Source organism: Pleurodeles waltl, chromosome 10, assembly GCF_031143425.1.
Source record: "Pleurodeles waltl isolate 20211129_DDA chromosome 10, aPleWal1.hap1.20221129, whole genome shotgun sequence".
NCBI lineage: Eukaryota > Metazoa > Chordata > Amphibia > Caudata > Salamandridae > Pleurodeles > Pleurodeles waltl.
The window spans coordinates 906,761,461-906,833,549 of NC_090449.1; positions in this window are offsets into that span (position 1 = coordinate 906,761,461).

Here is a 72,089-nt window from a genome sequence, read left to right on the forward strand (position 1 = left end):
AGCCCTTGGAGATTTCTTCTCAAGATGGAAGACACACAAAGTCCAGTCTTTGCCCTCTTACTCCGGCAGAAGCAGCAACTACAGGATAGCTCCACAAGGCACAGTCACAGGCAGGGCAGCTCTTCTTCCTCAGCTCTTCAGCTCTTCTCCAGGCAGGAGTTCCTTTTGTTTACAGAAGGGTTTCTCAGGTCTGTGGTTTTGGGTGCCCTTCTTATACCCAATTTCTCCTTTGAAGCAGGCCTACTTAAAAGTAAAGTCTCTTTTAAATGTGAAATCCTGCCTTGCCCTGTTCAGGCCCCAGACACTCACCAGGGGGTTGGAGTCTGCATTGTGTGAAGGCAGGCACAGCCCCTTCAGGTGTGAGTGATCACTCCTACCCTCCCTCCTAGCACAGATGGCTCATCAGGATATGCAGGCTACACCCCAGCTCCCTTTATGTCACTGTCTAGTGAGTTGTGCAACCAGCCCAACTGTCAAACTGACCCAGACAGGGGATCCACAAACAGGCAGAGTCACAGAAATGGTATAAGCAAGAAAATGCTCACTTTCTAAAAGTGGCATTTTCAAACACACAATCTTAAAATCATCTTCACTAAAAGATGTATTTTTAAATTGTGAGCTCAGAGACCCCAAACCCCACAAGCCCATCTGCTCCCAAAGGGAATCTACACTTTAATCAGTTTTAAAGGTAGCCCCCATATTAACCTACGAGAGGGACAGGCCTTGCAACAGTGAAAAACGAATTTAGCAATATTTCACTGTCAGGACATATAAAACACATTACTATATGTCCTACCTTTAACCATACACTGCACCCTGCCCTTGGGGCTACCTAGGGCCTACCTTAGGGGTGTCTGACATGTAAGAAAAGTGAAGGTTTAGGCCTGGCAAGTGGGTACACTTGCAATGTCGAATTTACAGTTAAAAATGCAAACACCGACACTGCAGTGGCTGGTCTGAGACATGATTACAGATCTACTTATGTGGGTGGCACAACAATGCTGCAGGCCCACTAGTAACGTTTGATTTACAGGCCCTGGCACCTCTAGTGCACTTTACTAGGGACTTACTAGTGAACCAAATATGCCAATCATGGATAAGACAATTAGATGCACATTTTGTACAGGAGCACTTGCACTTTAGCACTGGTTAGCAGTGGTAAAGTGCCCAGAGTAACAAAAACAGTAAAATCAGAGTCCAGCACACATCAACAACTTGGGGAACAGAGGCAAAAAGTTAAAGGAGACCCTGCCAAGGATGAAAAGTCTAACACTGTCTCTGGTCACAAGTCTGGTGTATCTAACAGTTGGACTTTGTGTATTCTTCTGAGACAGCCACTCAAAAAAGGAAGCTTAGGTGTGCCTGGATGGGCATTCATTGACAGGATGGGAAGGATGAGCTGAGCGCTGCTCCACTTACACCTAAATAGGCTGTGTCCTGCATCCACACAAAGGGCTGCATACCCCCCGTGGCCAATCTAGATCCAGGAAAGTGAAGGCAGGATGACTGGGACTTTAAAGGGAATCCTGTAGAAGCTTCTCCCCCATTTCAAAGGCGCAACTAGGTATAAATACTAGAACTCAGACATCAGCTTTTCAGTACACTTCTGGACCTGTGTATACTCTGCCAGGAGGATGGACTGCTGTGCTGCTACAAAGACTGCCACTCTGCTGAACTGTTGCTCTGAAGAAACTGCTGTCCTGCTGTGCTGATCTGCTGCCTGCTGCCCTCCTGCCTGGGTGAGAAGGACTGGACCTGCATTTCTTGAAACCAGTACCCCTTGGTGACTTCAAGGGCTAGTTGCTGCCCACCCTCCTGCCTCAAGCCTCAGGGACAGAAGGCTCCAACAACCTTGCTTCTGCACCTGGACTGTACCATCTGTAAGTCTACCCTGCAAACTAGTGCCACCCTAGTCCGGACCCTTGGAAGTGGGCCTCAGGTGGTCTGCTAGCCTCTGTGAACCTAGTGCAACCAACACATCTCTGCCGCAGGACACACCTCAAAAAAGAACTGATGCACCACAGCTGCTGCATAGATCAGAACTACCACAAAGACCAGCATCACAACCTGTTGCCACTGCTGTGGCACAGCGCATCTTTGCATCTCTTGTCAATGGCAGCCTCAACGGCGACACCAAACTCTGCATTACAGCCTCACAACTCCTAGGAATCAACACATTGCCCTGACTGTAAGATGCATCCTTAACTCTGCAGTTCACAATAAAAGCCCTTTATGGTGGGATCTTCAATGACATCACAGCAGGTCCTCGCACTTCATCTTTTCTGCATTTCTGAACCAATGCACCACTTTGGCTGCACAAAGAATCTTCGATGTGGATCTTCCCAAAGCTCCACAAACCAGGACTCAAGGTACACTGTTCAGTAGGCCTCTATCCAGCCCACGGTCCATTGAGGTTAGTCTGACCGTGTGCTTTTTCCTGGTCTGGCATGAATAGGTATCCACAGTTGGTGGTGTTTGTGTGCTTTGTACTGTATGTTTGGCACGTATCTGCTTGGCTTTGTGTGTGTATTGGGCACTTGGCTTTGATAAATTTTGTGTGTGCTTTTGTGTGTGGCCTTTGCTGTCTGTGCGAGGAATATGTGTTATGTGTGGGAGTGTATCACTGCCATTTTCTCCACTCTGTGCTAGACATACTTACGATTGTTGTTTTCGTTGTTGTCGCTGGCACCTGAAGTTGTATGTTGAGATACAACGCTGGGAAGGCTAGCAGTTTGTTTGCCATGGTGGCCATGGACACGTCTTTGTGTCTGGAGATGGGTGTCTCCTTTTGTACTTTCTGTTTTCCCCAGGATTTTCATCGTGGCCAGCCCCTCCCAGATATCCTGGTGGTGTGGTAACTCAGAATGTACTGATTTCTGCCAGTCTGAAGTTTCCTTCCACCGTCGGATGCTGCTTGTCGGTGGTGGTGGTACTTATGGTCAGTTGTCTGTGTTGCGCTGGGTTAAAGGCCTTACTCGTTATATGGCGGTCTGCACCACCACCCTTGCGGCAGTCGCAACACCACTGCCGGCATGGCAGTTGGGTTACCGCCAAACTCAGAATGACCACTTGAGTGTTTGGCCAAATAGGTCACACTTCAATTAAATTTGAATAAGGTGTTATATTTCCCGTTACCCCTCAGATCTTGGGAAAAAAGACAAATCTGACCTAAGCATTTATGAGAAGCGTAAACTGGCAGATCATTTCCAGTGCTTAAAACAATTTTAGCTCTGATTGAAAAGCCACCAGGAGCTAGATTTGAGACAAAAACATGTTTCAAAAGATACTTTTTTAAGAATTGTGAAACCTTGCAACAGAAATTCTGGAAATGCTCATGTGAGGTGCATTCAGGGCCTTCAGCTTTGAAGGTTAGTTTATGTCCTGCTCCTGATTGATCTCAATGCATGGAACCTGAAGAAAAGAACAAGAAGGAAAAGAGAAGTAAAGCAATTTTGGGTTTTGACTAAAGAAACATCTTAAAAGACAAGACTGTAGTTATCACCAAGGAGCAATATGATATTTAGCAGTCACATCTTATAATGGTGTTAAAGAACATATTCAGGAATTGTATATGGAACAATAATCTTTGAAGTGCAATTGCAATATCTTTGACTGTGACACGAACAGAGTTTGTGAAATGAGCCAAGTAAAGTGCTGTCATGAATAAGAGAAATAGGACTTGAACATTTGTGGACTGTGTTTGAGACTCAGAAAATAATTTGGAAGAGAAGTTAAACATTGCAACAGGACTGTTTAGTCAAGAATTGCACCCCACATAGCCTAGCTAAATAAAGCTCATCTGAAAATTGCAAACAATGACAATGAAATTATTAATACTTTATACTGGTATGACCAGATTTACCAAGTTTTTTTTCACCACCCTTGCACCGTACAAAGGGGTGCAAGGGTGATGAAAAACAAAGCCAAGATTTATCAAGCCATGCAAAGCCACCTTCCATGGCTTGAAAAATCTACAGTAACGCAAGTCAGCACAAAATGCTGCTTTGCATTACTCTGCACTGGATTCAAGCTTGGCAGGCTGATGAGGGGTGATACCCTAAAACCATTCCCAGGACACTTGTTTATGGTATAGGGAGGACCTGGTGTGGCAGTTCGGCCTGGTCTGTTCCCATGGGGACAAGGTCAAAACTGATTTGCATATGGCTGGATCCAAACTGGGGTGGCATGGTGAGCAAACAAACTGATGGATTAAACCCAGATCTGTGACTATGGGTGAATGCATGATTTGTTCTGCATTCCCTCTATCATCTGTTCTTTTTGCTTTTATCACCCCATGTGGGAAGGGTATGCCCAGACATGGGTCCTGTGGTCACTGTGCCATTGGATTCATGCTAGCCAGGCTGATGAGGGATGATACTCTGAAATTAGTCCCAGGAAGCTTGTTTATGGGCCAGGGAGGACCTGGCCTGGCAGTATGGGCTGGACTGTTCCCGGTGAGAGCAGAGTCAAGTCTGATTTGCATATGGCTGGGTCCAAACTGGGGTGATGTGGTGAGCAAAAAAAACAATGGATTAATCTCAGATCTGTGACTGGGGGTGAATGTTTGATTTGTACCACATTCTGTCCATCATCTGTTCTTTTTGCATTACTTTGCGGCAGGGAGGCATTCCATGAGTTGAGCGTGGGTGTTCCCTCACATCCAGCCATGGATTCTGACACATTCCCAAATTTACCAACACTTGTAGACCTGGGAATTCATCAGAATTGTATGCCTCCCCACCAGAGATGCAACAAAGAGAAATAACTATATTTATCCTCGCTGTTTCCTCTTTCTACATGTGTTGCATTGTGAAGCATGCATAGAAAGAGGAAATCCTTCTAAGAATTGTTTTTGTGCAGGAAAATGCCACTTCCTGCTCAACATCTTGCATGCAATACAGGCATCTTTGCAATATGACACAAGGGTGCCTGCACTGGTGCTATGCAGCCAAAAGAGAGCCAGAACTAGTAAATGACAGGAATGCGCCATATAATGTTAAAAATGGTGCATTCCTGTCCTTTCCCTTTCACACAGTGCAGCACAACAAAGTGGCTTTCTGTGTTGTGCTGTGTGAAAGATAAGTAAATATAGCCTATTGTGTGTAGCTGGAAAACTGGAAATACCTAAAAAAGCAATTTTACATTTTTCAGAGGTAAAATACAAGACATAGTGGGTCATTACGACCCTGGCGGTCGGAGACCACCAGGGGTAATGTAGCGTCCGTACCGCCAACAGGCTAGCGGTACGGAGGCCCTTATTAGAACCGCAGCGGTAGCGCCGCGGTCGCACCGCCGGGGCCGGCGGTTTCCCACCGTTTTAGCCCCAGCGGTGATAATCCGCCAGGGCAGCGCTGCAAGCAGTGCTGCTCTGGGGATTATGACACCCCTACCGCCAGCCTGTTTCTGGCGGTTTGCACCGGCAGGAAGAGGCTGGCGGTAAGGGGTGTCCTGGGGCCCCTGGGGGCCCCTGCACTGCCCATGCCACTGGCATGGGCCCCCTAACAGGGCCCCGGCCAGCTTTTCACTGTCTGCATAGCAGACAGTGAAAAGCGCGACGGGTGCAACTGCACCCGTTGCACGGCCGCAACACCGCCGGCTCCATTAGGAGCCAGCTCCTATGTTGCGGCCTCATCCCCGCTGGGCCGGCGGGCGCAAATTTGGTTTGCGCCCGCCGGCCCAGCGGGAATGTCGTAATGGGGGCCGCTGGAATGCGGCCGCATTGGTGGTCGCACGATGTCGTAATGACCCTCATAATCTCACCTCCTCGAAGAAGTGCAGGGAAACAGGATTTTGGCACATGTGGATGAAACACAAAACACATTGTGCTACTTTTTCTTTTTCTCTCGTTTCTTCTTGTTCCCCACTATCATTCAGCAGCCTTCTAAGGTGAATTCATGACATCATCCACTCGAGTGAGCAGTTGGGCACCAGTGGGAAGAGGAAGCGAGACATTGTACATTGCTCCCACTGGGTCAGTTACTATGGGCTAGTCAACACAAGATTGATTTAAAAATAGTTTTCAGAGATTATACAGAGAACATATAAGAAAAAATCTGGTGTGTAGATAGATGTTTGACGTATTGCCTAGCCCATTGCCTGAATGATTGACACCAATACGATATTGAAGACTGCAAGAAATTGGATTACTGGTTGACTGGTGTGAGCCCTGGTAAAGCAGCAACCACAATCCTTGTCAGGATAAGTCACAAACAAAGCCTAAATTAACATATGCCAACCCCCTGGTAGCTTGGCACAGAACAGTCAGACTTAACTTAAAGGCAATGTATAAAGTATTTATGCAACACTTCAAACAAGAAAACATTGAACAACACCATGGAAAAAGATCCCACACCAGGCTAGAAATATGGACCTGAATTTAATAAATGAAACAAACTCAAAACAACAAAAATCCAATCAGTAGAACCAGAGTTATGATTTTTTAATGATTGAAGGGTAAAATAATGCCTAAAAGCACAAAGTACCAACAGCGGCTATCTGGAAACGCTGGACTGGGTCGAAATCAAAGATTCAGGCCGACCGCGATGGAATGCAGGTCAGCTATAGTCCCAAATTAGTCCCGCTGAAGTTTTACCTGCGCAGGTTTTGTGCCAAGAGTCCCATTCGCATGGGAGAGGTCCACGGGGAGCAAAGAGAACATCACAGGAGGCTGTCAGCATGGCGCTAAGAACAGGCAGTTGCTGCAGATGGGTGGGCTACACAAAGCTCTACTGTCAGCTACACCCAGTCATGGACTCAGAAGTAGGCCGCAAACATCAAATGACCAAGGCAAGAAAATGCCAACTTCCTGAAAGTGGAATTTTTAGAATTGCAATTTAAAATCCAACTTCAGCATAAGTTAGGATTTTAAATTGTGATTCCAGAGACGCTACACATGAACTGGTTATCTCTTCCCATTTGGGAATGAGACTTCTAAAATATAATAAGGCAACTCCAATGAGAGAGATAGGCCTTGCCATAGTGAAAAATAAGGAATTTAAGAGGTTTTTTACTACAAGGACATGTAGAACAGAAAAGTACATGTCCTACCTTTTAAATACATTGCTCCCTGCCCTCTGAGCTGTCCAGGGCCTAGACTAGTGGTGACTTATATGTACTTAGAAGGTTTGGGCCTGGCAAAAAGTATATTGTTCCAGGTCGAAATGGCAGTTTAAACTGCACACATAGGGTCTGCAATGGAAGGCCTGAGACATGTTTAAAGTGCTAGTTAAGTGGGTGGCACAACCAGGGCTGCAAGCTCACCAGTAGGATTTAATTTACAGGCCCTGGGAGCAGGTAGTGACACTTTACTAGGGACTTACAAGTAAATTAAATATGCGAATTAGGAATGTAACAATTCTGCCATGTGTTAAAGAGAGAGCACAAGCACTGGTTAACAGGGATAATGTACACTGAGTCCTAAGGCCAACAAAAATTTTATCAGAGAAAAATATAAGGAAGAAGGTGAAAGGTTTGGTGAAAGATCCTGCAGAAAGGGCCAAGTCCAAGAATGACGATCTTGGAAACCACTACCTCTTCGCAACAAGAAGTTCAGGTTTCTAGTACTCAAAGTCATAATGTAAGGAGAGAACTAGGGTCCATAAGAAGGAAGGTAGCAAGGCTGTCCCAAAAAGGAAAGCCAGAAGTAGAAGGGAGGGGCAGAGCTGTGTTAAAATCATGGGTACTACTCACCTATGATAATGACTCAGAGTTCCATAACACAAACCACCTCTTGGCTGGCCTCAGCCCCCCGGTAGAGGAACTCAGTCTCTGTTGTCCCATGCCACTAATCCAGCAACTCCAATTCAAGTTATAGATTTTATTTCAGCTACCACATATAGTCCCCCCAAGTGACTCTACAAAGACAGTAGAAATTAGGCACTATTTATTAACAAATGCAAGTTACATTTTTTATGCAAACCAGCCTCTTTTCCAGACAAACAAAATAAGGCAACCTTTTTGCTGTCATATTTGAGAGGAGCACAGCTAGTTGGTCCATTCCAGTTACTGAAAAGAATGATCCTATAATGGGCCTTTTGTGGGGAAATTAATAAAGCTTTTGATCAAAAGACCCACTCAACTCTTGATAGAGAGCTGCTTTCTTTAAAATAGGGATCACAAGGCTTGAATGCATACATCACTACTTTTAATAGATTCATTCTGGAAACAAAGTAGCCCTTGGGAAAAATGGCATTGCTCTTTTTTAAAGGACTAAGGTAGAGCTAAATGATGTATTAGCACTGGTAGAAAAAAATCCCTACTACTTGTAAAGAGTTAATCAAACTAACAGTTCAAATAGATCATTGGTTAGTTCTTAGAAAAAGTGACACATCAAGAAACAAGACTAAAATAACTGTAGGCCAACCTAGTAAGTCAACAAGTGAACATGGATTAAAAAACAATAATGGAGTAGAACCTATGCAAGTCAATTGTAAAAGGAGCCACTATCGAAGGAGGTTATTGCTAGCACCTTGTGACTCTCCATTTGAATTCCTTTTGCATTAATGATGTTGCCTAAAAAATCTGCTTCAGTCAAATGAAATAGACATGTTTCCAATTTAGTTAATAAGTGATAGTCTCTCAGCCTTCTAAGAACTGCCTTCACATGACTGACATATTCTTGAACAGAACTGAGGAATACAAAGAAGTTGCCTATAAAATAAACCAAACACATCAAGATAACCTAACAGAACATTGTCCATGAAATACTGAAACTCTGCTGGGGCATTAGAGATTCCGAAGGGCATGACCTGATATTAGAATTGTTTCAACTTATTACTAAAAATGGTGTTAAATTTATCACTCTCTCAGAGTCTGACTAGAAGCTGTGCGCCCCAGAGTTCCGGTTCTAGGAAAATTACTGTTCTAGTAATTCAGGGATCAGAGGTAGGGGATAACATTTCTACTTGTTGCCAGAGGGCCCTGTAGTCAATGCATGAATGCAATTATCTTCCCTTCATTGGTACAAGGAAAAGAGGAAATGATACAGTTGACTGTGAGGGTCTTATAAAACTCATAGCCAGGTTGCTTCCATGTGTTCTTTTAGGTGTTTTTTCCATTGAGCATAAAGTCCCTCCAGAGCTGTTTATGAAATCTTGACTTATCTACATGCAGCAAACACCAAACAGATCCTCTCTTGCCACCTAAGATAAATGTTGGACAGCCCGATTTCTTGGTGAATATGCATCATAGTTACAGTTACCAAGTGTAACTTTCTAAAAATATCAAATTACCTTTCCTTTACAGTTGGTACTACCCCATTGATCTTGGATAGATACATTGGGTGACCTAATTTCTTGTAAATAATATCCACACTAATACTCAGAGAGCAACCAAACATCACACATCAAAGATAATCCAGTCTCCATTTCCTGTTATTTCTAATTGCACTCTACCAAACCTTCCTACTGGAATGGATATTTTTTCCTCGATCTACTAATTAGATGTTTTATATCCAATCAAAGGAATTTATTGGTGCATCACAAGATTAGCTTACGTCTTTATGCCCCTCTAGTCTGGACACTGGAATCTCTTCTTTGACTCAGAAAGCTGATTGAATTCAACTGTCAACGGCCTCAGTTCAATTGCCCCTCAGATCTTAACAACCTATCAAGACTTCTCCCTGACTCTCTCCATTTCTCTCTCTCTCTCCCACTCTCTCTCTCAGAGTTTGCTTCACATTCTTTCAATTCAATTTAAATTACTTGAAATCATGTGTCCCACTCTTTTAATTCAATTTAGTTTAATTGAATTCATTAATGCTTTCTGGCATGACTCATTGCACTACATGTATTGAGAAATCTTTGTAGGATAATCAAATCTGCAGAGTTGTTTTTCATGTAGGTCTTTTTGTGTGATACTGCCACCAGTATTCTGCTACCTTTTCTGACACCATCTGGTTCATTTCCAAAGAGGATGCATTTCTTCCATTCATAGTCCTGATTTGTGAAGCTGGTGATTTTGAGGGATAATGCCTTATGAAAGTTGGTTTATGTTTCTCTATATTTTGGGCTCTTCCATGCTTTTATCCTTATGAAAGTTTGCTCCTGCCCCTTGTTACAGTGAGATAATATAGATTTTAGTAGAATTACTCAGGTTTTGAAAGCTTGCAGGTTCATTAGGGTTGAATGTACACGCGCTCAGGCATCTGTTGTAATCTCTCCGTGGTCTTTTTTCCATGCCCATGTCACGCCCATCACTTTCATTGGATTGTGAGCTTGGCTTTTACAATTCACTTGATTTCATTTGTAAAAGGCATGCATACATTATGCTCACCAGACAACTACTGAAAACATATGAGGCTCCATGTTTTCAGTATGCTTTCTAGACTACTTATCTTTTTATTTCCCACATGGATTTTGCGGCACCCGCTGGTGCACATATACATTGCCATGTGTCCTCTAGTCTAACTTAAGTAAACACAACACCAATTGCATCACAAATGCTAGTATACATTTTATTATCATGTACTTTAAAACACTTCACCTACCAAATGCCATGGTTTCATTTCTATAAATGTGCACTGAGACAGCAGGAGAGGCAAAGAGAAGAGATTCACCACACTGTTTAACGTTACGTTTAACAGCGCTGGAAATGTGCGTTCACATTTGATAGGAAGAGAAACCACAGATGCACCGTTCGCTCCCACGGTGCAGTATAATTAACACCTGTGCAAGCAGCCCTAACCGCAAGATGGGAAAACCTGCTTAGGGACCCAGTCTTCATACAAGCCCATAACAATCAGAAAATAGATTCATACATTTGAAAAACAGCAACAGTCAATGTCTAAGAAAATCAATGCAAAATATATTTTCCTACCAACTGTTTTACTTTTCATTTTCTATTTATGTTGCAAGAAAAGTCCAGTTAGGAATTTTTCGCTAATATCTCTGACTTGAGCAAACGTGAGACCCACTGCATTGCAAATGCTTGTTTTTTATTTGCTTGGATGAATTTGATTTTTCATTATATTATTTATTAATTATATGACTTCATTATTATGAATGCCTTAGTTTAAGGATAATGTGCATTGGGCATTTTGTAAGTAGATTTCTCATTCATGTGTAACTGCTATGACTTAAAGGCCTGATTTAGATTTCGGTGGAGGGATTAGTCAGTCACAACGGTGACGGATATCCCGTCCACTGACATTTAAATCCAATAGGAATCAATGAGATTTAGATTTCAACAGATGGGATATACGTTGTTATGTTGACACCATGTGAGAAAATGTGACAGGGGTGTTCGGCGTCACCTAGCACATGAAAAGGTATTACACCCCGTGAGCTGGGGATGAGTTGGTTGGGTCCTGACGTCAGGACCGGGGGAAATAAAAGTGTTGGAGCGTTGGTGCAAAAGCAGTGTTCAACCGATCACAGTGTGTGCCGAGTGTTTATTGAAATGCTGTGCGCACACTGTTTCTCATCGACACAACAAACGAGGGCGCGAAATGAACCACACACTCACCAGTGGTGTCGCCCGATGTGTAGTGCCGGTAGCCGGTGACGGTGCACAGCAAAAAATCAAACGGAGGGCTCCAGCAGTCCGTAATTCCGGCGTCGGCCGAGCCGGAGAGTCGCGCGGTCGTGCGCCAACATTATGCACGCCTCCGATCAGTGCGGTGTCGGAGGCAAAGTCAGCAGTCGTGGATCTCTGCTGCAGGAAGCGCCATAACTGAAAAGGACGACGCACGCAAGGAGCTGCAGGCTACAGTTTTCGACGGTGATTCGGTGTTCCGGAGAGGGAGACAGGCCATGCCTAGAACATCAGATTTACGATGTTTTGTTTGCTCACTTAGTAATCAGTGGATCGGAGTCCGAGGAAAAGACTCCCCGCTCTCACAGCACAGTACAGCAGGGGAAGATTTAGTTTTCATACTACTACTACTACAAAAAAAAAAATCTATCATAAGACTGTTTCCCAAAGCCACACTGACAAGTTAAGGAACTGAACACTAAAGCATTTGGTGCCCACAGAATAGTCAATTACCCAAAAAAAAAGACAAGGAAGAAATAATAATAAACAAAGAAGAGGAAAGTGAAACTCACAGAATTTTGTTTCCTACGCCGCACTGACAAATAAATGAACAATAAAGCTAACTGTATCAACACAAGCTCCCAGGCATTTGGCAGACGCCATAACAAAGAATAATCGCCACTTTTCTGCCACTTGAGCCATTTCTGGTAGAAGGACCCCCATCAGCTCAGGCAGCAAAATGGAAATCATGGGTAGAGCGTTTAGAAAATTACTTTGCAGCAATGGCATTAGATCCTGACCGGCCACGACCCATGCTCTTACATGTGGGTGGGGCGGCAATACACAAGGTTAGCAAGGCGGTGGTTGAAGAGGGACCTCCGTTCACATATCTGACTCTCAAACAAGCAATCACAGCTCATTTTGAACCCCTGGCCAATCCAGACTATGAGTGTTTTCTACTCAGGCAAGCAAGACAACTACCAGAGGAGTCAGTGGATGTCGCCTATGCGCGATTAAGAGAACTGGCAAGTACGTGCACGTTGCCTAACCCTGCGGAAGAAATAAGAGCGCAATTCATTCAAGGGTGCCAGTCCACCAAATTAAGAGAACACATACTTCAAATCCCAGGGATGACAATGGCAGATATGTTGACAATGGGTCGATCAAAGGAGTTGTCCAAAGTAAGGGCGGCACATATGGAATCGGCACTCGCACAGTCCATCAAGACAGAACCAGTAAATGCCATCACGTCTGCGGCGACAGCAAAGAAAAAAGACAAGCCAAAATCTGTCAACACGAGTCGCTCCTGCTACATGTGTGGAGGGCAATACCCACACCAAGGAAAATGTCCGGCGTTGGGGAAACAATGCACGAACTGTAGGAACATGAATCACTTTGCCAAGGTTTACCATTCCAGGCACAAGGAGACAAATCCAAAACAATACACTCCGCAAAAACAGTTCAACAACAAGAAGACACCACAGACATGGATGACGATGATGAACCAGAAGGAACAGTATACATCATTCATGCAACTGAACCGGACAGTGGGATCAAGAAGAAGATACCCAAGTGTAAAATACAAGTGGCAGGTCATCAGGTGACAGCACTCAATGACACAGGGGCCTCAATAAACATACTAGCTCAATCAGCATTCAGCCAACTACCTAATCGCCCCAAACTGCGTCGTACATTGGTACAAGTGTTTGCTGTTGGATCTAGCATGTCCATTCCACTGGCTGGCGTATTAACAACGGACATCACACACGAGGACACAACCACCCGGGCAAAAATATATGTGACAAAAATAGGCACCAGAATGCTACTCAGTTGCCGCACAGCAGAAGAGCTGAAATTGGTAGTGTTGGCATTTAGCATACATCTTGGGGCGTTGGAGTGTCTGGAGGAAGAGTACGCGGATCTGTTCAAAGGGATCGGATGTCTGAAAGATCGTCAGATAAAACGACACATTGACAAAACGATTGAACCAGTGGCCTTCAACCACAGACGCATTCTCTACTCACATGGGGCTAAGAAGGTACCTGAGGTTGAGCTTCGGGATCGCCAGCGCCACAGAAGTATTTCAAGACACCATACGAGGGGTGCTGGCTGGTCTGGAAGGTGTGATCAGTGTGAGCGATGACATCCTCATGCATGCTCCAACGGTTGTAGTGCATTTGAAAAGACTTTGTGCTGTATTACACAGGCTACACAAAAACGGGCTAACGCTACACAGAGAAAAGTGTGAATTTCTAAGACAAGACATGGCATTCTTTGGATATCATTTCTCGGAAAAAGGAGTTCGACCGGATCCTGAGAAAGTGGCAGACATAAAATCAGCACCTGCACCAACATCTGTCACAGGAGTCCGTAGTTTTCTAGGGATGGTAACGTACTGTGGAAGATTCATTCCGAACCTGACCTCACTCACGGCTCCTTTGAGAGAACTCACCAAAACTCACACCCCGTGGGAATGGAGTTCGACACAAGAGACTGCATTTCAAGCAACCAAACAAGCGCTATCCGCAGACACCAAGTTAGTGTACTTTGACCCTGCCAAGGACACCGAGCTCTTGGTAGATGCCAGTCCTGTTGGGCTGGGGGCTGTCCTGTCACAAAAAAGAAATGATGGCGAATGCACACCAGTGGCGTATGCTAGCAGAGCGTTAACAATGACGGAGAGATGCTATTCCCACATCGAAAAAGAGGCGTTGGCTGTACGCTGGGGATGCCGTCATTTTCATTTATACATATATGGCCATCCTTTCGTGGTGTCCACAGACCACAAGCCACTGATACCTCTGTTCGGCAAAACGGGGTCTCATCCTCCACCCCGAATAGAAAAATGGATATTCCAGCTATAGGGCTACCAACTGTCTGTGGTATACAGACCGGGCACACAAAACCCAACTGATTACCTATCAAGACATGCCAGACCAGCCAAAGAGTGGGAAGAAGATGAGGTGGAAACAGTTGAGGAATACGTGAGGCTGGTGGTGGAAAGATCCAGGCCACGGCCAATGTCACCCAAAGAAATACAAGAGGCCACCAGGGCAGATGAGGCCTTACAACTGGCAATGTCATGTGTTCGGGATGATAAATGGCATCTGTTAAAACAGAATTTGTCTCGTAGAACAACTGAAGCCAGTGCAACACTACAATCCCTGTTTGGTGTTCGACGTGAACTGGCCGTTTCCTCCGACGATTGCCTAATGCGGAGCAGTCAGCTGGTGATCCCTGAGATCTTGAGACAAAAGACAATAGACTTAGCGCATGCTGCTCATCAGGGGATGGTAAAAACAAAAGCGAGGTTGCGAAGTAAGGTATGGTTCCCCGATCTGGATGACCGAGTGGAACAAACCATACAGCACTGTCAGGTGTGTCAAACTCTAAACCCAGCAGAACCTCCCCCACCGATCATCACAGAGCCGATTCCTTCCTCTCCATGGCTAAGAGCCAGTGCAGACCTAGGCAGCTTGCCTGATGGACGACATATGCTGCTGTCATCGATGATTTTGCCAAATACCCTGAGGTGGATATACTAGAGACTACCACCACATCTAGAGAGATACCCTGTCTGGAGAAGATAATGGCCACCCATGGGATCCTGCAAGAATTGAGGACCGACAATGGTCCCCCTTTTTCATGTCATGAGTTTTCCTCCTACCTAGCCTCGCATGCCATTCACCACTGCAAAATCACTCCCCGGTGGCCCCAAGCCAATGGGGAAATAGAACGATTCATGCGGACATTAAACAAAATATTGAGGATCGCCGTAGCACAGGGTAAGAAAATGAAGTGTGCTATTTTTGAGTTTCTTCAGGAATACCGTCTTACGCCACACTGCACGACAGGAATGGCTCCTAGTGTGGTTTGTATGCGTACAGAAGTGAGAGACACGATTCCTCATGTAAACGTTTCCACTCCGCTCCAAGATCAAGTGGCCACCCAGCTACAACATCGTAAAACACAGAATGACCGCATGTCTCAAAAGAGACGAGCTTGCATCAGAGATCTACAAGTAGGAGAATTGGTGCTGATGAAGAATCGAAGTCCGGGAGGAAAATTCAGACTGCCGTTTGAGCCCACTCCGAGGACTGTGGTCCGAGTAAAGGGGACATTGGTGACGGTGAACAAAGGTAAGGAAGAGGTAACGAGAAATGTTTCATGGTTTAGGCGATACTATTCCAGTGGGCTAGATTAGGGGTCACCTGGACTGTCAGATGGTGGTGTCAGCCATGAGGAGGAAGGGGAACTGCCATTTTCTGTCAACAATGAATCCTCACTGGGTCCTGAGAAATCCCCTACAGACGCACAGGACGGGTTTGGGACAGTTCCTAATCGGGATCATGATGCCGATGCTCAGGGAGTGAATCCAGATGTTCTCCCTGCAGGTTTGACACAGATACCGTATGTCGACAAGGAATGGCCCGATACAATTTACGTCCCCGGCCTCCTGCCATGATAAGTCTCAAAGACTACGTATGGTGATGATTGTGATTTGTTTTGACAAGGCCCCCACCAGTATTATGATAATAACTGTGTTTATTTCTCATGGGGGGGACAGGTATGACCATGCATGTGTTTTGATAACGAGTCCTAGTTTTGTGTTTATTTTGGTTTAAGTTAAGGAGGAATGTTATGTTGACACCATGTGAGAAAAGGTAACAGGGGTGTTCGGCGTCACCTAGCACATGAAAAGGTATTACACCCCCGTGAGATGGGGATGAGTTGGTTGGGTCCTGACATCAGGACTGGGGAAATAAAAGTGCTGGAGCATTGGCGCGAAAGCAGTGTTCAACCGATCACAGTGTGTGCCAATTGTTTATTGAAATGCTGCACGCACGCTGTTCCTCATCGACACAATACATCACCCTTGTGGCAGAGTAACCCCTCTGCCAAAATCTAAATCAGGCCCTGAATCTCATGACTTCTTAGAGAAGTCATGAGATTAAAGGTCCTGCTGGTGGATGACTACCTTGCTGCTTAAATCCAGGATTGCAGAGAGACTCCAAGAGCTAGTTAGACAGCTTCTTCTTCTGAGCTACAGGGATACGAAAAGCTCCAACAATTGAACTCTGCACCTGGAGCCTGCCTGAAATTAATCTTGTTCTTCAAGTGGTGCCAACCCAGTCCCAGGCTCTTGGAAGTGGAGTTAACAGTGCCCAAACAGCTAAAAACCAGAGCTTGAGACTAACAAATTTCAGCCAAAAAGTTCCCTGTGAATCTGACTTTGGGATAGCTTCCGCTGCGCTCTTCTCCACAGCAGCAAATCCTGTTCAGTGGCTTCCCATTGAGGGGGAATCTACCCTCTTGGAGTCCTTGTTGGCTATGGCCTCCTGCTTTGTCCTGCTGTAGATCTTTTAGTTCTAAAAAAGTGACAAAGTCCAAACGAAGAAACCTTCACTACTAGATCATCTAGCGGCTCCCCAACTATGACACCTCCTCCTCGGACACCACGAACTGCCTTACTCCACTGAACTTTACCTTCTCAGACATTTTTCTGCAAGAATTCTCCTAAGTCCGATGGCATGAGGTGAGTGAGCCCAGTGCATCTTGTGTATCCAAACTGTGCTCCATTGCGGCTGGCCATAGCTTTCAACTTCGACCCTGTCTTGCGCAACCTGATGTCTGCAGTTGGCGCTTTATTCTATTAGAGGCTAGTTTTTCATATAAACTTAAAAAATTCACAACTGGTTCTTCTGAATAGGTTTTTGTTATTTTGGTGTCAAATAATTTATTACATTTTACTCCTTTTTTCTAAATTGGTGTGGGATTTTTCTTGTGTTGTGTTTCCACTTTATTACTGTATAAGTGCTGCATAAATACTTTACACACTGTGTCAAAAGTTCTGCTTGACTGTTTTTGTGCCAAGCTACCAGAGGGTTAAGCACAGGTAAATTGAGAGACCTTTTGTGCTTCACCCTGACAGGTAATTTAGTTGTTTCTACAGAAGGGTTCTGACCCCGATCCAAAAAAAAACAATTTTCTAACAGCTGGATTTTGTAAGAATGTGTTTATAAAATGTTCGATCTTTTTGATAATTTTCTTATCTTTTACCTCTGATAATGCACTAATGATGATTGAACATTTGGTGTTATTTTCATGTACTTGAGCAGTCATGATGATGATTTGTAGGCACACTGTTGTTCTGGTCCTTGTCTTTTGAGCACCAAGTTGGGGACCACTGAAGAATACTCTGTATGGATCTCTGGAAGGTCTGAGCAGTTTCTCTGTTAGTTTGCCGCCATAAAACGGCCCACTCGTGGCTCCACAAGTCAGAAACGCAAGATAGGTCTACCACAGCCAGATTCTTTGGCTCACTTTATGGCAGTGTAAAATCCAAACGTATTTGTGTCATATTATACACAAGTTACGTCCTCATCCTGGTTTGCGGGTCGGTATGTGTCGCCTTTATTTTACAGTTATCATTTGATTTCAGAGAGAGTTGCATATATTTTGTTTTCTTTCTTTCAATGGAATATTCAAGCACTGCTCTTCGGAGCTTTTCCTTTTCATTGTCGTTATCTCCCATTCTTGTTGGTGCATTGTTCACCCTTTTAGATTTGTTTTTCATTTTCCAGCGTTTGTACAGCTGTGTACTGGAAATATTAGATTATGTTTTCTTTCAGCATTGCAAACGTGCTGCACTTTTTCATGTCATGAATGAATGGGTATCTTCTCATTGTGCTCAGCAGGCATTGGCGGTGTTCTTGTGACTTTCAACTTTGCTTTGTAGAAGCACAGCGCCGGCTTTCTGTTTGTCTGGACTTCCCTTTGGCGTTATTGCCACTACATATTGGGTAGCGGAGTTTAGCTCTGCGTAGGAGTACGGTTCTGATACACCCATCAAACAATTTCTACCAAAGATTCAGTGGCAGGTACACAACTTACACCTTGCTTTTAAAGGATGGAACATTCACTTGGGAATCTGATGGCACAGGTAAAGCTTGTGGATCTGTAGGTTATGCAAATATTGGCATTAGGTTTGTTTGTGTTTTTCTTATTAGTAGAAAGCACTGCCCTACCAAGAAGGTGAGTGTGGTGTACATAGAACAAATTGAAAGATGGGCAGCATAATGACAATGTATCCACGAAAATTACAGAGCTGAACAGGTAACAATGGGAACATAACTTGAAAGGCAAAGACACAGACAAATGGAAGATGTCTGAAGCTAAGACAGAAGGAACCGGGTGGATGGAAAGTGGGGTAAAGAGAGGAGTTGGTTTGAAAGTCGTACAAGGGGTATTTTTATTTGAGGATGAGAAGGAGAGGTGAGTCTGCTGAGGTGATTAAGGAAGGGTTTTAGAGGAATGAGGCGATTTGGTATAAAACAATGAATATGGTAAAGGCGTGGAAGGAGAGAGGGGGAGTAAAGATGAAGATGGGTGGTGTAGGAAAAGTAGATGTAGTGCCCGAATTAAACACCGATAGAACAAGGACAGTTTCGAAATGCATCTCACTTATTCAGGAAAAGAGTTCAAGAGAGCTGGCAACCCAAGAGTGTTACTGAAAAGTTGAAACAATATGTTTATGATTAGGAAGTCATCTATATTTTCACGTGGTTGATACATGAAAGCTTCAATTTGATTCTCGCCTCCAGTGGGAGTAATGCATTTCTCTTGGAACTGGAGCAACATGTTCATTTGTTGTCTGAAACTAGCCTGGCTAGGGACCTCAGAGTCGCTTTGAGTACCTCTAGGCTGCTGTTTGGTGTTTCCACAAGACCGCATGCAATTTACACAACGCAGTGGGGGTGATAAACTGCCCCGTAACCCTTAAATGTCATTGGATGCATCACACTTCGCGTTTGTTGCGGAAGATCATTAAGTATTTAATTAATTTATTTTATTTTCAAACCCCATAGCTTATGTTAGGTATGTATTACGGTGGCAGTTTTCTTCAGAGTTCTGCTGTTGTGGCAGGAGAACCTGTGTAGAGCAGTAAGTAAAGTTTAGTACCTTCAAGCTCCACCACAATGGTCTGTTCTCTATTTGATCTCGCAAACCATAAAATGTTCTTATGTTCTAATTTGGCTTACCTCTGGCAACCCCTTGAAGAGCATCGTGTATCTGCAATGGACGCGTAGTAGCATTTTTTGCATAATTTTGATACACTAACAATAAAATCTTAAAATAATTTTATATTTTTTCATTTCAAATGTTGCTGAGAGTGAATAGGCATATTTCATTGTGTTAAAAAAACACGAAGTTTAAAGTATGAAATAGTTCAGAATAGGAATACATTTAGGGCCTGATTACAACTTTGGAGGAGGTGTTAATCCGTCCCAAAAGTGACGGTAAAGTGACGGATTTACCACCAGCCGTATTACGAGTCCATTATTTCCTATGGAACTCGTAATACGGCTGGTGGTATATCCGTCACATTTGGGACGGATTAACACCTCCTCCAAGTTGTAATCAGGCCCTAAATCACCTATTTTTTATGTTCACACAAATTTAGTTGCTTTATTTTGGCATAAGCAATGTAAGGGCATCTCGGAAAGATAGCATACGCACACTTTGAATACAGATTACATATTCAAAGTAGAAAAGTTCTTTGACAGTCACAGCTTTTAGATTTGTCAGTGTAGAAAGTATCTTTAGGATGCAATGTCACAGACTACACGCTTGCTTTTGTCTAATATACAGCATCAATGAAGGTGGCTTCACTTGAGAACATTTCTTTTCCCAACCTCAGCATCAGGAAACATTTCAACAAAAGTTGTGCTTCTATTTTAAAACATTAAATGGAACCTATTAATTATTTTAGGGAATTGTTCTTTCACATCTTTCAAATCTTTTTGGGCATTTTTCGCTTTCAGCACACTTTATTCCACTTACGGAATGTCTACTCATGATAAGTGCCTGCCGCTGAGAGCATGGTCCAAGTACCAACATGTTATTTCATAGGGAAGAGCTTCAGGATAAAGGAACTTCCTGCTCTTACAAAGAGTTGTTTGTGCTTATATGGTATTTATACTTCCAAATGGTAGGGCTAATTTTGTGAGCCAGAGTTTCAAATCTTATCCTGGTTTTATGGAATAACAATTCAGAGTTTAGTCAAAGATACATCCACTCTTTCAGACTCAGAACAGTTCAGTTCACTAGTGCCTCGCGACGTGAGGAGAGCCTCTTAAAGGGGTTATATAATGCAGGCATTTTCTAAAATCCGCACTTTCCCTTTTCTGTTTCTTCATTTTTATCAACGAATTGCGTCATGTAACTCTTGGGCAGGAGAATCTCACCTCCTCTCATAGAAGACATTCTGATCCTGAGAAAATCACTTGGAGCAATCACAAGCTAAAATATGACATCACTGTATGCGTTGTATTTTCATGAGCAGTTTCCAAATGGGTTTCCCGCATATGACATCTATTGAGATTAGTGGAAAAGGGCATATTGCAATTTTTATAAGTAAGCCATTATTTTACAAAATTGATTCTGCGAGAAAATATGGCAAAACACAGTGACGTTTCTTCCATATCCTCATTTGTAAATGTATATCGCACATCTTGTGATATCCAGACAGAGAGCAAGTGCACAAATTGTTCATTGACTTTAGTTTTCTCTTTGTGATACCCGCTATTCATGTAAGACAGGATACATTCGAGCTACATCAGTACTTGTCTCTAGCTAATGCCCTTGTAAATTTCTTTCGAAGTGGTCTTTCTCTCTCTGACGGCTTTTACTTCACAGCATACCAGATTGTATCAATTTGAAACTGTACTTTATAAAGTTACACTCCTTACAGTATGAATGCAAGGAAGTGTTGTTAGTTAGACCTGTCTGCCTAAGAGTGGGGGTTCCCCCAAAGTTTTGCCTTCTTCCTTCATTTACTCTAAACTTGTTTTTGCTGGCCCTAGGACATGTGATCCCGCCTTAAAACAAGTTAACATTGGCTCATCCCCAATTGGCATATTTATTTTACTTATATGACTCTGTTAAAGTTATACTTCGTGTACTGAGAGCCTGTAAATTAAATGCTGCTAGATTGCCTGCAGCACTGATTGTGCCACCCACTTAACTAGCCCTTTTAACATGTCGGAGGCCGGCCATTGCAGCCCCTGTGTGCTCATGTTTAAACTGTCATTTCAACCTGGCAAAGTAGACTTTTTGCCAGGCCAAAACCTTCCTTTTCAATACATATAAGTCACCCTTAGAGGAGGCCATGGACAGCCTGGTGGAAAGGGTGCAATGTGTTTATAAAGTAGGACTTGTGCTTTTCAGTTTTGCATGTCCTAGAATGGAAAAACTCGTAAATTCATTTTTCACTACTGCAAGGCCTACCTCTTGCATAGGATTACATTAGAGCTACCTCATTACATTTTATAAGTGTAATTTCCAAATGGGAATAGATGACCAGGTCTTGCTCAGTGTCTCTTGATTCTTATTTTAAAAATCTAACTTATGGTGAAGCCAGATTTTAAATTACAATTTTGAAAATGCCACTTTTGGAAAGTTGGCTTTTTCCTTCCGTAGCCTGTCACCTGTCTCTGGTCACAAGTCTGGTGAAGCTAACAGTTGGATTTTGTGTATTCATCCGAGACAGCCACTCAAAAAAGGAAGCTTAGGTGTGCCTGGATGGGCAGTCATTGGCTGGATGGGGAGGAGGACTGTGCTGCTTTACTCTTCAGAATATCAAAACTATGCACTTCAGGATATTTTAAGGCACAATGTAAAGCAATCACTCTCAAACACCTTCGTAAGTAGAATAATCAAGTTTATTTAAGGGGCAAGTTCTCAGCTAGCAAAACTAAACCACACTAATATATATATATATACATCAGGAGAATAACATGAGAATAATGATAAAGATATAAGCACTCTGTGAATAATTGCAAGAGTAAGTGCATATAATACAAGCACACACAATATACCTCAATGCTCAATAGCATGAAAATGACTGCAAGAATAAGTGCATATTACGCGCGCACACAGAATATACTTCAATGCTCAATAGCATGAAAATGACTGCAAGAATAAGTACATATTACGCGCGCACACACAATATACTTCAATGCTCAATAGCATGAAAATGACTGCAAGAATAAGTACATATTACGCGCGCACACACAATACACTTAATAAATTGAAAAGCTTCACCGAAAAGAGCGTCTGCATCCCTCCGCCGTACACAAAGCTGGGGAACCCAAATCAGCTAGCACAGGGAGCCTCTGTTCGGGACAATCAGTCCTCCTGGCGTTGCGTCCAACCCAGAAGAGAGTTCCTCCACCAGCCCATCCAGGCCCCCAACTTTTATAGTATTTACTAACGCCCAGGAGTCTTTTCTAGAAAAAGACCCCCTCCTTTACAAATTGTGCAATCGGCGGTACCTTGTTCACCCTTCGAGACGTCTCCTCAGAACGGGCCAAGTTCCCAGGAGAGGACTCCAAGGTGAAGCTTGCATTCCTCCTTGTGTACAGGCGCATCCCCCTGTTGTTCTAACTGATAGCTCGTGGAATGTAAATAGCGCCCTTCGTACCAGGCAGATGGAGCGAAATTGAGCAGAAAAACACCCCAACCTTCAGCTTGCCGAAGCTTGTGGAAAAACACAGAACAGTGCCTTACGCACCGAACCAGACTCGACAAAATGGAGTCGTGAACCAAAATGGAAGCGAAGGCCAATGAAAGCAGAGGCCAATGGTCCACACCCTGCACCACTGTTTACCTTGCACGTAGTGCTGCCGCATGCACGTAGTGTATGTAGCAATACATTTCCACCCTTGGACCATTTGGCCAACTTACAACTAAGTATATCCTATAAGCTGAAATGGCAATGCTCTTGGGCGAAACTGAGATAGAAGGTTAGGCACACACTGAATACAACAACATATTGAAATTAAAATAAAGGTTATGATAATGATTACACCAAAGATATAACGCAGTTGGCCTAAATTAGGCAGCCATCCAAAAGCCCAATCCCACCACCCCTTGTCAACATCCTGCTGCACCCCCTTCACCAACTTATGCAGGGCCTCTATGTGGGAGTGGATTGATATGGAGTGGTCGGATAAATTGAAGCAACATAATCCTTCAAAATCACTGCAGCCATGGTTGTGTTTAAGCAGTAAATAATCAATAGCAGCGCAATTCTGCAAAGCAGCTCTTCTAATTCCCTGTACATCTAATAACAGCTCAGCTAAGGCAGCTGATGTATAGTTAATATTCTTGACTACTAAACATGCAAGTTTATTAATAATTCTGGTATTATATACTGCAAGTCCTGGCACCCCTACGATAGAACCAGCTAAACTAACATATTCTGTTTTGGACAGCAATGAAATTTCAGAATCACAGTCCGTAGGTAATTGAATAGTGTCTCTGGTATAGCGAGGGTGTAGAGCAGTATCCATAGGAAACATGAGAATGCCTAAGCGTGACCAGGCACAAGGCCCTCCGGTTAGATTGGCTGGAATATAAGTAAAAGAAAGATTACCACAAGAAAAGAGCCAACCTTTAGGCAACTTAACATTTTGAATGTGGCTGGCAGCAGGCACCACATGTTGGCAAAACATCGAATTATTTACATTCAAACAGGTTAGGTCAGTCCGTGAGTGGCACAACGTCCGTTGTGCAGCAGTTAAGTTTTTGTCTCTTTTCTCCAATTTGAGCTGAGCACATTTACCTATTTTCATAGGATCACAGGTCAATGAATAGCACACATCCCCATTTGAGATGTTAAACGTGAGTATAGATGTCATGTTCCTCCACAACCGCCTGCCCACCTCCGGGCAATGACGGCAGTACTCATAGAGTGACAGATGGGAGCGAACGTCACTCACATCCACCATTCCATCCTGGTTTGTATTGTTAAAGATGTGTAATAATACAGCAGCAGGAGTGGGCACTGCCACTAGACAAGTGGTAATCAAATCTTGAACGCTTTGCATGTTACTCATACAGAAGTGAGATATATTCAGCACTTCCTGCGCTAGATGAATCCAAACATTGTTCGGTTGATGCAGCAGCGTTGGCATCTGCGGCTGACGGTTGAATTTTTGGGCTATGAGCCCCTCCCGCTCCCCGGTGGAGTCTCCCGAACGGGCTCCATACACCACACTCATTGCACAGGCACTCCACAGGATGATCTGAAAAGAACAAAGGACAAAACACGTATTATCATTCTCGCAGATAGCATTTGTCAGCGGGAACATGTTCCCATTTGTCTTGACCAGGTCGCATAACTACCAGGACATTGTCTGGTCCAGTGGCGATGACATCAGCGGGTTGAGGAGGGTTATTTGGGGATTCAATCCACACTTTGGCCCCTGGGTTCTTGTCAGTAGATCCGAACCCTCCTTTGCCTCTCACAGTGAGAAGAGCTGGGGCGCTCCCCTTCTTAACAACACCTCCATAAACCGGCATAATGACAATTTGGGCAACGCGATCACCAGGTTGCACCACTAGGTCTGTGTCACCACTGTTCAAGAGAATGACTTTCAACTCGCCTTGGTAGTCTGCATCTATCACGCCTCCTAAAACTTGGATGCCCCTCAAGGCAAGCCCAGATCGAGGGGCGATCAGACCGTAATGCTCAGGGGGAATCTGAATTCCCACCCCAGTTTCAATCAGAGTGATGTCTCTAGGTTTCCATCGATGCATGTGTAAAGCATGTAAGTCAAGTCCTGCAGATTCTGGTGTAGCTCGATATGGGGCCAAAGCTCCTGGAGCTGTTTCCCAATACACATTGGTATTGCTCGTTGTAAACGGATTAATCTGTAAAGCAGGTGTCAGCATTCTCATGAGAGGTGTCTCGGCATTTGTTAGGGGTCGGTTGTTCAAAATTTGCAAAGCATCATACAAATTATCCCTCCACCCCTTCAGTGTCCCATCATTCAGTTTACGCAATTGTTCTTTCAGCAACCCATTCATTCTCTCAATCAGTCCCGCTGCTTGTGGGTAGTAAGGTATGTGAAAAATCCACTCAATATTGCGTTGTGCACAATAGTCCTGCACTAGTCTGCCCTTGAAGTGGCTGGCGTTATCACTTTGAATCTGGAGTGGCACCCCATAGTACAGAATCAACAGATCTAGTGTTTTCAGGGTGCTCTGCTGAGTTGCGCGCTTGCAGGGAAATGCTATGAGATAACCAGAGTAAGTGTCTACCACAGTGCAGGCATACTGACACCCTCTGCTCACTGGCATTGGTCCAATGTAATCAATCTGCCAAATCTGTCCTGGCAATTTACCTCTACCTAGCTGGCCTCTCACCACCTGTGGGACCGGTCTGTGCTGTGCATGCTGACAAATGGGACATTCAATGATCGCTGTTTTAATCAAATCTAGGGGAAGATGCATCCCTCTAATCTCAGCCCACCTGTGAGTAGCCTTTTCTCCAAGATGTCCGCATTTCTGGTGTGCCCATTTAGCCATTCCCACCAAATCAGAACTCTGCGCCTCCACTTCAGCCTCTTGAATCTTGGCTCGATCGTCTGCAAGACAATTGAACCATCTGTCTAATGAATCAGTTGGACAGTGAGCGTCCACATGATAGACAGTCACAGTGCTTTGAGGTAACATTTCCCAGATCTCCTGCCATAACTCCTTCCCCCATACCTCTTTGTTATGGATTTTGTACTGATGTGCATGCCACGTGGGAAGCCAAGTAGCTAACCCATTGGCGGTAGACCAGGAATCTGTATAAAGGTGACATTTTCCGGGTAGCTCCTGTTTTAAAGCCTGATACACGGCATAAAGCTCTGCATACTGGCTACTTTTTCCCTGTCCTGTAGTTGTCAAAAGCTTCTTGGTAACAGGATTATAGGACACTGCCTTCCAGTGCCTTTTCGCTCCAACATATTTTGCTGAACCATCTGTGAACCACACATGTTTTTTGTCATCTGCAGACAAGTCTGCGAACGGCTGGCCCCACCCTACTGGGGATTCACACACTGAAGGTACATCATGCAACATTTCGGAATTCTCCACTGGAGCCTGCGCTACCTGCTCATGCAAAACGGCGGTCCCGTTTGGACCCGCTCGTGCCCTGTCCTGGACATACCATTTCCATTTTATAATGCTGGCTTCTTGCGCATGTCCAATTCTATGAGTTTTAGGGGAACTCATCACCCACTGCATGATGGGAATTTCAGGCCTTAAAATCACATTGTGTCCCAGTGTAATTTGCTCAGTATCAACCAGGGCCCAATAGCAGGCCAGCAGCTGCTTCTCAAAGGGAGTATACCGCTCTCCTGCCTCAGGTAACTTCTTTGTCCAAAATCCCAGGGGCACCCTCTTTCTTCCTTGTTTTTGCCATAAACTCCAATTGGCATACTGCCCCTGGACTGTCACATTCAAGTCAATGTCTCCCTCTCGAATCGGCCACAAATCCAAAGCATGCTGAATGGCGTCTTTCGCCAATTCAAACGCGCGCTGCTCCTGCTCTCCCCATTCAAACGCATTTTTCTTTCGTGTAACTTTGTACAATGGGGCCAAAATCTGAGACAAATGGGGTATATGTTGTCTCCAATACCCGAATAGTCCAATAAAACTCTGGGCTTCCTTCCGATTTCGCGGTACTGCGAATTCCTTAATCTTTTGTTTCACTTTTGGCAACACTTCTCTGTGTCCCTGATTCCACTGAATGCCCAAAAATTTCACGCTCTGAGACGGTCCCTGCACTTTCTCGGGGTTAATCTCCCACCCTTGATTCTGCAAATGTTCCACCACCCTGTCTAGCTGAATTTGCACCTGTTCTTGCGTCTCTCCCTGCATCATCACGTCATCTATATAGTGAGAAATTTGCACTCCAGGAACCACTGGTACTTCATCCAAATGCTCTGCCACCAGCCGGTGGCAGATAGTGGGGCTATGTAAATACCCCATGGGTAATCTACAGAAGGTGTACTGACGCCCCGCCCACTGGAATGCCAGCTGAGGCTGGCTCTCAGTAGCTATTGGTATCGTAAAGAAGGCATTGGCAATGTCAATGGTTGCATACCAAGTCCCACTGTGTTTCTGTATGTTCTCAATCAAGGTAATGGTGTTTGGGACCGCTGCAGTCAGAGGAGGTGTATGTTTATTCAATTGGCGATAATCAATGCAAATCCTCCAACTGTTATCACTTTTACGAACAGGCCAGAGGGCATTATTCCACGCAGTGGTGATGGGAACTATTACCCCGGCCTCTAGTAAATCATGTATAGTCTGGCTAATCTCCTCATGTCCTCCCGGTATTCTGTACTGTTTCATTTGAATCACCTTAGTAGCTTGGGGAAGTGTTACCGGAGGAATCTTCAACAGCCCCACCCTTGCGGCGGCTATTGATATAAATCTTTTGGAACCAAATTGATAACATCCATCTTCCAAATGTAGGGTCATCCCTTTCAAAATGTCAATTCCAATAATGTATTCGGGAATGGGCACAATCAGGACAGTGTATTCTCTCTTTGGAAGTGCCCCTATTTTCATGGGAACCACTATCTGCACTGCCGGGGTTTCTTTTCCGCCCAATCCCGTAATGGTGAAGTACTGTCCCCTGAATTTTCTTGGATTGCCATGAATCAAAGTGGCCTCCGCTCCGGTGTCAACGAGGGCTCGAACTTTTTGAACATTTCCACATTTCCAATAAATTTCTACTTTGACATGAGGTCTGTTATCTTTGCGAGCCCATCCCTGCACCGGAGTTTGGCCTGTTTCCTAATCTATTTTCACTCTGCGCACATCAGAGTCTGCCCAAGTCAAATCTGGATACAGTTTGCGGTAATTCTCAGGGAACTCCTCCTCCCTGTCTCTGCTTCGCAACCTCTCTGAGCTTACCAGCTCCCTCTCCCACTCTCTTCCTCGAGTTTTCCCAGAACCTGTCAGTTCCCGGTCTCTCTCCCTGCTCCGGGTTCCCTCTGCGCTTCGGTGCTCTTCCTCCCAATTTCCGTCCTCTGGGGATCTCTCTCTACGGTGGGGTTCTCTCCCTCTCTCTCCCTTTTCACCCTCACGCTCCTCCCCTCCTGCCTTTCTCTGGTTCACCACTTTGTTATCCTTCTTGTTCCCTTTCCTGCTCCCCTCCTTTTTATCCAAACCGCGTTTGCGGTATATTTCCCACATGTCCTTGGTGCTTATCCCATCAATTTCATTCCTGGTCACCCCATCTCGCAGCAAGGCCTGAAACATGTCTCGCCTTGTCACCCTGTTGTTATAGGTACGATTCTCAGACCGTGAATTCCTCTCTGGCTTATCCCATTCTCCTAAATCACTTAACTCACGCACCGCTTCTACCACCTGAGACAATGGGTTACCCGTCTGATTAATTAACAAAGTCATGATGACATGCTTATATGCAGGAGGAGCGGCCCTAATCAGCCGGTTTCGCACAGACACACTTAAAATTCCATTCATCAAATCATGGGCATTACCCATAAAGATAGCTGTTTTCATCCCTTCTTCCTTCAATCTCTGTACTGCATCTCTCAAAGTATACCAAGGTTTATCATTAGGCGGCCAGTCTGACTCTGTCGGATACTTCTGAGCACACCCTTGCGCAGCTAGCTCTAACAAATTGGTCATGGGACCATTCCCTGGATAGGTTCTAAACTCATTTTGAATAACCGGGTCTGTACTTAACATACAAAGCCTCGGGGCGTCGCCGTGATCCAATTGGACCCCCTGGCCCCCCATATCGTGCACCCGCACCAACCACGTAAGCAATGTTTCCCCAGACCTCTGTCGAAATCTGTCTATCACATCACTTAGTTCTTGCTGTGTATAATCCTCCAGGGCATCCAACATCACCCCTCCAGGATTAGCTGGGCTATGCTGTAACTTTCGCCGATATATGGGCTGCGCACGGACAACATTCCTGCGCTCTGTCTTCTCCTGTCTAACATCTTGGCAGTCATCGCCCCCGGACCCATCTGAAAAATCGGATGTATCCCAGATGTTTCCATCCCAAAATTCAGGGTCAAAGGCTAATCCTGCCTGAGAGATAGCTAAATGCACCTTCTTTTTATTAACTTTCCCTCTTCGTTTCTTGTGTTTATATTTAGCTACGCTAACGGCCGTTCTCTCTGCAACCAGTTGGTACATTTCCAACTTATCACTTAATAATTTATTTTGACAAGCTAGCATGGTAGAGGAATTTCGGGCTTCTACTAACTCCTTCCCCAGCTGCTCGTGGTCTTTTTGTAACTGTAAACATTTTTCATACAGCTTTCGGTACGCAGAAAGCAAGATCCAGCCTCGCCTCTCCAACGCACAAACCTCCCTTCCCTTGTCAATTGAAACTTTCCGTAAACATATAAGAAGATCTTCAGGTTCCACATTCAACATACACGCATTCCAATTTTCACACAAACCAGCACAACGTGACCATTCCTGAGCTAAAAGTTTATACGGGGCAGTTTCCCACCCCGGTATTTCTATGTCTGGATTTGCTACATGAGAACCTGCTTTTGAGCTCGCTTTGATCTTATTAAGCATTTTCCGTTTTTTTTTTTTTTTAATCCTGCCGACTACGCCAATTTGTGCTGCTTTACTCTTCAGAATATCAAAACTATGCACTTCAGGATATTTTAAGGCACAATGTAAAGCAATCACTCTCAAACACCTTCGTAAGTAGAATAATCAAGTTTATTTAAGGGGCAAGTTCTCAGCTAGCAAAACTAAACCACACTAATATATATATATATACATCAGGAGAATAACATGAGAATAATGATAAAGATATAAGCACTCTGTGAATAATTGCAAGAGTAAGTGCATATAATACAAGCACACACAATATACCTCAATGCTCAATAGCATGAAAATGACTGCAAGAATAAGTGCATATTACGCGCGCACACAGAATATACTTCAATGCTCAATAGCATGAAAATGACTGCAAGAATAAGTACATATTACGCGCGCACACACAATATACTTCAATGCTCAATAGCATGAAAATGACTGCAAGAATAAGTACATATTACGCGCGCACACACAATACACTTAATAAATTGAAAAGCTTCACCGAAAAGAGCGTCTGCATCCCTCCGCCGTACACAAAGCTGGGGAACCCAAATCAGCTAGCACAGGGAGCCTCTGTTCGGGACAATCAGTCCTCCTGGCGTTGCGTCCAACCCAGAAGAGAGTTCCTCCACCAGCCCATCCAGGCCCCCAACTTTTATAGTATTTACTAACGCCCAGGAGTCTTTTCTAGAAAAAGACCCCCTCCTTTACAAATTGTGCAATCGGCGGTACCTTGTTCACCCTTCGAGACGTCTCCTCAGAACGGGCCAAGTTCCCAGGAGAGGACTCCAAGGTGAAGCTTGCATTCCTCCTTGTGTACAGGCGCATTCCCCTGTTGTTCTAACTGATAGCTTGTGGAATGTAAATAGCGCCCTTCGTACCAGGCAGATGGAGCGAAATTGAGCAGAAAAACACCCCACCCTTCAGCTTGCCGAAGCTTGTGGAAAAACACAGAACAGTGCCTTACGCACCGAACCAGACTCGACAAAATGGAGTCGTGAACCAAAATGGAAGCGAAGGCCAATGAAAGCAGAGGCCAATGGTCCACACCCTGCACCACTGTTTACCTTGCACGTAGTGCTGCCGCATGCACGTAGTGTATGTAGCAATACAAGGACATGGGCACAGCTCCGCTTACACCTGAATAGGCTGCCCTGCATCCACACAAAGGGCTGCATACCCCCTGTGCTCAATCTAGATCCAGGACAGTGAAGGCAGGATGACTGGGACTATAAAGGGAATCCTGTAGAAGCTTCTCCCCCATTTCAAAGGCAAAACTAGCTATAAATACTGGAACTCAGACACAAACTCTTCAGTACACTTCTGGACCTGTGGATACTCTGCCAGGAGGATGGACCGCTGTGCTGCTATAACGACTGCCACTCTGCTGAACAGTTGCTCTGAAGAAACTGCTGCCCTGCTGTGCTGATCTGCTGCCTGCTGCCCTCCTGCCTGGGTTAGAAGGACTGGACCTGAATTTCTTGCAACCAGTACCCTTTGGTGACTTCAAGGGCCAATTGCTCCCTAGCCTCCTGCCTCGAGCCTCAGGGATAGGAGGCTCCAACAACCTTGCTTTTGCATCTGGACTCTGCCATCTGTGAGTCTACCCTGCAAACTAGTGCCACCCCATTCCTGGACCCTTGGAAGTGGGCCTTAGGTGGTCTGCTATCCTCTGTGAACCTAGTGCAACCAACACATCTCTGCTGCAGGACACACCTCAGAGAAGAACTGATGCACCACAGCTGCTGCATATAACAGAACTACCGCAAAGACCAGCATCGCAACCCGTCGCCACTGCTGTGGCACGGCGCATCTCTGCATCTCATGTCAATGGCAGCCTCAACAACGATACCGAACTCTGCATCACAGCCTCACAGCTCCTGGGAACGACACATTGCCCTGACCGCACAATGCATCCTTGACTCTGCCGTTCGCAATGAAAGCCCTTTATGGTGGGATCTTCAATGACGATGCAGCAGGTCCTCGCACTGCAGCTTTTCCGCATTTCGGAACCAATGCACCACTTCGGCTGCACAAAGAATCTTCGATGTGGATCTTCTCAAAGCTCCACAAACCAGGACTCAAGGTAGACTGTTCAGCAGGCCTCTATCCAGCCCACGGTCCATCGCGGTTAGTCTGACCTTGTGCTTTTTCCTGGTCTGGCATGGCTAGGTATCCACAGTTGGCGCTTTATGTCTTTTGGTGTTAGTTTTGCTAAAATCTTTAACATTTGTTTTTTTGGGTTCTACTTATTACATTTTTGTCATTTTGGTCTTGTTTTCCTTTTGTGGTGTGTTTTCACTGTGTTATTGTTCGAAGTGCTGCAACAATACTTTACACATTGCCTGGGAGTTGAGCCTGATTGATCTGTGCCAAGCCACCCAAGTGTTGAGCGCAGGTTAATTTAGATTTTGCTTGTGACTTCACCCTGATGAGAATTGTGTTTGCTGCTGGAGAACCAGTAACCCGATTTCTTACAAGTGCAGTTATAAACAGCAGTCATGTATGTCACTCTGGTATGTATTTAAATTGGTGACTACAGTTATCTATCTATCTATCTATCTATCTATCTATCTATCTATCTATCTATCTATCTATCTATCTATCTATCTATCTATCTATCTATTTATCTATCTATCTATCTATCTATCTATCTATCTATCTATCTATCTATCTATTTCTAACATTATTAACATCTACAACAATCAAAGCCAAAACTTATTGATTATACTAAAATTATGTGTTTGACAGTTCATTTTAGGGTTTGCATCAAGGCTTCATCCCTTAGTCTGTTGTTGTGTAATTCACATTTGTGTTCACCCACTCTAGCATGCTTTATGTGGTAGTGGATCATCTCACATCAGCCATTGTCTGAATTCAATGTAGGTTACAGCATACTACCCTTTACCAAGGAGCAACCTCCACATAAAGCAGTTTCCTTCAGTGTAAAATTCTGCTATTTTAATGTGTGCATTTTTTAGACTAAAACTATTTTTGCCTTTAGCTGATGTTTCACATTTTTTTTAAGATTGATGAGGGCACGGTAGCTCCCCAACTTTAACGTTTTGTAAAAACCATGACAGAACAAAACAAAAATCAAAAATTGCCAAACCCAAAAGGCTAGAAGCCAGGAACCAGAAGGCTTGTTTTTAACAATAAGTCATCTAGGGCATAATATTATTCCATGATGCTTTTCTGCACAGATCATGGGAGCAGTAAATCTGACAGACTCTAGTGCAGTGACTAACTTAGTAACTCTGAGTTAATGAATGATTTCCAGACTGCACATCTTTGAAATTGAGAGTGTGGTCACAGCTCTGAGTTTCTGAGCTGGGATGTCAGGTTTGTATTGGATTATGCTTGAATATACTGTGTTACTTTATGCATAATGGAGAACTTAATATATTCAAAAACAGACGCCATATGATGAACATGTGGAAGGGTCCAGAGCATGGCTGAATGCCTGTTTTTAAGACGTAAGACCACATACACTTAACTGTTTGGAACAGAGAACATGGCAGCTGCTTTGTGTTTCCATGTTGTGTGGTCTACAGCTCGATATTGCATGAGCTGTAGAAGGTATTTGTCAATGTATTGCATTGCCTGTGCATCACGTATGGTGTCATAGGGGCAACTCAATACTAAAGTAAAATTTACCAAGCAAAGCAAGGTAACCTTGCATGGCCCTGCCTTGCTTTGTAAATCTGGTGTAACGCAAGGCAGCGCACATCGATGACTTGTATTACACAGTCCTAGTAAGGCATTCCATGGGTGGAGCGCGGGTGCTCCCATGCATCTACCTATGGATTTTGGAGCATTCCCAGATTTACCAACACTAATAAACCTGCAAATGTGTCAAAAGGCTACACTTTCCCAGGGGAGTTGCAACAATAGGAAATATGTTTGTCTGTTTTTGGAATTTAACTTAGTTCACAAATATTCTGCTAAAGCATTGGCACTCATTGCAACCCTGGTGGTCAACAGGTTGGTGGTACAAATCGCCATATTATGACAGCGGCGCTACCGCCGGGGACGGAGTTTTCCCACAATTGTTGACCTGGCGGTTATAATCCGCCATGGAAAGGCTGGCGGGAAGGGGAGTTGCGGGGCCCCTGGTGGCTCCTGCACTGCCCATGCACTTGGCATGGGCAGTGCAGGGGCCACCAGGCACAGCCCCACCCTGCTTTTCACTGTCTGCACAGCAGACAATGAAAAGCACGATGGGTGCAGCTGCAGCCGTCGAACGGCTGCAATACCGCCGGCTCCATTAGGAGCTGGCTGCAATGTTACGGCCGAAATCCCCAAGTTTCTGCCCACCGGCCCAGCGGGGATGTTGTAATGCGGCCGGCGGGTTTGCGGACACATAGGCAGCTGCTCAGCCATCCAACCTTGGTGGGCGGCCTCCGCCGCTCACCAAGGTTGTAATGAGGGCCATTGTGTCCTTTAAAATATTTTGCTTCCTCTCTTTCAGTAGCAGGTTCAGACACTGTGGGTTAGATTTACTCACTTTTTGCACTGGGTTTGTGTCACAAAAGTGACACAAACCAGCAGAAAAAGTTTTCTTTTGTCACTTTGCAAAGCAAAACTTGTTCTGCGCTGGAAAGCTGCCCTAAAGCGCTACTTTGCGCTAATTAGTGTCAAGGGGATATTACATGGCTGGAACATGGGTGTACTCATGGAACCACCCATGCTTTTTGATGACAAACCGTAGCTACCACAAATTTGAGACATGGTTTTGTGTCAGAAATTAACACCATTTAAAAGCAAGCGTTAAAAGGAGAAATGTTTCAATTTTTATCTTTTCCATCTTTGCATGTGTGCTGCACTGTATAACACATATACAATTTTTTTTTTTAAAGTTGTCTAGGCATAGTATTTTGTACTAGAAAGGAACCCTAAAAACCAGAAATGGGTGTGAGTGGTACTTAACTGTGTGTAAGGGTTACATGGTAACGGTACTGCGTGGTAATGCTGAAGGTCACATATTCTGTAGCCCACAGTAGTTGTGCAGTATGTTGAGACTTACCTATATTTGTATAAAGACTGTAAATCACAATCAACATGACATATACAATCAATTACTGAGCATCCTAAGTCATACAATTATATTTGCTAAATATATGTTTTTTTAATGAAAACATTAGCAGAATATCGGGCATTTTTCTAACAGACTTGCAACATAGCCTTCAAATATTTTAACTTTTATTTAACTGAAATGCACATGAGAAAGGTGTTTCCAACGCTCAACAAAGTACATTATTACTATGGAACTACAAAATAAGCAATACTTACTTGTTTTATGATTAAAACCTATTTAGTTGGTTTCTATTGGCATACGTAATTTAAAGGGTACTTTGAAATATGGTACTCTAAACCTAAAAACTTAATGTCCAGAGTCTAAATTCGAGGATTTATTTTACAGTTTAGTTTTTCCATTATAAGAAATTACTGCAAGAATGCAATATCGCAGGCTATACGCTGTACTCATCCATCACATGCTTTTTTGTCTAATATACCGTATCAAGGAAAATGGGTTCACTTAAGAACATTTAGATTTCCCAACCTCGGAAACTTCACAAAGGATGTTGACTTGAAAGAAGTTATGCTGACATTTGAATCCTTGAAATGGAAAATCATGCTCTTCAGAAAATTGATCTTTCTGTTCTTTAAAATCCTTTGGAACATTTGTCTTTTTTTCAACCCACTACATCCCACTTATGAAAATTCCACTTATGAGAGGTGCGTGCCGCTGAGAGCATAGACCGAAGTGCTTGTAGATTATTTCATAGGGAAGAACTTTGTTTGCTAAAAGAACACCCTGCTCTCGCAGAACGTTGGTTGCTTAGATGGTAGCTGTACTTCAAAATGGTAGCATTTGTGAGACCTTTATTGGTCCAGGTTTTATATCAAATTGCAGAACTTACTCAGAAATATACTCACGTTTTGAGACTCAGAAACAACGCACTGGTCCGAAGTCATAATAGGAGGGGCATGTAAATCGTTAACACATTACACCCTGAGACAGCTTTTCTGTTTTCGGTTCCTTCATTTGGATCTAGGCGAGAATTCTGCCACTGTGCTCTTCTCGCCCATGGAGCTCGGCTCGTACATTCTGAATAAATTCATTGATCCTGGGCAGATCCGTTTTGTCTACCTTTCGCTTGGGTCCCAATACGCCAAAATCGAGAGCAACTGTAAGTGATTCTGTTTACAATGTAAGTTACACAAGAATATCAATTCATTTGTTCTTGTTGAGACAGCAGTTGAGCCATTCAGACATGGGTCTAATCTACAGCTTCTAAGCAGTTTGAGCAATCTGAGAAGATAATTCACTTCAAGGCTGCACTGAGAAGCAGGGTCAATTAAGAATAATGTATTTACAATCATGATAATAAGACAAATTATCAAAGGATCATTCATATGTATTACAGTTTATAAAAGAAAAATAATGACCAAATACATATTTTAACATTTAAAACTTCCACTAGGCGAGAAAAATAAAAACCTTTCGTTTTTCCCTGCAATTCATTTAAAGAACACAGCTTCAGAATAACTGGGGCCTACCAGGGTAGAATTGACTGTAGATCCACCCTCACATCGCCAGAGGACTGGTCTGACAGATTTGTAGGAAAGCCGTTTTTTGGCTGTGTGTGGGCCAGTTTTAAAATCTGGGGGGCTGGCTTTCTGATTGTGTATAGACTGCTGATGTGAACATCTTTTATTCTGACTAGGATGCTGCAGCAAAGGGCACTTTGTAGGCAGTGGTAGGTTTGGATGGTGCTCAGACTTGCATCATGTTATATTTGGTGTTTTATGGCAGGCAGTCAGCTATGATTTGAAATCAACAGACACTTACCTATGGATGCTGCACAAACACCTTCACAAAGTTCCCACTGTCTTAAGCTACTTTGCTCCGAGTTGCATGAGACACTGAAGATACTAATAAACACTCTTGTCAAATTCTGTAAGCAATTGGGTTACTGGTTGAAGGGGGTGAAACACTACTACAGCAGAAATGTCAATCTTTGTCAGGGTAAAATCACAAGCAAACCACAAATTAATCTGCACTCTACCCTCTGGAAGCTTGGCACAGAGTAGTCAGGCTTCACTTAGAGACAATTTGTAAAGCAGTTGTGCAGCACTTCAAACAGTAACAAAGTAGAGACATAGAGCAAACTTGAATAAATAAAACAGGACCACCATGACAAGATTCAAATCAGTAGAACCAGAGGTATGTAATTGTAAAAAGTTAAGTGAAAATAGCCTCTAGAAGCACAGGGCAACACTCATGGCTATCTGGTCGTGTGAGAGTGGAAGAAAGTTACAAGTTCAGCCCATCTGTGATGTAGGAAGGGTCAGAAAAAGGGACTAGGTTAGTCCTGCTGAAAGAGTTACCTTCTCAGTCCACCCCCAAGAGTTCTATTCATTGTGGCGGGACCACTATGAGCAGGGAGAGCATCACAGGTGTCTGTCTAAGTAGTACGAAGAGCTGGCCGGGCACTGCTGTAGCACGAAAATCTGGCTGAAGTCACGGATGCTAATGGCTGGAGGTGCTTTGCGTTGGAGGTGACCGCAGCAGTGGATGCTGCGGCGCAAAGAGTTGGTTCGCCTGAACTTAACATTGGTAATGCATGCGGGTGGCAAGATTTTGGCACTAATGGTTCACAGTCATGAAAAGCCCAGAACTTCAATTGAGCTCAACTGAGCCACGGCCAGGTTTCAGGAACTCAGGGGCACCACTTGGGTTCAGGAACTGACTCCAGCAAAGACCAGCAGGGCTCAAGCAGGCACAGGTGCAGGTCCAGTTGCAGGTCCAGACAACAAGTCAGCTGGGCAGTTGCAGGGAGCCTCTGGAGCTTGTTATGTCCCTGTAGCTAAGAATAAGAGGAGAGCTGGTTAACCCTTGGAGTCACTTCAACGTGGGATAAAAGGTACAGGTCCAATTTTCCTTCTCAGTAAGCAGACAGCAGGCATCAGAGCAGTAGAGTAGCAGGGAGGCAGAGTGGCAAACCTTCTGGCAGCAAGACAGCACAACAGTCCTGTAGTGTTCACAGGTCTAGGAATGTACTGAAGAGTTGGTATCTGAGGTCCAATATTTATACCTGGTGCCTTCTTTGAAGTTGTAGAAGCTTCTAGTAGTTTCCCTTTAAAGTGCACAGGTTTTCTGCCTTCCCTGCCCTGGCTCCAGACTAACTACAGGTGGTTGCAGTCCTCTGTGTCAAGGCAGTACACAGCCTATTCAGGTGTAAGTGAAGCTATGCCTATCTCTGCCCTTCCATCCTGACAGTGATGGCCTGTCTAGGTACAACTTAGCTTTTTATTGTGTGTGGTTGTCTAGTAGGAATGCACACAGACTAATTGCCAACTACACCCAGTCATGGGACCAGGAGACAGGCTTCAGGCACTAAAGAGCTAAGGTAGAAAAATGCCAGCTTTCTAAAATGATTGAACACAAAAGGATACCCCAATATACCCTTGTGGGCTTGGGTCACTATAGTTAGGTAAGTAAGAGTGCTAAAAATAGATTTACTTTAAAACAGTTTTTTCAATACATTTGTTATACGTTTATGTCTAAAAATGACACCTCAAGTAAATTGAATAATTAGTTGTCTTATATAGAATGATTGGAAAAAGAAATACATCTTAAATGCAGGAGTATATTTTTTCAAATTTATATTAGAAAGAACAGCAAGTTAGCACAGGGGTTCAAAACATAAATCTCAATGTACATTTCCAATGCTTGTTATACTGCTTTTAAAGTCTTACATAACATATGTAAATTTACTTAATGCCCACTTTGAAACATACAATTAAAGACCATTTTTACAAAAATAGACTCTTCTTAAGTGTTAAAATAAAATTCTAAAAAAGTTGAGTTATAAGTCGAGGTTTGGGTCTCGGTTGTTGTACGTCTATGAGATCATCTTCAGGACTGTATCTTCAGTTATTGGCTTATTTATACACACAAAGTTTAAAAGTTAACAAAGCTTAATAGCTTTTCAAGATGACAGAGGACAGGCTCCAAAACTTGAAACCATGTTTGATTTCATTGATCTATATAACTCAATTTAATAAAAAATGCTATGTATGAAGAGCCAGCATGTTAAGTTTAGAAAATAAATCATGACATTACATTACAGACGCATTAAACATAACTGACTATTAGCACTTATGGCCAGCCTTGAAAGGTCAATGGCGCAAAGGCATTTTATACATTAAATATACTCGACACATGGTTATCATTAGAGCAACCAGGGGGCACCATGTCACTTATTTAAGATGCCACTATCTGACTGAGGAAAGATTGCATCACTTTAAAAACCAAAACCATTAATGATGGTATGAATGTATAAAACACATTAGTCGACTGGCATTAAAGCGCACACACAATCAAGAGTTATCATTCTTTCAGTTCTCAGCATCTAATTGCCAAAAGGGCAGGTAGGTCGAAGAAAAAAGACAGTGATGTTACATTGTGGGCATGTTAAGCATAGGTAAGCATCACTGACAATGGCCAACCTTAGGAGGTCAATTGCATAATGGTGTATGACTTAAGCATATTTAGTGCATAGTTATCATTATGTCAGTAATCCACATATTATTGCCAATAGAACATGTGGGTTATTAAAGAGGCCATAATCATACAATTTGTAGGCTAATATTGCTATACAACATCATATTTTCCTTCCATTCAATGAGATTCTTGATGATTACCAAGTGGTTTTCCATCCACTTTGTAGCGCAAACCTTGCCTTTAAGGCTGGGCTTGATGAACTTTACATGGCAGTGGACATTAATGGTGCAAATACCCTCGTTTTACTTGACAAACAAACAGCATTGAACATGGTAAATCATTGTGATCTCAATAATCAGCTGAAACCCATAGGCATTTATGGTAATGTATTGGGTAGTTTATTTGTTTCTTGATGGACAGAAGTCGACAGATCATGCGTCATCAATTTTTCTCCTTTTCGTGGAACATCTTCTGTGGTGTCTCACAGACTTCTGCACTTTCCCGGTACTTGTTCAATATTTGTGTGTGACCACTTGAGGCCATTTTCAGATCATCCAGCTTGAATATATATGCATGCTGACAACACCAGATGACCTTTTAAAATCAGTACCCACTCTAAAGATACCTCGACATTACAGGGGTATGTTACAGAAGAAAACTAATGAATGAGCCTGCATTGGGTGAACCCTCAACCACTGCCTCTCCTTCTATACCCGCTCAAAGCAACTTTGCTCAGTGCAACAGGCCCTCAATACCATCCCCAGGACACTGGGGATGGTAGTGAGGGCCAGTCCCCATTGCTGGCGCAGTTCAGGAAGTACCTCAAGACCTGGCTCTTTGAGTAATCTGGGTCCCCCAGCTAGCACCTTGAGACCCCGTGGGTGATAAGCCATGCTTTATAAACATTGATTGATTGATGGGAACTGATTAATATTCTTAATATTCTGAGTAATATTCTCATTAGTGGTGCCATTCAATATCCCTGGCAATCACCTTTTTAGCCACTTAATGTCGGTGTCTGCCCTCAATCAGGTAACATCATCAAATGTCTGGCTACAAACATTTATTCTTCTCATCAAATATGCTGCCAAGTAGCTTCAGTTGTTTAATCATCTGCAAAAGAAAAATGTATGGACTTTTCTCCCACTGTTGCCTTTCTAAAGCAATTTAGAGGTGGGTGGAACTCATGGAGTTTCACTCAGCAGAATTCCAGAGAGAAAAAGCTAGTCAAGATTCTGGGGCACAACATTATGCATGTCACGCTGCTCATGCTGCAATTTACTTCAGTAGGGCAAACAACGCTGAGAAATCAGCACAAATGGCACCATGCAGTGTGCAAGAGCGCACAGCCATTTGAGTTGATAAGCAACAGTTGAGAGGCAGCCCTCTGACTGCAATTGCTTGTGACTTCCTGTGTTAGAAAATTGCACTAAGGGACAGCAAATCTCAACTGAACTCACATTTCTGGAGATTTGTGGTAAAAACATTCAGCCATACAGCAATTGGCGGAATTTGTTTGAAACTCCATGTTATAAGTATAAGTAGAGTTGCCAAATCCTGCCGATTCCGTGGACACAATGAAAAGTTCCACACACCAGTGAAGCACATACCTTGCCATCATGGCCATTAGTGGGTCCAGGCTGGATGACTGTATTAGACTGTATAGTCATATGAAAGCTTTTTTAACTCTATGCCTGTGACCTATTAAAAATCAGTTGGCCTCTCTTGTGGTGGGGTCCCTGCATTTTAGCTCTTCCACTGCACTATGGCTTTCCTACATTCACTCCCCTTTCAAACTCTCTGTATAGTCTATGGTGCCTGGTATATAAAGTGTCTCATTTTAAATCAAAGCATCTGCAAACATATTTTCTTAATAAGACTCTTTGATCTTCCAACTCAGTGCACCTTGACATTCAGATGTTTCATAAGGCTCACCTTGGTAGCAGGACTTTTTCAGTTCTAGCTCCCAAGCTATGGAACAACCTTCCTAAATGACTATAATTAATTTACAATGACCTGTCACTCATGAAGTCTCAGAAAACATTCCTGTACTGCTAATATTGTGCTTCTGCTTACAGACCTTTCCTCGTTACAAGCTCCATGAGACATTTGGGAAACAATGCACTCTACAAAATTCAGAAACTAAAATTGGAAGAACATGCTAGCGAAAATCTTGTTACATGAGCAAGGATGATTCACAGGTTCCACTAATAACCCAGGACCTGTCTAGGGCAAGATAAATTGTGAGAAGAAATGGTGTGGAGTACAGGGTAAAGCCAGAAGGAAATAGAGGTGTGACAGACAAGGAGAGGAGAGAAACAGAAGGATTCAGGAGACAAGCCATAGAGGAAGATGGAGAAGACAAAAAGATGAGCTAAATGGGGTCAGTGAAAGTAGACTGAGAGAAGAGTGCTGGCAAGTGCCTGGAAAATACATGGGGCTTCTCAACTGGGTTGGCAGTCTGTCTTGGTAGCAGTCCGACTGCCCCAACTTTGGCAGTCTGACTGCCGGATAACAAGTTTAGCAGTCAGACTACCAGAAGACCACAAGCGGACCACTGGCACCGCCATAGTCACTGTGGCGGGGAGTTTGGCAGTCCTGACCGTGGTGGCCAATGTTGGAGATCTCAGCATTGCGACCACCTTGGCCACTATGACCTGCAGGACTGTCTTGCTTTCAATGGCAATCCCACCACCATGGAAAGCTTGGTGGTCAGGTACATAAGGAGCCCAAAATGGGGGACCCATGGAGAGTGAGATAGAGCCAAAGTGGCCCCCCAAACATATAGGATTCGGGGGCACTCTATGTCCCATGCACGACGTAGTGCATGGGCACAGTCCACCCGTCGTGCTGACAGGTAGGATGCATGGCTGGCAGTAGCTCCATTATACTGTAGCCTACCTCCCACCACCAGTCACACCAGCCCTGTAGGGTACTCGTAATCTGGCGGTCTTGGGACTGTCAGCCTGGCACCATTCGAAAGACTGTCACTATGGTGGTCCGGTGTTCCGACTGCCAAAGTGGTAATGAGTCCAATATTGTGTCAGTAGAGAAAGAAGAAAATGGGCAGAAACAGGGAATGAAATGATAGCAAAAGAGAAAGAAGGATACTGGATAGAAGGCAGGGGAACTGTTAAGAACGCAGATGAGGGACAGCAGAAAAGCAGAGGAGAAAGAAAACCATATGCACTTCCTTCTACAATGTTACTTGTCAGTAACTCACACTGTCATTTTAGAACTGGTGGACAAACTAAAATATCTTACACAACTGCAGTAATCCAGGGGATCCATGTAATACCTGAGAAATAAAGGTTCCAATAAAACTGAAAAATCAAGAAAAAGGTAAATAATAATATTGGTTAAAAAATAACTAACTATATTTCCTTGAAAAAGATAAAAGCACTAAGGTAAAAAAAAATCATATGTCCAGAAAAACATACCTATAAAATGCCTGTGAAGTATAAACATATAAACCCACCCAAGCAACATTTAGAATCCTCGTGGTAAAACATAACAGTAGAAAAGCATCAAAAACAATAATAATACATTGAAAACACTTAGAAATATTGCAATTTACTGCATTGCCCAATCTAACTAACATTAACTACACCAACAAACATCTACTAAAATAATATTCACTAACAAACACTAGCCAAACATTTAACACCTCATTCCTACTACAAACTCTTTAGAAAATAGGTGTGATATACTCTTAGCTGAACAAAAGACAATCATTGAGAAACAACAATGGCAAACTGCATGAAAATCCCAAAATGGTGAAGGAAGACTACAAAATAAAGGAAACTACAAAAAATGGCAGACAATGAAAATAAAAAACTTGCATCCTTTAGCAAACAATGTAATGATAAAATATGGTATTAATGTTTATAAAACAATGAACAATATATTAAAATATTTAAAAATCTATGTTCATAAAAATGCACAAAGCTGTAACATTAAAAAAAATATGAATAGAAAAATAAATAACATGGAAAAATGTTTCTTCAATGGTAAGGTGAGCTCGCAAAAGAGGTGATGCATACTCAAAGATTCCAAAGCCACATGAGTACAGGATATTGGAGGATATTAATCTAAACCCTAAAACCAAAATCGAGAAGAGTTAAAGCTCAGGTAAAGCAATTAATGACCATGCCATTCATGTTTGCCCATTGCAGGCACACAAATAACACAAATAACCTTTGCAGCCACCATTATCTATGAAGGAAAACATATTCTGTAAAACAGAGGTTTCACTAGAATATTGGATAGCCTGCTACTGTGAAAAGAAACAATGATTATGACTTTGTAACTCCCAGTGTGGGTCATACTGGTATGTTATGAACCCTACACAGCATAACCCACCAATTGATTGAAGAAATGCTCTACATAGCTTTCATCAACGTTGGTTGCAAATGGTCATTCTGTCACCCATAATCTCTCTGTGATTGTGGAACTAACGTCAACTCTTCTTCAAACATTAAAAGAGGTTTGAATGTGCCTGGCAGTTTTTGTATTTAACAATCAGATATCAACCCACAGTGGTGGTCAACTCAGTTGCTAAACCAATTTTTTGCAAAAGTTGTGTACATGCAATCTAAAAAAAAGGCAACCTTTTAACTCTTCACCTGAACCAAGAGCTATTAGGTAAAAAGTGAATAACCTTCTGAGAAACTATTTTTGAATTAATCTTCAACATTCGGAGGACAAGAAAGGAATATAGATCTAAGCTGTGGGTAATCTGCAGACACATTAAGAAAAAAATGTGTTACAAAGTGGGTGGACTAAGTAACAAATCTATATCTCGCATCTGATGAAGGAATGTTTGAGGATACCTTGACAGTCATGTCTGCCAAGCATCGTTCGTAACTTCTAAAGGAATGGAAGGAGAACATCGACATCATAAACAACATAACTTACTAATTGCCACACTTTGCTTGGCCAAGGCTCCTGGGCCCAATGGCCTGCCAATCAGTATATTTAAAAAAGCAAAAGAAGAATGGACAACCCTACTAAGTCTGTTGCTTCAGCACTGTATTATGATAAATGATGTCCCTGACAGCTAGAGAGGTTCTGTATGAAACCCAGTACATAATAAAGTCCCAACTAATCAGCCAGACAGCTTCAGATTGATTGCACTTCTTGATGTGAACGGTAAGAGCTTTGCTAAAGCTTTGAAAGCGGACTTAGAAGAATGGGTCATTTTGAGAGTATTAAGTCCCATCACACAGTGTTTAAATGTGGGAGTGGAACAGTGTATAATATGATTATTCTTTCCACCTTCATTGAAGCCTTAACAAAAAAAGATGCACCACCACTCTATGCATCTATGCAGCATGAATCGATTACTCCACTGCATTTGATAGAGTTGACAGAGCTAGGCTTTTGCAGCAGCTTCATAACTGTGGTGTTCTGGCAATCCTATTAAGAACTATAATGAGTCTATAAGTAAAAACTTGGGTGAAAGTTAAAGTCTCTGCTGATAGAGTAACCCGAGTTCCACGGGCGGGCAGAGTTCCCTCTCAAATGCACTGCAAAGTACGTTCTTGCATTCAAAATCTCACACAAACAGCACCAATCCGTTCACATGGATGTGGCCTGATATTTTCATCCTTCAATAATCTTTTTAATCCTACACCCTTCTAATTATTCTACCTCTCATTTGTATTCATTGTATTAGTGTGTCTTTTTTGTGCCCATCTATTTTTGCGTTTTTTCATTTTGTTAAGCTTTTTGTGACTTTTTGTATTTGTCTTTATTTTTCCCTATTTCTTCCTTCCTTTTCCTCCTGTTTCTTTTCTTTTTCTCCCTACCACCCAGCACCATCGCAGAGCAGGACAGTGCCAGTGAACAGAGGAGCAGCAGTGCCAGGGCCCCCCCAGAGAGTCAGTAGCAGCCGCCTAACTTGTGGGCGCCAGCACCACCAAGGAGTGCAGCCTCGGCCCATCTTTAGTGAAGAGATGGTTGCAGCACTGGTTTTTCACATGCAGCGCCACCTCCCCTCAATGCTGGCAGCAGGGGTCAGGCCTGGTAGCTGTTACTTCCTGTGGGAGCATCCACTGCATTGGTCTAGGGTGCGTTGGCTTGTCCGACACACCACCCAAGTCACCAGCCAGCAGCTGATGCACTGCATGGGTGAATAGCACTGATCGCAAGCAGGACCTGCTAGACCTGCTAGGATTGGATTTTCCATGGCTCAGTGAGTATTAATAAAATTAGTTGTTGTGTTTTTGTTCTACAATGCTATTTTTTTCCGAATTATATGCTGCTTACACTCAGAGTGAAATTACGTCTAGTTTAGGTTAAGAATATTATTATGTGATCTAGTGTGAGCTAGGCAGGTTCTCTGCGCTACCTAATTGTACTCGTCAGCGCTCGCTTTGGCTGATTACATAAAAGCTATTCCAATGTATACTCCTCTGTCTTCCGGTCACCATAGTTAGTTAGTGATATTAGTGAGTTAGCGTTCTCTGTGACTTTCTTTATCTAGCTTGTACAGTCCCAAGCAATTTTACAGTAATGTGTAGTACTAGTATGCATCTATGCTTTGGAAAAAATGGAGACTGAGTTGGTCCATCAAGGGGGTTGAGAAATGAGAATAGAATCAAAGATCCTTCATTGCAATGCATTACTTTCAAATGTAGTTTTTGTTAAGGAAATTTGAAATAGGGATTTTAGGATAGTCGATCATACTAGTACCATAGGTGATCTGATGTTGATAAGTACAATGATTAATACTTTTGAGTTAATATTACTAGGGGACTTTAACATACATCCATGTACCCTACCATGTATTAGGAGGGATGAGGAAGGCCCTCCCTTTTCCTCAACTGCTCATCCAGAACATACTAGGCAGGGGGATTATCTTGAGTTTTTCCTCGCTAAATGGAATTTATATGAGTCTGGCTGTGGAGACGGGAATAGTAGGTCCCCTACGTTTAAGGGCAAAGAAAATGGTACTATTATAGATTATATTTATTTGTCTTCTTTTTTGTTAAATAGTGTTGTAAATTATTGTACTGAGGTGTCAGTTTTTAGTGATCATAATCCTGTTGTACTTGTTTTTAAGAACACTGAACTGATTTCTCTCATATTAGTCGCAGAGAGTGGGGGCTTGAACCTTAAAGTCAAAGACCAGAATCGTAGGTTGAAGTGGACAAAAATAGTCCCTGAAACCTTTTTTCAGGAGGTCTTATCTAAAGTGGAGGATGAAATCTCTATATGTCTAGCGGAAAATCCAGATCCTAAGGAGGTTATAGTAGCATTTGATCAGATTTGCTTGGAAATTAATTGTAGTCTCCAGGCTAAATCTAGCCAGAAGGCGCTAGAGGGCAATAGATGGTTTGATAAGGAATGCTCTAAAGCACATGGTGTACTACTAAAGGCATTAAAAACTATTCCTAAAGATCGATCAAAAATAGTAAATGCTAGGAAAGTGTATAAAATAACTATTCTAGAGAGGAAAAGGACTCTGAAAGATAATGCCTTGGCTCAACTCTTGGATCCAGATACCCTAAAAAACAGTGGTTTATTCTGGAAAATAATAAATCAGCCCTTTTTTTCTGATGAAACTAATACTCCTTTAGAGGCAAACATTCCAGATGAGGGCTGGATAAAACACTTTAGTCAGATATACTCTAATATTGGTCCTCCTGGTGGAATTTTAGCAGATGAAGTTGGGGAAATCTCCCCTGACAAGGATGCAGTTATTTTTGCAGTTGCAGATGTTGAAAGGGCTATAGACCTAATCACAAAAAACAAAGCCCCGGGCCCAGATGGGGTACCTGGGGACGTTTTTAAAAGTTTTCCAAAATTTTGGTCTAAGGTATTATGCAAGGTTTTTAATAATCTTGCATTTGATAAAATCCCGTCTTCCTGGAAGAAATCTATAATTATACCAGTGTTTAAAAAGGGTAATAGGCAAGACCCATCTTGTTACAGGCCGATTTCACTGATTGATTCCTCAGTGAAAATTTTAGGTCAAGTTATTTTAAATAAACTGAACGATTGGTTAACAGAGAAAGGGGTCCTAGCAGATGTGCAGTATGGTTTTAGACCTAAAAGGAGTACTATAGATCAAGGCTTGAATTTGTATTTATTAATAGAGAAATACACGAAGGCGAAGGAGGGTTCCATGTATCTGGGGTTCATGGACCTCTCGTTAGCCTTTGATCTTGTAAATCGATCTAAATTATGGAAAATCTTACTTGACATGGGACTGGACAAGGCTCTTGTTAACCTCTTAGTAGATTTACATACTGACCTAACAGCTTCTGTTAGAGTTACTACTGCGGGCGATGCACTAGCCACTTTAACTCAGAAAGGGGAGTCAGGCAGGGGTGCATTCTGGCTCCCCTCCTTTTTACTATTTATATAAATGCCTTGGAATCCACACTAAAAGATGCTACCCAGGACACCCCACGGATAGGAGAACTCGGTATTCCGGTTCTCCTATACGCGGACGATGCTGTCCTGCTTTCTCGTACTGGTGTTGGTCTTCAACGATTATTGGATGCCTTTGAGGTTTTTATGACTTCCCTGGATTTAAAGATCAACGTTAAAAAGTCCCAGATTATGATCATGGGTAAGGGTGATAAAAATAAACTCCCCAAAATTTTTACTTGTGGGAGGCAAGAACTGTGTAGAGTAGCAATATTTCCATACTTAGGGATCACTTTCGACGAGAAAAGTTCCTGGGGCCCCCAGATAAAAAATAGAAATGTTGCCCTTGTAAAGTCGTCTTCTGCTCTTTGGGGTTTTATGAATAAACTCGGGGCGAGGCCAATTGTTAGTTTGCTAAAAATTTATGAAGCAAAATGCCTTGCAATAGCAACGCATGGAAGTGCGATATGGGGCTATTGCTCTATGGAAAGTATACAGATCACGGAAAATAAATTTTTGAGATCGGTTCTCTCTCTTCCCCAGTCTACTTCCACACACATTGTCCATACTGAATTGGGTGTGGGCTACATTTCAGACTTGATCAAACTGGCCCCCGTTCTAGCCTGGCTAAAGATCTGGCTGAATCAAGAAATTCCGCTCAACCACTCTATTTTAAAAGATTGCCTGCAGCTGGATAAAGTAAATAAAATAGCGTGGCTAGTTTATATCAAAAATTGTTTTGTTAGATTAGGGAGATCGGATCTTTTTTACTCCCCGGAATCAATAACTGTTAAAGATATTGGACTGATTAAAAGCATGATGAAAGATCTGTTATGTTTAGAAAGAGAACAAGCTGAACATGAGAAACCATCGGTGCGGGCCAGTATCATTTTGAGTACTTATGTGGGACCTGAATTATATTTGTCTATTGTAAATCAACCCTTCCACCGGTTTCTACTTACACGCTTTCGGTTTAACCTGATCCATCTAACTCTTGGCCACTTTCAAACCTGGTCTCCCCCGGAAAAAGGAACGCCGTGTAATTGTGATAATTTTTCGATCCTGAATACAATGCATTTTTTGTTATTTTGTGACCATTACGCGGCCTTAAGAAAGAAATATTTGTTCCCAATTTTAAAGGAGGAGGGGTTTATACAGGCCAAACCTGCCCTCTTGTTCTTACAGTTATTGCAGACCCCTAGGATTATGTTCCATGTTGCTAGATTTTTAGTGGGAGCTGTTAGGGTTAAGAAAAAGAAGTTCGCCATCAATTCGATTATTTTATTGTAATGAATTGAGTGATTAATTAACTTTTTATAGGAAAGGTAATTTGTGCGAATCTGGGAGAATATTAATGTTTCACGTTAAATGATGTTTTTAGGATGTTTTATTTTACTGACCCCCCTTTTTAAACATTGTAGATAATATGAATTGTTGATTGTCTGTAATATTTGATTGTACTGTTTTTATGTCTTTTTATGATATTTATTTATCGAAATAAAGTACTTTGACTGACTGACTGACTGACTGACTGACTGATAAGTACAATGTTACTGCAGTTGCCTGTAATAATAATTTTGTGGAAATTAACTGTACCACTAATCTTTTTTTTACATTCTTGCTTATTTCTTACATCAGCACCCATGGGCAAGTAGAGTGGCACCACAGAAGAGGGCTCGGCAGGAGCTGGAGAGGTGCTGACTACCAGCTGCAATGCTACTGGCACTGCTCATCCCATTAAGTCCTATTATTTAATATTATTTTTATTTCTCTACCTTTTACCTCTGCCCACTCTTCTACTACTTTTAGTTTTACTTTTTTTTTCTTTTTTATACTGCCTCCTTTTTTCAGTTACCTTATCAATTTTTTGTTTAATTCCTGTTATTCCTGCATTATCTTTTTTTCTGTCTTTCATTGACCAATTTCATTCCACCCCTTCATTGCACTTTAGTGATTCAGAGTCACTATCATCGTAGGCTACAGCTCTGCCCCCCATTATGCAAAGTTTTTAATTGGCTTGACTTCCTGACTTTTCTAACAATGTGCCCAGAGTGATATTTTTGATATAAGAGACTGCAGGGCTAGACGAACTGTTAAGATTTATAGTGGTTGCATTTTTTTTAATTGAAAACATTATGAGGAGGTCTGCCTCGCATCTAAAACCTGTATAATGTTTTTCTCTTGCCACACCGACCACCAGTGGAGCCTGTTCAATTTCCACTGCAGGACCAGATGGAGCAGGGAGAGAAGCAAGGACAGGTGGTTGTAAGTCACATTGGTTTCTTATTGACAATTACTATTACTCACTAGCTGCAAAGGCGTAGTTGTGATCATGAATGGTCCTTGTTATAGCTACAGTGATGGCTGGGTTACTTATGGCCTCTTCTATCTGCAGCTCAGCAAAAGCACACATAATGTACGCTAAAAATTATGGCTTGATGGAATCGGAAAAGAACGGAAGGGTAAAAGAAAGGATGGATGAAATGAGCAAAAAGAAAGGATGCATGTATGGGTAAAGGATGCATTAGTGAGTATTGGGTAAATTGATGGATGGGTGAAAAGATGATTGAAAGAAAGGGTGGATATTGGAAACTGAATGGATTGATAATGGAGTAAGAATGTTGGTGAAAGCCTGGACGAGAGAAAGTAAAGCTTAAATCATGGTGGCTATAGGTGAATAATATAGTGGGGAAAAATGAAAGGATGATTGAATAATTGCTTGGATGAATAAACAAGAGAGCTCTTCTGTAGAGTGGCATGCTCCTCACCTACTTTGGTTACTTTATGTTTTATGGTTATCAAAGCTATGGTTCAAAGTGTGGGGTATTTTGACTTGTGTTCTAATCCCTTGACCCACTGTATTTGTTAAATGAGGCAGATATGTATCTTACTTATCACCATCATTCCTCAGTCCCCTCCCTGCCCATGGTATTTTGCCACCCATGACTGAAGAAGGCAGTATGGTTCAATTTGTGAATGCAGTGTTGGCTCTGCACTGTGCGTCTGCTTCAGTTAATACAGCAAATACAAAGATTTCAATGCTTTGCAAAGCAAACACACAAGGTGTGTTGTTTTCCCTTCACCCACTTAGTCACCTCTTAGTACTTCTCTCCTTTATTCTTTCCTACGTTCTTCCTTCCAGGCCTACCAAACAAACTGAAAAATCAATTTTAGGAGTGTGACACATTTTTATGGCTATGTGAAGTGTTTCCAGAATATATTTCATGGTTTCTCATAACAGATTTATTTTACGCCTGTTCAGATTTTTCCCTTTATACTTTTATCTACAAAGTGACTCAATAAGCCAAAGCTTAGGCACATGATCATCAACACCCCTCTATTCTATATCAAACATTCCACCTACCTGCCTAATCCCTCAGCTTTACTCTGCAGAAGAGTAAGTCCATTTTTCTTTCCTTACTGCCCAGTGAAAACATTTGTTGGAAATAATTTCTGGGGGTTGACAAGGCCTGTGAGTAAAGTGGGACTAGGAAGTGCCTGATTTACTTTCAAGTTTGGTGTCAGTGCTTTTTATGTGAGGCATGTATGGGTAAACAAATAACATTGGTCCAGTGACTCTCCTGATCGTAGTCACATCAAATTCCAATGTCCCTAGGTCACCAGCAATGTAGTGCTACTGTGCCACCCTCTACCTACTTTTGAAGAAGTGTTTGTTCAGAGCATTGTTTACAATTCGTCTTTTTATTTTTTGTTTTCCTCTATTGAGCTACTCCTCCTCAATGACCAACAACCAGGCAGGAGATAGCAACCCATCTGCAGCAGCAGAGGCTGGAGAACATCCAGGCCGAATACCATTGGCTGGTGGTCCTGGAGGCCGGAAGAGGATGGAAAAGCTACCTCAGACCCAGGACCCAGCTAAGCAGCACACCAGTGCCATCTTCCCAGCCACTTCATTGCTGGTACCAGCTATCAGAGTCTCTGACTGCTACTGCTGCCACTCTCTCCCACTGGGACAGGATATTCCAGTTTCATGTCCTGCAATGTCCAGACTGCATTGGAAGCCAGGTAGACAGCATAGGACAGAGCCTGGACCAGCTCTAGACCTATATGGTCAGTGCCCTTTTCTAAGCACTTTTTTACATGTTTTGTTTTGGTGGGAGGGACTTGTTGTGAATGGATAGGGTGGGGAGGGAGTTGGGATCAGGCTTCACTTTGGACTTTAGTTGGACGTGATTATTTGTTTGGGGAGAGGGGTGGGTCTATTTTGGGTGGAAAGGGTAGGTTTTCTTATTTGTTAAAAATAAAAAGGGGAAAATGTATTACTTGATTTATGCCACAAATGTTTATTTTTGTGATTTTGTTTGCATTGTAGTCTTTTGGTGTAGCCTTTTTTCTAAATCTGCTAAAAAAGTGTGTGTCATTTGCTAATACCGTTGCAATACAGCCCCCTGCAACAATACTGACCATTAGGTGATAATTGTCATTGCCTGTTTTGCCTATAAAATCCTAGATACACACCGACATGATCTCCAGTAGAAGTTAATTATTATACAAACAAGTTAACTAATGTCAATCCATAGTTCTTCTGTTACCTGAATAGATGAAGCAAGGGTATCTTCTCACTGCAGGTTTTTTCCCACTGCTAGTGCACTGACAGTGAAGAAAGAAGGTGTCACCCCCCCCCACCGGCAAACTCCAACAGCAGGATTAATCAAAAGGTTATCCATCACTGTTGACTAGATTGAAGGAAAACAGAGAGTTAGTGGGTCATATCACAATATAACTTTAAGAAAACTTAGACCAGACTACCACAATGACAGTATTTGACACACAGCTAAGAAGCCCTTATTTGCTAATAAAAACTAGCAATATCAACTTCTTCTGAGCCATGATTTGGAGAAAATATTTAAAAATGAAACTTTGGACACGGTAGGTGTTCACACAACACACAACACAGCAGGCCTTAATGATGATGTTGATGGGGCTTGTGTGGAATGTTGTTCAAGTAATAGAAGGTCATGCAGTGAATTAGTGCCACTTTCACCATATCTGCCTCAGCAAATGTGTGATCCAATTATGGTGTAAAATTAATGCACACCTCAATAAATCAACCGAGTCTGTGGGGAGAGGGTTAGAGGGCTTGATGAATGGATGGGAAAGGGGATTTGTGGAAAGGTGTAACACAGACACACACTATACAAAAGAAACCATGACAATTTTCTTTGGGGTGCCGAGCAGCACATCATCATCAATCTGTTGTGGAAGGAAATGATTAAGGGATAAGTATAACACAGGTCAGTTAAATGCTTTGCAAACAATCCTTCTTCCCCAGAGAGACCCAAGATAGTATATCTCTCCAAATGTTATGTCTTCTAGGTTTGAAAAATAAAAATTATGGATGACTTGACGTTAACCCACCCAGTTCTAAAAATTATGAATGATAAAAGGAACATGATCCTTTATTGCCAAATTGGGCGGTGCACCTCCATTGTTCTACATCACTCTTGGGTGCCTAGCTGAACCTCTCCAGTTGGCAAGCTGGAATCCTGAGCTTTCACCAAGTTTTGTTCATGCAGGAAAGAACTAGGAGAAGGCCTGCATATTGAAAAAAACAGCAATTATAGAGTACAGGAGAAGGAGAAAAGGAAGCAAGGAAAGCTTCATGAGGAGTCAGGAGTATACCAAGGAGACTCAGAGGCAGAGCAGGAACATAAAGAGGAGTCTCACATTTCAGCCAGCAATGCAGCTAACTCCCACCCAGCAGCATTTCCCAAATCAATCCACCTCTCTGCAATCCACAGAGCTGAGTGAGTACTAGGCCTCAGAATATTCATCAACATTATGGTTTCTCATTGAAGTCGATAACTGTCTCCTTCTAGCTGTTGAAGTAGTTCCACCCTAAGCGCTTCTGTCCTCCTCCTCCTGATTCAGAGGAACTCCATCCCAGTCTTAAACCGAGCTAGGTAGACCTGTGTAGTCAAGTGCACTGCTGTTGAAAAACAAATAGAACAACAAAACTGGAGTATTTTGTGTCGATTTGTGTTTGGTATCTAAAGTGACTGGTCTGGTCTGAGGAAACAAAAAAAAGGAGTGGACCCTGCAGGTAGATTTTACTAAATTTGAAAGATTAATCACTTTCAGAAAAAAATCATTGTCCATTAGACCCCAAACATTGCAAATCTTCAGAATCAACTTAACAAATTTGTTGAACTCCCTCCCTCACTGTCAGCCACCACATACATCATCTATCATTACTCACAATTGTTCAATATATCACCACTCATTGGGGCAATAGTTACTGGATACCTCTTCCAATCCAAGCATTTGGTTGAACAAAATGTTATCTCCTCCATTGGTAGCAAGTAGCAACATATTGGAATTTAGCACTGGCAGCCTTTAATTTGTGATCTTCTGGGGCAGCCCTGTGAGGTGATTAAAAAAAGGATAGGCAATGGTATGTGAGGGAGTCAGGCATTGTCTCCTAAGTCCTGAAGGTAATGTGGGGGCTTCTTCACTGCACATGGATCCAACTCCAATCTGGCCGTATAATAATATGTGACTAAAAAATGGTCGGGCACCATAAATGCAACATAAAAATAATGTTCCACTGGTATTTTTTTAGAAAGAAAGAAGGAAATAAAGAAGTTAAATGAGGAATAATTAAAAAGGAAATACAGTGTGTCCTCAAACTCAGGTGGTTCACCCAGAAGTTGGTCAGCAAACACACTTGAATCTTACTAATCATCCTCTTCCTCCTCCTGTGGTGTTTCAGGAACAGTGCAATCAGTTGGTATAAAATGCTGGCTAATTGTGATCATGGTTAATCTCTCCATGTTTTGAGGCAAGGGTCTGGTTCTTCTCACTGTATCAACTGCACCAGCAGCACTGAACACACATTCAGCAGACACACTGGCTACAGGACAAGCCAGATACTTTTTTTCTCAGCCTGTTGAGCTCTGGCCATTAGCAGATCTTCCCATACCAATACACTAATGGGTTTTTATTCCACACACACCTCTTTTGGGTCATTCAGATACTCCTGGAACATCAGCTGGTGGTCATTGGTGCTGCCACTTCCTCGACCTCGTTTGCCTTTGCATCTGCACTGGACTTAAGACCTGCCACTTGAAACCAAGCCAATACAGAGGTTGAGTCTGAGCCTTCTGATGCTGTTGTTGTAAGGTTCTTACTTGTTCTCAGGGGTGAAATGGTCCCAACGATAATACCCTTTCTCCCAAATAAACAAACCCAGTCCAAAAAATAGGAGTTGGGCTGGCTCTCCCGGGTGAAGGGATGAACTCTGATAACACCAGGTTGCTACTCATTACTTCGAACTCATATGTCTCTAGTCTACTTCTAGAAAAATAAATACCAAAATAAATGTCACCTATATTCTCATGGGAGACAAAACAAGTATGTGTATGTATTTGATATACCTAAATCTCTTCTCCCTTTATTCAGTAAGTAACAAATATCCTTGTAGGTTCTGGTACCTGAATTTAGAAGGGAAACTTATAAGGTGAGTGTTATGACTACTAAGTACAGAATAGTACGTGTGTGTTAAGAGAGTTGACTTTACATACCTAAAATCCTCAGCGAGAGTGATCTAACTAATGTGCATAAATCCAAAGAGTACGGGCAAGGTCACAAGTTCAGTTTGGTGTCTACTGGATAAATATTGTCCATTAGTTTATACTTTATCAGAAGTATTACTTCATACCCTTGCATTATTCTTGATAACAGAAGTTCTCATAATCTCAAAACACAAATGAATTTAAATAGATAATGTACAGAAACAACCCCATATAGTTCTTTAGAATTCATTGGGTATAGACAACAGTTTCTATCATGGGTAAGTAGTCTTTGATTATGTAAACATGATGAAAAATAAACCCACTCAACCAACAGCATCTTATATATTCTCAAAGTTCAAACATGGTGCCGTAGGTGCCATTCCCAAAGAAGAAAAGTCAATAAAGGATATTCCATAGTGCAGATTTACACGCCTTAGGTGCGTTACCCAGGAGAAGTTTGTGAGGCTTCACAACCGCCATGGCCCAGAGGAGCCCGACGTGAGAACAGCAGGAAAAGCACTCCGCAATGTCAGCCAACAACTTCAGGATCACAGAAGGAATAAACACAGAATTCCGCATTGGAACAGGTAAGTGCAGAGCGGGAACTCAGACGATGAGCAGAGCCCATGAAACAGTGCACAGACTTTAAGGCTATGCACTCCCCCTCCTCAAAGTTCCTGCTCCCCAGGAGCTCCACTGACATGGCATGCCCTACAGTATACCCCTCCTAAAAACCTCCCCACAGGTTTGGGTTTGTCAGGATATTGATGATGAAAAAGATGCACCAGTTGAGGGGCGTGTACGTGAGATGAAGGCTCCCAGGTGCAATCCTCAGGACCGTAACCCTTGAAATGGATCAAATAATACAGTCTATGACATAGTCATTTTGAGTCTAAAATTGCCTTGACTTCAAATTCTGGTTCATTATTCACCATTATAGAGCGAGGTTTGTCAGGGAGCTTAGTGCCGCATGCCACTGGCTTCAATAATGACACATGGAACATTTAATGGACCAGTATTGATGGAGGCAATTCCAATTTCATAGAGACATCATTGATTCTCTGGATGATTGGATAAGGGTCTATGAATCTTTGTTAACATTTTGGATGACCTTTCAGATTGAGATGTTGTGGAGATAGCCACACATGTTCCCCCACCTGATAGTCGGGATTTGTTTTCTGATGCATATTGGTGTTGCATTTGTATGTCTGTTCTGCTTGCTCCAGAATAGTTTGTGCAATTTGTTTAATATCTTTTATCTGATCTACATACTCTTGTACTGCTGGAACATCAGTAGGGAAAGAGAAAGTATGTAACAAGAAACAAGGATGCGGAAAATATTAACAGTAAAATAGAGTAACTTTGGTAGAACTATGTTGTGCATCGTTATATGCAAATTCCATGGCCGAAAGAAATGTATCCCATTCCACAGAATCTGTTAATACCTGGCACCTGATGTATAGCTCCAAACAGTGATTCACCCTCTCAGTTTGACCATCAGTTTAGGAATGATAACCAGTAGATAAATGTGTCTCTATCTGTAAAACTCCACACAGTTCTCTCCAGAATTTAGAAATTACCTGGGGACCACAATCAGATTCCATTATGGATAGAAAACCATGTACACGAACAATAGATAGTGAAAAGGCAACTGCTAAAGTCTTAGATGTAGGTAACCATGAAACTGTATGAAATGAGCAATTTTGGAAAACAGATCAACTATGACCAGTACTGTAGTATAGCCTTGTTCTGTCTTAGGTAGTTCAGTTATGAAATCCATAGATACAGTGTGCCAGGGACATGGTGGAGTAGGCAGTGGGTTCAACAAGCCAGCAGGTGCCTGATATAGACTAGGGCCTTCATTACGAACTCTGTGGGAAATCCCGCTGAGTTCAGTGCTTGCAGTCGAAACAACGATCGCCAGCACGTTGAAGACCCCACCGGCCCAATAAACAACATTCTGGTTGGCCGGCGGGCAGAAACAGTGTTTCTGCCAGCCGGCCCAGCAGAATGCTGGGCCTGGACATTGCCGACAGCTCCACATGGAGCTGTTGGCAATGTAGCAGTGCTGCGCATATCACTGCCCAACATGTGCTACAAGGCTGTGCACTGGGGACCCTGCACTGCCCATGCCAACCTTTCCCTGGTAGGCTAAACCGCCAGGGAAAAGCTGGGGGAAAACAGGTTTATTTGTCGGGTAAGCAACTCCCCCATCGTCATGCTGCCTGGCGTCGGAAGCCTGGTGGTGGCGGAGTTCCGTCAGTGGCGGCCTACCCAAGTTCATAATGGGGGCCTATATTTTTAGCACATTGCTGTACAAATTGTTTAGAATCAGATACCAGCTTAGGCCACCAACACTGACACTTAACCAAATGAATAGTTTTCTTTTCACCTGGATGCCCAGCAAGTAAATGAGCATGACACCATTGTAATACTTGTTGTTGTAGGGCTGCTGTTGGGACAAATAAACTGCTCTGCTCTGCACATAGTACATATCATTAACTACTTTGTATTCTTATTTTTGTATGATCTCTTGCTCTTTGTTGGTTTGTTATGCTGCAGTTACCTGAGCTAAGAAGAAGAAGGTGTTTTCAGACATTATGGCACCCAGGATATGGTCAGGGGGAATAATTGGGGGACTCTCTGTTTCTTGCTCAACTACATCATGTCCTAGATGTGATACTACAACAGGTTTTCCATGTTGCTTCCCGGCTTGAAACTGAATAACAAATCATAGGAAGAAAAGAGTCCATCTTTACTGTCTCAAGGCCTTGGCAGTTTTCAGAAACCCGGGGTTCCGATGATCTGTAATGACAGTGACTGTATGCATGGCACTCATCAAATAATGTCACTATCCCTCAAAAGCCTTCTTAATTGCTAATAGCTCTCTTTCACCCACTGAATAATTTACTTCAATCGGCAGAAGTTTATGTAAAAAGGAAGCTACAGGTTGGAGCTAACCTGTCTCTTTGTTTCTCTGTGACAATACCTCTCCAAATGCACCACTGGAAGCATCAGCTCCAACTCTAAATGATTGACTGGTATCAGAATGTTACAAGACTGGAGCCATAACAAATGCCTGTTTTAACTGTTGAAAAGCACATTAAGCAGCCTCCGTCCTCTTAAACGCCGCCCCCTTTTTTAGTAACTGTGTTATAGGGGCTACCAATGAGGAAAAGTGATCAATGAATCACTGATGAAAATTGGTGAAACCCAGAAAACCTTGTACACCTTTCACAGGCATGGGAGATTTCCATTACAAAGTTGCCAGACCTTCTGCAGATCCATGCTAACGCCTTGTGGAGAGAGGACATACCCCAGAAAAGACACTTCGGGGCATATTTATACTCTGTTTGCGCCAGAATTGCGTCGTTTTTTTTTACGCAAATCCGACGCAAAGCTAACTCCATATTTATACTTTGGCGTTAGACCCATCTAGCGCCAAAGATCTTGGAGTTTGCATAATTTTTTAGCGTGGACACCTACCTTGCGTTAATGATATGCAAGGTAGGCGTTCCCGTCTAAAAAATGACTCCAAGGCATGTGCGCCTTATTTAAACTCCCGTGCAAAAATGGCGCACGGGAGTGGGCGGGTAAAAAAAAATGACGTCCAGCCGCTTTTGCGTCATTTCTTAAAGCCTGGTCAGGGCAGGCATTAAGGGACCTGTGGGCTCGGAAGGAGCCCAGAGGTGCCCTCCCATGCCCCAAGGGACACCCCCTGCCACCCTTGCCCACCCCAGGAGGACGCCCAAGTATGGAGGGACCCATCCCAGGGAACTTAAGGTAAGTTCAGGTAAGATTTTTTAAATTTTTTTTATTGTGGCATAGGGGGGCCTGATTTGTGCCCCCCTACATGCCACTATGCCCAATGACCATGCCCAGGGGACAGAAGTCCCCTGGGCATGGCCATTGGGCAAGGGGGCATGACTCCTGTCGTTGCTAAGACAGGAGTCATGTCAATGGAGGGTGGGAGTAAAAAAAAATGGCGCAACTCGGGTTGAGGCAGATTTTTTGCCTCAGACCGACTTGCCCCATTTTTGGACGCCCAAGCTCCATTTTCCCCTACGCCGGCGCTGCCTGGTGTGGGTCATTTTTTTGGACGCACACCAGTCAGCTCCGCCGGCTAATGTCATTCCATAAATAAGGCGCCCGCATGGCGCTTTGGAATGGCGTTAGCCGGCGTTAACATGTTTGACGTACAACTGCGTTGGCGCAGTTGTGCGTCAAAAAGTATAAATATGGCCCTTCATTCTTATGAAACTCACATTTCTCTAGTTTAACAAAGAGTATATTTACTTGTAGCTGCTGTAAAATGGCTCAAACATGCTTTTTGTGTTCTACCAGAGAGTGGGAGTATATCAGAATATCATCAAGATAAGCCACCACACAAACATCCAGAAAATCCTGCAGTGCCTTGTTTGTGAAAATCTGAAAGGCAGCTGAAGCGTTACATAGCCCAAAGGGCATGATCAAATACTCATGGACATTAGCCTGGTGGGACAACAAGTCCCAGGCTCCCTCGCTGCTGCCCCTCACCTGGGGGCTATCGACAAGGAAACAAAAGGCGCTATTAAGCACACAGCGCACCATCGCTCCTGCTCTTGGACATTAGCCTGGTGGGACAATTAGTCCCAGGCTCCCTCGCTGCTGCCCCTCACCTGGGGGCTATCGACAAGGAAATGCGGGCGGGATTAAGCGCACCGCGCACCATCGCTCCTGTTCTTGGACATTAGCCTGGTGGGACAACAAGTCCCAGGCTCCCTCGCTGCTGCTCCTCACTTGGGGGCTATCGACAAGGAAACACGGGCGCTATTAAGCGCACCGCGCACCATCGCTGTGCGGGACGTGCGCGGGGCGCACCCGGGCAAAGCCCGGGCCAAGGACGGGCCAGTCCGCGCCCATCAGAGACCAAAGGAGACTGCGCTGGGCCCCCCCTCTGGGACCTAAGGTACGGTGCCAGGTTGTTCAGTGCTTGAAATCATTTCAAGTTCTCTTTGTATTGCAGTGAAGTATCTACTTCTTAATGGGGAAGCGCAAGGCGAAAGGTAGCCCAGTATGGTGCTCTGTTAAATCCGAAATACCTAAAATTAACAAGACCATGCAATCCCACACCAATTGTGTCACCAAGGAAATGGATAACCTGATTGAAGAGGTGGAACAGATTTTGAACAAAAAGGAGAGAGCCCCACGAAAGGGGCCTAAATCTGGCACTCTTATTCCATTTTTAACTTCAGGACCGCATACTGTTCACAACCCACAAGTCACTACTTCTCCCTACCAGGTGTCAGCCTCTCAAGGCTCTTCCAAAACTGCCAGATCAAAAACTAAATGCATGGTGTTTGGGGACAGAAAAGGCAGGATGAGGAGACCCAACTACTTAGAGGGTGCCACACTGGAAAGAGTCAGTGATTTTGACTATTAAGGTCTGAAATTAGAAAACACACATAAATGGCATTCCCACCTCCAGAAAGCAATCCTGCGCTTGAAACAACGGGCGAGTGGCATTGCAAGATTTGCAGCTAGATCCCCCAGTTTTGCCAGGATGCCTGTTATAGAAATATATAAATCGCAAGCGGGGGGGGGTTCTATATGGAGCTGAATTGTGGGGTCATTGCAACTTAGATGATTTGGCAAGGGTGGAAAACTCTTTCCTAAAGATGCTGCTAAGAGTTCTCTCCAGTACCCCAACACTTCCTATTCGAATGGATCTAAATTTGCCTCCAATTAACCAGATTGCCGCCCTTAGGCCTCTGTTGTTCTGGATTCGCCTATGGTCACTAGATTCTCTTATTCCCTATAGATGCGGGCTAATTAACCTGATGGATACCAACATCAGCTCAAAAATTAAGTGGTGTGCTTATGTGGAACGGACCTTTGTATCACTTGGCTTGGGGACATACTGGAAGGATCCGTTATCTATTCCTAAAAATGCAACTCAGATTCTGAAGGATGCATTCTGGCTTAATGCACAACTCTCACAATTGACCACAGTCTCATCATCATCCATGACTGGCAGTTTTTTACAAATCAAATGCCATTATGAACCTGAGCAACACATTGATACATTACTTTCCCCACATGCCCGTGCATTGTATATCAGATTTAGGATAGGCTCTTTTCTTTTGCGCACTCTAATTTACAAATGGTCCAATACAAGCTGTAGCTCCAAGATGTGCCCAATTGGTTGCGCAAGGGAAGAACCCATAACCCATGTCCTCTTCCAATGTTTTGCATACCACAAATAGAGGGCTTCTGTATTATTCCATTATGTAAAAAAAAGGGTTTTAGGAATTGCCTTTTGGCTCTGAGAGTTTTTAAGTATGATCCATCTGTTTTAGTGTTCATTTTTAGACTCTATTTGGCATTGCAGACTGAATATGTTAAGAAAACAGGGAAAAATCTAACAACAGATGATGGGAGTGCTCATAGACGAACTTACTTGTGAATTATAATGTATGCATACACCAACTCTCTACCGTTCAATGAATTTTCCATGTTTTTATATTCTTACATGTTTTAAATGGGAACGTTTTCTACTTTTATCTTATTCATTGTTTTTAGTTAGGAATATACTTGATCTATGATGTTTATTACGAAAAACTTTGCATTCTTGCACGATTTTATAATATGGTATGAATTTTTATGGGGAGAATGTTTTATATTCAAGGACTTTTACATACAGTCCAATGTTTTATATTCGAGGACTTTTATACATAGCCTGTTTTTTGTAAAATCGTGAACTTGTGGTGGGCTTTTATGGTATTTGTTTTTACCTTAATAAAGCTAACAACAACAACAAATACTCATAGATAAACCACATTTGGTGCGAAAGGCTGTCTTCCACTCATCTCCCTACCTACCCACACCCTCTGAGATGTAACTTAGTGAACACTTTTGCTTTCTCAATTTGATCCAACAGACTAGAAATAAAAGGCAAAGGATAGCGCTTCTTTACTGTTACAACATTGAGGGATCTGTAGTCAATACTTTCGAATAGCTCACCCCTTTTTTTAGAACGAAGAATAGAGGATATGAGGCTGATGATTGGAATTGTCTGATAAACCCTATGCATAACATTTCATCCAGATATTCTCTTAGTGGATATTCTCTTTCTCGGTCAGGGCATAGATTATACTTCATGTTATACAAGCCAGAGGAACTGAGTCAATCTAACAATCATACGGGCGATGTGGAGGAAGAGTAGTAGTCTTTTGTTTGTTGAAAACATCTACATGATCATGATAACAAGGGGGCACTATGGGACCTTCAGCCTCTGCAGGTATTGTCACTATAGTCTCAGAAGCTTTACAGGAAGGTTCAGATTTTTTTTTTTTGTATAATAGGAAGAACAGACAGTGATTTTATGCTTTTCCCAATCTATATCAGGATTATGGGTCTCAAGGTAGGGAATACCCAAAATAGATTGAAACTGCAGGGCTTGAATCACATCAAACTTAATATTCTCCATGTGAGAACCCTGTATACTAAGTTCTATGCTAGTAGTGGAATAAGTGATAGGTCCTGATTTAAAGCACTTCCAGCTATGGTTTTGACTTAATCCACTTACATTTTTCATTCATACGGAATACCATAGAGGGACACAAGGGACTCATCAGTAAAGTTTCCGGTAGACCCAGAGTCAATTGATAGCTCGATGCTAGCAGAGCCTCCGTCCCAGGTAATCTGGGCTTTCAGGAATTGATGGTGATGCTGTTGCATTTATGAAGTTTGTGCAAGAGTTCTTGAGGCAGTAGAAGTCTGCCCACCCAAAACACATGCCTCCCTAGGTTCCAGGTGCCTTCATTTCCCACTTCACCCTTTTTCTTAGGTTTGACTGGACAGCACCTTTATTGCCGCAGTATAAGCAAAGTCGTAAGGTTCTACGTCTCATCGTTCGTCCTCACTCAATGGTCCTCTCAGACTCCCTATCTGCACAGGCTCTATTTCTTTAGATTTGTCAGACTGACTTGCTCTTTCTTTATGGACCACTATCTTAGTCTCTGGTATCCCTTTCTACCGGCATCGTTCTGCTAACGGGAGGTCTAATTTCACAACTAAGTCAATCAGTTCACTATAATTGTCTGTGGGATCTATGATTTGGCCCAATAAATCTTTCAGGTCATCCCTCAAGCCCTTATAAAATAAAAAACTCCTTTTACTTTCAGGCCAGTCGGATTCTGTAACTAAACTATTAAAGATTGTTATACATGTTAATAGATCTTTATTTTCTTGAAGCAAGTTTAACAGTTCCTTATCTACTGATCAAATAACTTTTTCAATTTGGCCTTAAAGCCTTATAATTGTATAGCAGTGGATCGTTCCTTTCTACTGATGGAACTGTACCCCCCAAATACGACAATGCAAAGGCCACCTTAGATTGATCATTAGGGAAGCAAACAGATTTGCAAGTAAAATGTAGTTGCCACTGATTCATGAATGTCGCAAACTTGGTGGGCTCTCCAGAAAACTGTTTGGGGAGCCAAAGGTATAGCAGGTGGTGTAGTAGCATGTATCATGGAAGCCCTGGCACTCTTGATGGAACTGCCTGTGAAGTAGTGTGAGAAATCTACTTCTGAGGGCTCTTCCCCTTGATTTAACAGTTAATTACTAGTACTACTAGTGTTTTTTAATGCATCCACTCTCTGAGCTAATGCCTGTGTTTCTTTTTGTATGTTGCCAATCATGTGAGCTAGATCAGCCAAGGAAATAGAGCAAGCTTCCATTTCACCCTGGCGACAGCTTAGACATGGGCTTTCGTACTGCCAGGTTCCTACCTGTTCGCAGGGGTGAAATGATTAGAGCGATAATACCCTTTCTCTCAAATAACCAAACCTGCTCCAAAAAATAGGAGTTGGCCAGGCTCCCCAGGATGAAGGGATTGACTCTGATAACACCAGGTTGCCACTTGTTACTTCCAACTTGTCTGGCCCTTGATTACATCTATAAAAATAAATACATATATAAATATCACTTATATTCTTTTGGGAGACAAAACAAGTATGGATATATATTTGATTTACCTAATTATCTTCTCCCTTTGTTCAGTAAGTAAAAAATGTCCTTTCAGGGTCTGGTCCTTGAATCTAGAAGGGAAACGTAAAAGGTGAGTGTTATGACTACTAAGTACAAATCAGTAAATGTGCGATAAGAGAGGTGACTTTGAGTAACAAATATGCTCAGAAGGAGGAAACCAACTAATGTACACAAATCCAAAGAATGCTTTCACAATGTTTCTGACTAGTTCACTCAGATCACACAGTAGTGGCCTGGTCACAAATTCATTATGATATGTCATGAATAAACAATGTCCATCAGTTTATATTCATCAGAAGTATTACTTCATGCTATATTCCCATAATACAAATAACTTCAAATAGATCATATACACAAACAACCCCTCATAGCTCTTTTGAGTTTATAACTTATAGATTCAAATAAGTCCCATAGGTTCATTAAATCAGTTCCAGAAACAAATGAGGTGAATGCTGACTCCCAGTACACAAGCAACGGTTTCGATCATGGGTAAGTTGTGTTTGTTTTTGTCAACATGATGGGAAATAAATCCATCCAACCAACAGCATCTTATATATTTTCAAAGTTCAGGTTTAGACACCAGAGGCACATTACCCAGGAGAAAATTGTGAGGCTTCACAACTGCTGTGGCCCAGAGGAGCCCGACGTGAGGACAGTAGGAAAAGGACTCTGCGACGTCAGTCAACAACTTCAGGATCACAGAAGGAATGAATGTAGAATGCTGCGTTCAAAAAGGTAAGTGCAGGGTGGAAACTCAGATGATGATCGGAGCCCGTGGTGCAGTGTGCAGCCTTAAAGGATATGCGCTACACCTCCTTAAAGGGCCTGCTCCCAAGGAAAACTATTGATACAGCACGCCAAACAGCTTTGCCAGTGTTCATGTTGCTGGTGTTGGCTGCTGTGAGACAAGACTACCCTCTCTGGAAGTTGAAGATGGCACCCTAAAAGTGGGGAGTGGGACTCTGAGGCCCATATTTATACTCTGTTTGCACCAGATTTGTGTCTTTTTTTTACGCGAATCCAGCGCAAACTTAACTCCATGTTTATATTTGATGCTAGACCCGTCAAGCGTCAAAAATATGGAGTTTGCGTCATTTTAAGGATGTGTGAAACCTCCTTGCATCAATGAGATGCAAGGTAAGCATTCCTGTCCAAAAAATGACTCAAACACCGTAGCGCCATATTTATCCAACAGGACAAAAATTACGCACGGGTGGGAGGTGGACCTGAAAAATGATGCTAAGCCCGATTTGCGTCAAATTGTAACACCTGGGTCAGGGCAGGCGTTAAAATGAGGCAAACACACCACTACTTAAGGAAAATACACACAAGCAACATCATAGCCCATCAGGACAACAGGGAGGTGCTACTGATGCAGCATGCTAGATGACGCAAAGCACAGGACCAACAGCAGCAGCCACCACCACCCCAACGTGGCCCGAAAGGCAATACAGAAGGCAGAGAGGGTCTTCAGGACCAGGACAACCCTCCATGGCCTCAGGGAACAGGTAATCATCCGGGGGAATAGACTCAACTGGGAAGCCATACAGCAGCTGCTGCGCCAAATTGAGCCACAAATAACAGCCAGCCTGCAGACAACACACAATATACCAATGGTGACCAAGCTGCTAGCTGTCCTGCATATGTTGGCAAGTGGCTTCTTCCAAACAACAGGTGCCCTGGTTGCTGGTGTATCACAGCCCTCATTCTCTGCCTTCCTTCCCAAGGTCCTAGATGCCATCATCTACCTCACACCTGCCACATCAGCTTCCCCAACACCCAGCAGAAGCAGCAGGAGATCAAACACTGGTTTTATCAAATACATGGCTTCCCGCATGTGCTTGGTGCAATTGACTGCACCAATGTCCAGATCGTACCACCTGTAGCAAAAGAGCATCTATTCCGGAACAGAAAGCACACCCACTCCATAAATGTGCATGCCATAGTTCACCACCAGGGATTCTTTACCAACATCTTGGCCAAGTATCCTGGGAGTGTACATGATTCCTTCGTCTTCCGCCACAGCACGATCAATCAGCACTTCCAGGATGGACAATATGGGAATGGCCTTCTGGTGGGTAAGTCCATAAACCTAGCAATGTACATACAGCACAGCAACCCTCTTGGACACACAATTCATACACAACTACATTGACACGTGGGCAGGAAGAGACTGAGGTGTGACACAGGTAGTTATATTGTCCACACTGACACAATGGGATACACACCTATGGACACATGACGGCTGCCAATAACATTTGCTGCCACTCTAGAGCTACAAGGGACCAATGTCAAAGCAAACAGTGCCAATGACACGGCCTGCACTGGAAGTACAACTTGGAAGATGAACCATTTACAATTACATTAGGTCACATAGTCAATCCAATACCATCCCAAGCAGTATGTAGTGTGGAAGGGGTGTGCAATGTGTGTTGCTGCAGTTTTAAAACCATGAGACACATAGTATGATGATGCAGACTCACATGTAGGTGACATGGAAATACTGAGGCAGTCCCAACATCATACATCACTCCTGGGGTGACGTTGCCAGGTAGCAATAAGGAAGTGGACTGTGCTATGAACAAATATTGATGTGCCACTAATGCAAACTGCACATTGCTACACACAATGAAAGAACCAATTGCCCCATCAAAATAACATATGTACATAGAGATGGCCCTTCCTGCACAGATACATCCACCTCCACAAGGCAGTTAGCCAGGTTACCTGGAGCAGGTTTGGTAGTGTAGGTGCACGGTTGCACATGAGCCACTGGCATAGGGAACTACAAAGGTTTGCCTAGAACCAAGTCACATATGAGACAATTGTGCATTGTCAATACTGAACACCTCAATGCTGCCAACTTATGGAGACACCAATTCAAATCAAAGGGCCTCATTGTTGTATTTAATCTGCATTGACATATGTCTTATTGGATGGGATATCCAGGCCATGTAGCGCAACCATGTTACCACTGCATCGGAATCTATTGTGTGTGAAAAGGTATCATGTCCCATCCAGTGAAAGCACACTAAAACATGCTGGTCATTACATTATGCATGGTACATACATACTGACCAGCAGTTTAGAAAAAAAATCATAGATACCAGGTCAAGGAGCCAAACACAAGTTGTCAAGTCAAACAACCCACTGCAGAAAAAAACCTCACAGAAGCCCAGGATCTCACACAATACCACAAACTCATATGAGTCACAGACAACAAAAGATATCAACTGCCTGGCCACATGACATTCTGTTGCAAGCACTAACAAAATACACACTCCTATTTTCTTTTTCAGCTGATCAGAGTTACAGGATCCAGCCATGGATCATGACCCTATTCCCCAATCCAAGCATAGCACCAGAGCGTGCCTAAAATGAGGCACATCGGAGGACATGCACCATTGTAGAAAGGACTTTTGGCATCCTGAAGTTAAGATTCAGGTGCCTGCACATCACAGGAGGCAGCCTCCTATATGCCCCACACATTGTTTTCAAAATCATACTTACATGTGCTATCCTGCACAGCATTTGTGTGAGGAGGAACATCCCCTTATGTGAGCCAGACCAGGAACTACCTGAGGAGGAGGAGGAGGAGGAGGAGGATGGTGCCAGGGAAAATGAGGGGAAACATCAATACACAGCTGCACGATTGCGCCGCAGACAGCAGATTGTTCAAAAATATGTTAACCAATAGTCACTCTACACACCTTTATCGATATGTAATCAAGCACCTTACTTAATCACACAATCCTGCTCTGGTTTCTTCTTTCTCCATCACATGTTCTTTAAAGATTGTGAGTATTACCTCAGGGAGCATGTCACAAAGACAAATCTGACTACTTCTGATGCAACAATATGCGTATGATTGTACAGCAAACATCACACATATATAAAAAATACTCATCTTTTGAATTTCACATATGAAGGACAAAATCATAGGACCACAACATATGACACACATCCACATTGCCAACTTGATCTACTGTAGCACATGACACACAACTATGACATCTCCAATCATAAGGTAAATGAGTGCACCATACTTGAGGCAGTGGATGTGAAATATCAGTGGAAACACGAATGTATGAACTTAGCGCTGACATTAGTAACTGTGACATTTGCAATCTCTGCAAGGAGCTTGTGTGACAAGAGGGGCATCATTTCAGAAAATGGATAGCATGAGTGTCCCAGGTATGACAAGCAATGCTCACTACACATGCCCTGCGCAGTCCATCCCTGGAAATAAGTCCTGCCACTGCCATGTGTTAAGTCTCTGCCCTCCCAACTCTAGGGGTCATTGTAAATGGACTACATGTACCCTGGGAATCATCATTAACACTCACCCAGAGTCCCTTTCTGACTCCTGTTTGCTTCCCTTTTCTATATGGCATGCTACAGAAGAACTACATTAGCCTGTATGGACTTCAGGTCCCATAATGCACTGCCTGGCAGTCTGTAAGACCTGTAATCTTCTGTCCATTGCTTCCTATGGGAAAAATCTGGTTGTCCCTTTATACTGGACTCTCTCCTCCAGAAATTGTGAGAGACTAAAGCTTCGCACAACTGTGACCTCTCTTGTGCAGCCCAGCCATGTGACTCTGCCCTGGTCTTGCTGCCGCCTAGAACTGCTTAGCAGCTGGCATTTCCTGAAGCTCCTCATCATGAATTGGAGAACGATTCATTTGTGTTCCAGACCCCTGGTTGGATTGTGTTACATTCCTGATTATGCCTGAACCTGCTCTCCGTTTACCCAGTCCTTTTCCTGCTTGTTCCAGTCAGAGTCTGCTCCATGTTTCTCAGCCTTGTTCATGTTTGTTTCTGCCAGAGCCTGATTTCTTTACCCAGACCTATTCCAGCCTTTGCGTCAAGCTAACCCTGTTCCCTATGTGTGGCTTTGCCTACTAGTTGGTTCCCTCGCTTTCTGTTTCCTCTTGGGTTATCGTGTCTGGACCCAAGAGGAAACTCTATCAGTGTTCTATCAGTCCTCAGCTGTCTAAAAGTGTTTTTGGTCAGGCACCTGGTTTCCAGGAGACAAATCCATCCCCCATCCTTTGGCTAGTGTTGAATGTAGTCATTAGTGCCTAACAGTGACTGTGCTATGGCTGTATTCCAGGAATTGTTACTGTGTCCCCTGCCCGCCAAACAAGGGCAAGTCTTGTGTATGTAAGTACAATCCTTGTTTGTGTCCTAAGGGTCCAGATACAGATTCACTTCTGCTGCCTCCTTTTTATGGGGCTTGTGTGGTGACTAGCTGTAAGATTAATCTGCACAGAAGCACTGACGTTTCCTTTTGCAGTGGGAAGTTCTGAGCCCTACCCTGTGTACAATCTTAGTGATAAGCCCTGTGTGTTTGTTCATTACTGACCTGTTCCATGTTTGTTCACAGTAAGGTTGCTCTGCCTTCACTTTTCAGTTTTTTCTCCCTTACCATAGCTGGCCTTTCCCCTTGTATGCCTTTAGCAGCTCTTCTGCTTTGGTACACTACATCCTTGCAAGGTACTGTGTGAACTCAAGGATTGCCCCTAACAGACTCCTGACTAGACCCGCATGAAACCGTAACACCAAGGAGCCCAGTCCTGACAAAGGGTACACATGCCCACACATATGAACTGGACAGTTCTGTAGAGTGCACATCGTAAAATATGTGAACACATGCAGCCAGGGCAGCAGGTCCACCACAGCAAGATGAGTAACATAAGTAATTCTTATGAGTCAAACTGACGCGTACATAACATTTTTATGTGTGGAATTAAGGCACAGTGTCTCAAACACTGTACGTACCAAACATGTACACATGGCTAACATATGGGTAGTTCACACTCAAGTCACCATGAAGTTGTAGCCAATATTCAATAACATAGGAGGGGTAACATATCTGACCTAGCACTCATCAGCCATCTTCGGTTATCCCTGAGCTTTATTTGTCGTGTGAAATGTAATGTCCCCAAGTCAAACAACTATACACATCAAATGAGTCAACACATATTGCAAACACATATCATGACTGTTGTACATCACTTATTGCCATCTGATGTAGATACCCATTTGTAACACATTCATACATGAACTTTACGTCCAATGTATTGCATGGTGTTCCTTCAGAAGCACACATATTGTTGTTACAGATCACTCACACACAAAACACTCAGTTGCATGATCTACCACATGTGGCCAACCACTATACCACACACTGCAGGCCATACCATCCTATCTCCATCTTGATACAGGGTGCATGCATGTTAAATAATTGAAATTCACGCAAACACAGTTTGAGTCAAAAATGTTGATGCAAATGCCTCGAAAAATCATGCAAAAGCTAACTAAACATACATGGGCCCTAAGCGTTAATTCCACCAGCGCACCACACACATGCGGGTATCCATTGAAATAGAAGTTTACCAGTAATGCTTGGTATTTTGCTGCACATGTAGGTGATGCGTCGAAAACGTTCACGCAAACATCGTATGCATCAAAAAATACACGCAAGACAGAAAACGGGCTGCAAAGGGGATAGGAAGTGATGTAATAGGAAATCCTGTTTACAGGCATGGTACAGTGGGTGTACTTTCACTTTCACTTTACAGTCTGTGCTTTTCCTTGACTGTGTGGCTGTTTCTCGGTGTTGCCTGTTTCCAGATTGCATTTCTTGTATCTTGTAGTGTCTCTCTTGTGTCGTTTCTGTGTTCTATTTGTATATTGTACCTGCTTATGTGCTTTAGTGTAGTTTAGTGTCTTTTGGATTGTATTTGTACTGTCAGGTGTCTGTTTGGGGGTTACATTAGTTGGGTTAATTGGTGTTCGTAGTTTGGGCTGTAAGTTTCCTTTTTTCACATCAATTTTTCTTCCTTTTTCACTTTTTCTGTTTTGCATTGTTGTGCAAGGACATGTCGGGAAGGGCTAGGCTGACCAGCATGGGGGAGGAGCTTGGGGGCTTTGTGTGGCTGGTGTGCCACTTTCTGCCATTGATGTTGGTAATGGGTGGGTGTGTGATATAGGGGTATCACAAAGAGACAAGGTGGCTGCGGTGGGTACCACCTCAAAGGATATTCAACACTACAGGGAATGAGCACCAGCTGAAGCATCGCTGAGCTCACCTGGTGGCCAGAGAACAGGATCTGCTGGACCACCTGGGTATGGTGATCTGTGGCCCTGTTGGTGAGTATCATATTGACAAATGTGTACAGTAGAATGCTCCTGAGTGACAGTAACAGATGTCTTGACGTGCTGCATGCAATGTTTGTGGCCATGTTGAATGCAAGTAGAACAAACTCTTAGTGTCCCAGGACTGAGATGTATTCCGCATGTCTATACATGTTAACAATGCAGTCCTGAGCTTTGTTGAGTCATGTTCGACTATTACTTAGGGCCACATGTACCAAGGTATTTTCAATTGGCACACTTGGTACAAACGGCCTAGTTTTCAGATTTTGTGTGTTTACGTAATGAAAGAATGTTTATTCCAATGCACACCCCCAATTTTGGCATTCTGCTATCATATTGCCCAATCACAAAATAGGGTTTGCTAGTGGCATTTAGGAAGGGGCATTCCTTTCTTATTAGCGAGTCGCAGTCCGCTGATTGATTGTTTGGTGACCGTAAATGCTGGCACTAATCATTTGAAGTTACCAGCCGTTTCAAGTAGGTGCTAGCCCATTTGTAAAAGGGGAGGGGTCCCCATGGGATCCCTTCCTCTTTGTGAATGCATGCCC